At 46.2% G+C, this 72,089-nt stretch overlaps 1 protein-coding gene across 1 annotated transcript; it reads left to right on the forward strand.

Moving 5' to 3' along the window:
* Positions 8,481 to 21,852, forward strand: ISX (intestine specific homeobox). The gene is given in 5 exon segments (XM_013963981.2): positions 8,481 to 8,673; positions 17,796 to 17,947; positions 20,136 to 20,252; positions 21,561 to 21,749; positions 21,751 to 21,852. Coding segments are annotated over 5 exon segments (753 nt in total).

Raw genomic sequence — 72,089 nt, forward strand, 5'->3', positions numbered from 1 at the left:
ATTGAGTCACAAATGGTCAGACATGACTGAAGTGACTTAGCACACACATTGTTAATATGTTCATGTAACTTTTTGTGTACATCTCTAAATGTAAAACTGCCACATGCTTGCCTAGGACCAGTGTATAGAATACAAAATATTTTCTAGGTTCAAGTATTCAGTAATTCCCAGATTTGTGAATGTCATCTTGCCCCATGTCCTGTTCAGTGTTCCTTAAAGGAACATTACAGTATATTTTTTAGTGGAATACACCAGAAGTAATGGTGTATCATTCAAGATTAGGTTACAAAATATGCTGAAGCTTCTCCTTTGGTCTCTCTTTCAGTATTTCTGTCTCTCTGTCTGTCTCTCTCTTTCTCCCTCTCTCTCTCTAGTCATGTACTCTAGAGGAAGTTAGTGCTAATTTGTGAGCAGCCCTATGAACAAGCCTCCAGCCAGCACCCGTGTGGATGAACCCTCTCAGAAGCAGGTCCTCCGACCATAGTCCAACCTTCAGATAATTGCAGCCAAAGCAATGCCATGACTACAACCTCGTGAAAGAATCTGCATTGGAACCACCCAGTTAAGCCACTCCCAGATTTCTGGCCCTCAGAAACCATGTGACATCATTAATATTAAGTCGTGGGTAATTTATCACACAGCAACATATAGCTAATACACTTTCATGTTATTACTATTAAGCAGCCTTAATCTCAAGCTGGCTTCCCTGGTGGCTTCAGTGGTAAAGAATCCCCCTGCCAGTGCAGGAGACATGGGTTCAATTCCTGAGTTAGGAAGATCCCTTGGAGAAGAATATGACAACCCACTCCAGTATTCTTGCCTGGGAAATCCCAAGGACAGAGGAATTTGTCCTTATAACCTGGCAGGCTACAATCCATAGGGTCACAAAGAACAACTAAACAACAACAATGATCTCAAGTTAACAACAACAAAAAAAAGAATCCTCTAGAGCAGAGTCTCCTAAACCAGGCTGCATGTTAAAAATCACTTGAAAAACTTCTTAAATAGTTGATGCCCAGCTCCCCCACCCCAGGCAGTTGAATCAGAGTCTCTTGGGGTAAAGCCCCAGTATGGGTATTTTATAAAATTACCCAGGTGATGTAAAGGTTCAGCGAAGGTTGAGATCGCTGCTCTAAGGAATGCTTCTCCAATGTCATGGTGCTTACTTCCATGTATCATCTGGGGTCTGGCTACCCTGGATGTGTATCAGAATCCATGTGGGGGCTGTTAGAAAAGCTAAGTCTCTGGCCCCAGCCCAAGCAGACCAAATCAGAATCTGCATTTTAATAGGACTCCCCTGGGAATGTGGAGGCACACTGAGCTCTGAGAGGTGCTGATTTGGGGGCATCAATTCAAAACTAGTCCTCTGAGCTCACAGTCCAGTTTCCTGCTAAGGGTAACCCAAATCCCCAAATCTATTCTCCCATAAGCACACTGCAGTCCATGGGGTTGCAAAGAGTCAGACACGGAGCAAATGAGCAAGAACGATGCATGATCTCCCTGGCCAAGGGATTCTGACGTAACTAGTGGGGATGGGGCTGAGCCAGGGAGGGTTTTGTGAAAGTTCCCCTCAGGGGATTCTAAGCTGCAGCATGGGTGGTGAGATGGATCTCAATCTGTCTTTTCCCTGAGACTCTCATCTCACTGCAATAGTGGGACTCAAGAGTTTAAAGATGTCTGTTTCCAAACAACATAAACCCTACGAGCCAACTGCCCCATCTAGGACTTATTTGAAGAAATAACCATTTCTGCCAGTCTTATGGAGGGAAAACTCATGACATGAGATTTACCCAGTGCTAAAGTATGTGTCTCATGCTGAGGACCAGTCATCATCCCCTGAATCACATCCTTGAGAACAAAGTTCCAGCAAGATGCACCATTACTGTATTGCTGTTGTTTAGTTATTAAGTCACATCTGACTCTTTGCAACCCAGTGGACTATAAAGCCCACCAGGCTCTTGTGTCCATGGGATTCTCCAGACAAGAATACTGGAATGGGTTACCATTTCCTTCTTCAAGGGATCTTCCTGTCCCAAGAATCAAACCTGTGTCTCCTGCATTGGCAGGCAGATTCTTTACCACTGAGCCACCTAGGAAGCCCTCACCACCACCACATAGCAAGATTTAAGCTTTATTATAATTCCCTTAAGCTTCCAATCAATGCAAAGAAATAGAGGAAAACAACAGAATGGGAAAGACTGGAGATCTCCTCAAGAAAATTAGAGATACCAAGGGAACATTTCATGCAAAAATGGGCTCAATAAAGGACAGAAATGGTATGGACCTAACAAAATCAGAAGATATTAAGAAGAGGCGGCAAGAATACACAGAAGAACAGTACAAAAAAGACCTTCACGACCAAGATAATCATGATGGTGTGATCACACACCTAGAGCCAGACATCCTGGAATGTGAAGTCAAGTGGGCCTTAGAAAGCAACAGTTCGCACAAAGCTAGTGGGGGTGATGGAATTCCAGTTGAGCTATTTCAAATCCTGAAAGATGATGCTGTGAAAGTGCTGCGCTCAATATGCCAGCAAATTTGGAAAACTCAGCAGTGGCCACAGGACTGGAAAAGGTCAGTTTTCATTCCAATCCCAAAGAAAGGCAATGCCAAAGAATGCTCAAACTACTGCACAATTGCACTCATCTCACACACTAGTAAAGTAATGCTCAAAATTCTCCAAGCCAGGCTTCAGCAATATGCGAACCATGAATTTCCAGATGTTCAAGCTGGTTTTAGAAAAGGCAGAGGAACCAGGGATCAAATTGCCAACATCCGCTGGATCATGGAAAAATCAAGAGAGTTCCAGAAAAACATCTATATCTACTTTATTGACTATGCCAAAGCCTTTGACTATGTGGATCACAATAAACTGGAAAATTCTGAAAGAGATGGGAATACCAAACCACCTGACCTGCCTCTTGAGAAACGTATATGCAGGTCAGGAAGCAACAGTTAGAACTGGACATGGAACAACAGACTGGTTCCAAATAGGAAAAGGAATATGTCAAGGCTGTATACTGTCACCCTGCTTATTTCACTTCTATGCAGAGTACATCATGAGAAACGCTGGGCTGGAAGAAGCACAAGCTGGAATCAAGATTACTGGGAGAAATATCAATAACCTCAGATATGCAGTGACACCACCCTAATGGCAGAAAGTGAAGAGGAACTAAAAAGCTTCTTGATGAAAGTGAAAGAGGAGAGTGAAAAAGTTGGCTTAAAACTCAACATTCAGAAAACGACAATCATGGCATCTGGTCCCATCACTTCATGGCAGATAAATGGGGAAACAATGGAAACAGTGTCAGACTTTATTTTGGGGGGCTCCAAAATGACTACAGATGGTGATTGCAGCCATGAAATTAAAAGACACTTACTCCTTGGAAGAAAAGTTATGACCAACCTAGATAGCATATTGAAAAGCAGAGACATTACTTTGCCAACAAAGGTCCGTCTAGTCAAGGCTATGGTTTTTCCAGCGGTCATGTATGGATGCGAGAGTTGCACTATAAAGAAAGCTGAGCGCCAAAGAACTGATGCTTTTGAACTGTGGTGTTGGAGAAGACTCTTGAGAGTCCCTTGGACTGCAAGGAGATCCAAACAAGCCATCCTAAAGGAGATCAGTCCTGGGTGTTCATTGGAGGGACTGATGTTGAAGCTGAAACTCCAATTCTTTGGCCACCTGATGCGAAGAGCTGACTCCTTAGAAAAGACCCTGATGCTGGGAAAGATTGAGGGCAGGAGGAGAAAGGGACAACAGAGGATGAGATAGTTGGATGACATCACCGATTCAATGGACATGGGTTTGGGTTAACTCCAGGAGTTGGTGATGGACACGGAGGCCTGGCGAGCTGTGGCTCATGAGGTTAAATGACTGAGCAACTGAACTGAACTGAACTGAACTGATGGAAAAACCTCTACCCTGAAAACTATAATATGTAATAGAAGGTCATTAAAGGAGATCTTTTTTATTATTTTTATTCTATATTCAGGTATAGTGGATTTACATGCAGCCTGTAACTCATCTCCATATTATTCAAGTCCCTGATGAACGCTTCACTTCATCTTGTAGCTGGGTTCATCAACTGTCACTCACAGTACCACCCACAACCCTGTATCACCTGTGGCATAAAATTTTAACCTGAAAAATACTAAAGTACCCTCCCTCTCCTGGCTGCTCTCCAGCTCATCATTCTGTCTTATTTTCTTTATAATACTGTCACAAATAGAAATTACATTGGCCGTATTTTTTTTTACTGTTTATTATCTATTTCCAATGTAAGCTCTGTAAGATGGGGGCTGGGGGGGTGAGGTGCTTGCTTATTTTGATCACGACTATCTTTCCAGTCCTGAAATCACAGTCTGGCACATCTTCATGGGTACTTTAAGGATACTTTTTTTAATTGAGGTATAGTTTGGTATGGGCTTCCCTGATGGCTCAGGTGGTAAAGAATCTTCCTATGATGCAGGAGACTCAGGTTCGATTCCTGAGTTGGGAAGATCCCCTGGAGAAGGGAATGGTTACTCACTCCAGTATTCTTGCCTGGAGAATTCCCTGGACAGAGGAGCCTGTCAGGCCATAGTCGATAGGGTCACAAAGAGTCAGACACAACTGAGTGACTAACGCTCTCTCATAGATAATGGATATACAAGATTATATAGTTTTCAGGTATCCAACATAGTGATTTGCAAATTTTTAAAGTCCTATTTCATTTATCATTATTATTAAATATGACAATGTTCCCTGTGTTGTACAACATATCCTTGTAGCTTTTTAGTTTATACATAGTAGTTTGTATCTCTTAATCCCTTCGCACTATGTGTCCCCTCCATCCTTCCCACTCCCCACTGGTAACTACTAGTTTGTTCTCTATACCTGTGAGCCTGTTTCTTTTTTGTTATCGTCACTAGTTTTATTTTTTAGATTCCACATATAAGTGGTATCACACAGTGTTTGTCTTCGTCTGATTTATTTCACATCACATAATACCCTCCAAGTCCAGCCATGTTGTTGAAAAAGGCAAATGGCTGACTTGTTCTTCCTAAACGGCTTTTCATAAAATAAAATGGACTAGTAACATGCTGCCAAGTGTCCCTCCTTGCTTGTGTGATGCAGGGTAGATTATGAGGGAACCTGTGTGATGACTCCCCTTCTCTCCTTCCTCCTTGGCAAAGCCTTCTTTGATTTGAAAGCCTTGATTTGATTTGAAAGCCTTGATTTGAAAGAAGTTGGCTGTACCAACTTACTCCTCTGAATTCCTCCAACACTGACCACTGAGCGTTTTCCACCTTGTGTCCCTGGCCATCTCCTCCACTCCCAACACACTCCCCACCCTAGAGTGAGGGTCCCTCTGGTCAGGTCCGTGGCTCATTCATCTGCATCCCACCCCGCCATGGGTGGCAGGTAGTAGATGCTCAAGCAACGTCTGCGGGCTGAACACAGATGTGACTGCCTGGACTATGGCTCACCACAAAGGCCATGGTTCGGAAGCGTCACACTCCACACCATGAGCGCTGCTTTATTACCATGCCAGGGATTGGAGCGGGGCAATGCTCATCCCAGAGAGAGAGAAAATGCAAGGGGCTCAGTGCAGTGCTGAAAAGGCCAGGTGTGACTCGGGAAAACTCCCCTCTGAGACATGGTGCTTCATCTGCACAGTGAGAGGCTTGGGTCCGGTGGGCTCTGGGGATTACAGCAAAGGGAGCAGAGAGTGGACTCGCCTGGGTGTGACCCCTGCTTCTTCTGCAGGATTATATCTGCACTCACCTCTCTGGGTGCCTCTCCTCGGCTGTAAAATGGTGTGAGTGGCCCCAAATGGTAGAGCTGTCAGGTAGATTAAATCAGGTGATGCGTGCACAGCCCCTGGCTCAATGGCCTCCCCTCTACCTGCTCCTTCTTTGGAACCCAGAGTCCATGTCCTCACCCTTTGTTTTTTTTGTTTGTTTGTTTTTTGGTTTTTTTGTCCGTGTTACACAGCATGTGGAATCTTAGTTCCCCTAGCAGAGATTGAATCCACGCCCCCTGCAGTCAAAGTGTGGGGTCTTAATCGCTGGACTACCAGGGAAGTCCCCGCTGTGTTCACTCTTGACTGGCCACCACAAGTGTCCATCACACCCTCTCGGACCCAAGCAGAAGGAAATCCACACTCCCAAGGCAATAACTCTTTTGAACGGGGCAGGTGCTGACGTCTGTGGGCCTCTGGCCTCCTGACCATAAAGCAGGCATTTCCCTGTGCACCAGCCCAGCTGGATGACTTCCTTCTGGCCCAGAGAACTCCACCTCCCAGAATCTGGGCAAGGCCATGTGACTCATTCCTGCCACATAGTACAAGCAGAAGTTACTGAGCCACTTCCACTGCTGACTCATTAAAATTTCCTCCTCTGCTCTCTCCTCTTCCTTGGAAAACGTGAAGCCCTTGATTGATTGGAGGTTGGTTGCATCACAGTCTGGAAGAACCTTGAGTCGCCAGAGGGATATCCAACTACATTGACTGTGACATGAGTAAGCAACTGAAGCTCCCAAGATTTGAGGATTTGCTGGGCTCCCCAGGTGGTGCTAGAGGTAAGGAACCTGCCTGCCAATGCAGGAGACATAAGAAAGGCAGGTTCGATCCCTGTGTTGGGAAGATCCCCTGGAAAAGAGGCTGGCAACCCTCTCCAGGATTCTTGCCTGGAGAATCCCATGGACAGAGGAGGCTGGTGGGCTGCAGTGCATGGATCTCAAAGAGTCGGACGGGACTGAAGCACGCATGCTTTGACACGGCAGAGGCAGGCTCCCCTGGCTAGACCAGACCACCTGACCTTTCCCAGGGGCACGGCTCCTCACACAGGACAGGTGATCTTTCCTCTGACTCACCCTCCTCAGGGAGGAAGGTGCAAGCTTCCCTTTCCCCCTCCTTCCACAAGAAGGCCTGGGTTCTCATGCCCCATTCAGGTCCCCAGACTCCCCCAGGTATCTATCACCCTCATGAGAACGCACCTTGTGGCCAGCCTGGCAGTCTGGAGCTCCCCCAAGTCCCGCTTAGATGAGACCATGACTTCTACTACACCCTCTTGGTCTGGACCTCTGTTTCCCCACACACCCCAGAAGGACCTCAGAAGATGGCCCTCAAGTCCAGGAAAGCACATCTGAAATGGACTGCCCACAGCCAATACCCAGCAGCCTGCACCCTGGCCCAGCCTCCAGCCTACATATGACCCATAAATTCTCCCAGCTAAGCAAACACATTTTATGGGGCCTGGGGACGCTTCCTGGCCTCACTGTTCCCACCTTCCCATGTCCTGCTCTGGCCTGGCCAGCTCCCCAACACCACACCTCTCTGGGACCCCCAAGCCCCATCCTTAAGTTTCCCTCCCCCTCCTACCCCTCTTCCCCAACTCCCGCCACAAGGAGGGTGGAAAGTTTCTTCTCTTATCAGCCGTTTTACTGCCCCCTCCTCCCTGGTTACACAGTAATTGGGAACAGAACTCCTGGCAAGAACGGGTTGATCCTATCAGTTTGCAGTCGACAGTTTACTAGACAGAGGGAAAGGGTCCCCTCAGCGAGGACCCAGGAGGCAGGTAAGAGGTGTGCAAACAAGAAGGGGACAGAAAGGACCCCCAAAGAAAGGGAAAGGAGCCGGGAAGGCGCCTACCAAGAGACCTGTGCAGTGAAGTCGGGGAGAGAGCAGAAGAAAGTGCTGGCTGGACCAGAGACACCAGGGGAGGTTCAGACACCAGCTTTCAGCCCAGCCCTGGCACAGAGAGCCAGCCTGGCAGTGACCCTGCGACCCTCTTTGGAAGCCTCTACCTGCAGGTGCTCTCGGAGGAAGGCCTGTTCTGGAATCTGGGAGCAGCAGAAGCCGGAGGAATCTAGGAGGATTTCTGGAAGCACCCCTCGAGCTGCAGTGTGGCCCAGGGCTGGGTTGGCCACCTGGGGCTCACCGGTGGCACTCCAGCCTCCCAGAGGTCTGACCGGAGCCAGGAGGAAAGAGCCACACGACAGAGAAAGCGTGAAGGTAGACACTTTGCCTCCAGAGCTCCTCTGGGGGCAGCCTCCCTCTTCCAGCTCTTTTGCCCTGTTTGCCACAGGCCATGACTTCAGGGTCTCTAGCCTAGGCTGAGAACTGCGAAAGTGATCACCCCAGAGAAGACCCATCACAGTAGGACTGAATTCAGTTTAGCAATGGCGATTCCCTCGATGTTGAGTCTACGAGGGCTCTAAGCCCATGGGCACAGGTACAGTCCCTTCCAGCTTTCCTGACGGGACCAGCATCCTTGATCCCAAGGTATTTTGAGGTGACCCACAGAAGTCCCCATGGAGACATAACCGTGCTGGATAATCCAACGTGAGAATCTCTGTTCACCTCTGCTCACCCTCTTGATTCCAGGAGTTTCAGGAAAGCAAGGACCCCTCCCTCCACGGGTATTGGCCCCTCTGCTCCCTCAAAGCTGCCCACGGAGGGTGCCAAAGCAGGCTCTGATCTCCACAGGGGATGGAGAGGAAGAGCTCGGGGTGCTATGAGGCCCCAAAGAAGCGGGGCCTGTCCTTCTCCATTGAGGATATCTTAAAGAGGCCAGCTGAGAGGAGCGATGTGGTCAGGCCTGAAGGGGCAAGTGGACAGGGAACCAGGCAGGCAACAGCTGAAGATTTCGAGCCAGAGAGACCCCCACAGGACCAGCCCAAAGGTAAGTGTCTTCTTGCCAATTCTTACACACTCCTGGGTCTGCAAGCCCCAGCTGGGCTCAGGCAGAGAAAAAGCTGCTCTGTATCAATAGAAGAGAAGACTCCAAAATTCAGAGAGATGTCAGGTAGTGGGCCAATAGCCTTAAATACCTTTCTACCTAGCCCAGAAATGGAGCTGTTCTAATCCAGACACCAAGGCCCAGTTCACTGCAGGATGCGGGGATCTGGGGCTTGTTCCTGTAGCCAGGCCGCAGCTGAGAATGCCGGTGACCATTTATTTACTCTGCGGTCGGCACCATCCTGGAGGCTGTGCATGTCTCTAACTTCAGCAGGAAAGTATAATTATCATAAACGCGACTGATGAGAAACTCATCTGTGAAAGAGAAGAGGCAGGTGGTACCCCAGGTCACACAGCCGCAGGGCAGAGGACCGAGACCCAGCCGCCCGAACGCCGGGTTAGGCTGTCACGTTCTTTCCCTTCGTAAGCAGAGTTCGGCCTGCACGGCCTCTAGTGACTGAAGCTCTGCCCCAAATCTGCCCACCCTGATCACACCCTAGGCCAGTGCCCTCCCCAGGATTTACCCCCAAATAACAATGACCAGATCCCGGGCCCCTCCTTGAGGGCTAGCTTGAGGAGGGGGCGGAGGAGGGAACATACATGTTCCTAGGATTCAGGCAACCCCGGTCAGTCTTAGCTCTGCCCCGGCCTGCAGAGCCACCCGGCCAAGCCCGTTTCCATTCTGGCCTCAGCTTCATCTTCAGTGAGACAGCTGAGTGAGGGAGAAAATGAAGCTGGTGATGTCTTGGGGGTCCACTGCAGTCTGACTGGCGATGAGCCTGGAGTGTCCACAAGAGTGTCCTGGTCCTCTCTCCTGTCTAATGCTTTAATCCAAGGAAAGGCTTCCCCGGCAGCTCAGTGCTAAAGAATCCTCCTGCCGATGCAGGAGATGCTGGTTTGATCCCTGGGTCAGGAAGATCCCCTGTAGAAGGAAATGGCAACCCACTCCAATATTCTTGCCTGTGAAATCTCATGGGCAGAGGAGCCTGGCGGACTACAGTCCATGGGGTCACGAAGAGTCGGACGTGACTGAATGACTAAACAACAGCAGTCCAAGGGAAAGAAACTCAGGGAAGCCATGATGCCTTCTCCTCCCAAACACGGAGCCCCACTTCCTCCCCCAGGTAGAGTCTCCTAAGAGGGGGTTGGTGCTCACTGGTGGTGAGCCAAGGGAAAGAACCTGCGGGGGGTGGGGGGTCATGTGTCCCCAGAGAGCTAGTGGGTTTCCTAGTAGCTGACTCTATCAATAGGAAAGGGTCCCAGCTTAATTGTCAGAAGTTCATTAATATCTTCCAGTGAACTGAATGAGCAATGAGCGTTCACAGGAGCCATTCTGCTGAGGGTCTGACCTGAGTGTCTCTTGCTGCAGCTATGTAAAATCTATGTCCGTCCTCTCTGTTGCAGAGGAAGAGAGAGAGAGATCTTATTTCCCTTCCCAGAGCAGTTTCCCTTCCCCTAGCCCAACACTGGCTGTTGACGAAACGGAGGCCAGTCATGCTAAACCTCCACTGAAGCGGCTGGCATGCTCCAGGTCAGCTAGACCCAAAGGAGACACGAGTAAGTGCTTGGGAAAATGGCAGTCATAAGATTGGGCTGGGCTCTCATGCAATGTGATAGCCATTGTTTCCATCCATTTGTCACAGTTGTGAGCCCCACCTTAGAGCTGATGAAATCAAGAAGAGAAGAGAAGTCACCAGCAAAAACCGCACGAGTAGGTCACAATAGAATTGAACCCCGGTTGCCTGAGATCATCCGCTCTAGATTATTTCTGAATGTGGCTAAAATCCATCCATCTCCCTGCTAGGCTGGAATTCGGCATTTCTACTTTTTTGGCCACACCACACAGAGTTAAGTATCCTACTTCCACAACCAGGGGTCAAACCCATGCCCTGTGCAGTGGAAGCGCAGAGTTCTAACCGTTGGACAGCCAGGGAAGATCCCTGAAGAAGAAAATGGCAACCCCCTCCAGTATTCTTACCTGGAGAATCCCTTGGTCAGAGGAGCCTGGCGGGCTACAGTCCATGGGGTCACAAAAGAGCCGGACATGACCGAGCGGCTGCACAACAACTGTCATAGCTAAAAAGCAGACAAGGTGTAAATGAATGGGTATGTTTATGTTCCAATAAAATTTTATTCACAGTTACAGGCAGAATGCCAGGTCTGGCCCCAGACTGTAGTTCATCAACCCCTATCTAAAGCTAATGGCGTGACATTCAACGTCCTTTACAGTCCAGCTCTGTGGGTCCCCAGATTCATCCCCCATCATGGCCTGCCTGCCCCTCACCCTCCAGGCACATGGAGCATCTCTCTAACTTTCAGTCTTTCAAGCCTTTTTATGTCTCCAAACTTTGCCCTTTAAAACCCTCATGGGGAAGGAGGTGGGAGGGGGGTTCAGGATGGGGAACACATGTATACCCGTGGCGGATTCATGTCAATGTATGGCAAAACCAATACAATATTGTAAAGTAATTAGCCTCCAGTTAAAATAAATTTAAAAAAAAAAAACTCGCTCCTCTTTCCTCTTCTTCTTCCTCCTTTTCCTCTTCCTTCCCTCATCCTCTCCCTCTATATGAGCTTCCTTTAGAGGCTGTGCCAATTACCACAAACTGAATGGCCTAAAACCACAGAAACTCATCATCTTAGAGTTTCAGAACCAGAAGTCCAAAGCCAAGCTGTTGGTAGGGTTAATTCTTCCCAGAGCCCCAAGGGAAAGCCTGCTCAGTGCCTCTGTCCCAGCTCCCTGTGGCCGGCAACAATCCACGATCTTGATGTGCCTATAGACACAGCATCCCACACCCTGACTCCATCGTCACTAGGCCTTGACCTCGGGCTCTATGTGGAATCCCCCTCTCCTTTATCCCACAAGGACACATGTCATTGGACATAGAATCTACCCTAAATCCAGGAGAGTCACATTTCAAGATCCTTGGCCTAATCGCACTTGCAAAGAACTTATCTCCATATAAGGTCACCTTCACAGGTACCAGGAGTTAGAACTGAGACTTTTCTTCTTGAGGGGAAGACAATTGAACCCACTTCATCTTTCCTCACTTCTTTGTCCCCCTCATTTTCCTCATTCCCCCTCCTTCCCCTTTCTTCTTTCTTTCCCCCTTCCCTCCTTCCTCATCCTCTCCTCCCCACCCACGCTGCCTAGGACTAAAGACAGTGGGCCTTCTGCTCTGCTCTGGGCCCTGGGAGAGGGAGCCCTGACTCAGGGCTCAGGCCATCTTCTTCTTGCTGTTCCTCTTCTTCTCTCACACTGTTTCATGCTCAGATGATGCCTTTTTATGAGTCTTCACAGATCATTTTTGGTCTCCATATGTAGAACTCTCACAATTTCCTTTTTCAGTTTTTAAATCCCTACTGTGTTCCTACAGAGTGTTTACTTCCCCAGATATGCCTTGTAGCAGGGCTTTGCTGGTGGCTCAGATGGTAAAGAACCCACCTGCAATGCGGGAGACCTGGGTTCGATCCCAACCCCTGGAGGGGGGCATGGCAACCCACTCCAGTATTCTTGCCTGGAGAATCCCCATGGACAGAGGAGCCTGGAGGGCTACAGTCCATGGGGTCACAAAGACCATAGGATCGTAGACACGACTGAGTGATTATGCACATATGCCTTGTAAGGTAGTAGTTGGTCATCAGTTTTTTGGCTAGAAGTGGCTCTTCTCCCTGTTACAAGACCCAGGACTTTGGCTACCTCTAATCTGGGCACTCTGCAGGTTTGCATTTAGGTTGGCCTTCTGTGTGTATTTTCACAGAGATAAGAGTTAGCTGACTTCCTCCTCCTCAGTCCTTGGCAGGAAGGACAACTAAACATGAACTCTCTCATTGAACAGAAACAAGTTCTGTGGCTCTTTCCAGGTCACATCAGGGAATCTCCCCCAGTGTTACTAGCTGGTGTCAGGTCTGGTCCCCTTCTTTGTCGCAAGTATAAAATGGAAAGGAACAAGGGCAGGCTCCCTTTGCGGCCCTCCAGCAGGCTGAGAACACCTTCTAGACAGGACAGGTGGCTTGCAGAGAGGCACCTCCCAGGGCAGAACATGCCAGCCTTTTCTCCTCAGAGTGGTCCTGGACTTCTACAATTGCCTGTGCCCGCAGCATGCAAGGCACGCTCCTTGGCTCGGCACTCAAGGCTCTTCACTCTCCCCTTTAACAGTGTCATCTGCTTTCTCCCCAGTCCTCCCTTCCATAGGTGTGGGAGCCTGGATCTTCTTCCCACCGCTGCTTTAGGATGACAAGGACAAGGCTCATTTCAGGAGTCTGAGCCCAGCTGCAAAGCCCCTGGGGCCTCTAGCTGAGCGGCCAAGGCCGATTAGCAGACCGCAGAGAAGGAGCAATCAGGGGAGGGAGCCAAGCACAGAGAAACATCAGTTTATAATTAGGTGGCCTAATCACCTGTGTAAATTGTGTATTTCTTATGATCAATGTGCTAAACGGCTCAGGTTTAATTAAGTTCTGCTGACTTGGTCTCTTTGAAGACCCAGTGAAGTGTGATCACAGCTCAAGCAATTAATAACCTGCAAGGAGCAACTTGAGAGAGGTGGCAGTTCCCTGCCTCCTTCATCCCCCCTCTTCCCACCCTCCCCTGAGTGTCTTTGGATGGGGTTCCACACCCCATTGTCCTCTCTGAGCCAGGGCCAGAAACTCCCAGCCCGTTTCCACAATTAAGAATCATCCTGTGTGATGGGCATTCCATCCATGAACTGGGTGTTCCACCTTCCTGTTTAATGAGGTTCCTTCTGGTTCCAAAATACTATGTTCATTCAGTGTCCTGTGTTCCGCCTTCTTCTCTGTTCCATAATTCGTTTATGCTGTTCTTCCTGCCCTCACCAGCTTCCTCTCCCTTATCACCTACTATGGTCTATAACCCAAGCATCAGGCTTGCTGGCCCCCCTCCTTCCTCTTCTAAAGCAGCTCTAGCATTCGATGGGAAAACTGAAGTGTCAACCTTCACCATTTCTGAGCCAACCACTCAGCTTCTGCTCTTCCCTGTCCCCGCTTCCCTGTGGACCACGAGCAGGTCACTCTGCTCTGAGTCACTGCCTGGAGCTCCAGGGCAACATCCTCTCCGCTGGTCATCCTTCTCCCCAGGCACCAGCAAGGAGACGGGTGTGGGCCAGCCTTCCCTTTCTCTTACTTTTCCTGCAATTCCAGTTTTCCCAACACCATCAAATTCGGCTCTGTGACCGATGGATACCCATTTTCCTAGAGATACGTGGCAATTAGAGGAAAGTGCAACACAAGGAGACACTTAAAGTGAGGCCCAGAATACTACTTTTTCCAGAACCCAATGGGAAAACCTATAAGGGAGCCCTATCCAATAGAACTTTCTCTGATGATGGAAATGCTTTTTATCTATGCTCTCCAATATGGTGGCCACTAGCCACATGTGGTTATGACCTATAACTAGTGTGGCTAAAGAACTATATTTTTTATTTGGTTTGATTTGATTTAAATAGCCATAGGCAGATAGTGGTTACCAATGGCAACCCACTCCAGTATTCTTGCCTGGAAAATCCCATGGACGGAAGAGCCTGGTGGGCTGCCATCTATGGGGCTGCACAGAGTCAGACATGACTGAAGTGACTTAGCAGCAGCAGCAGCAATTTCAAATAACATCCCAAGAAGGGTTGTATGGAGATAATCAGTGTTGACTACTGACACCCCAAGAACCCATGCTCAGTCTTGGGAGAAGGGCTTTGGCCCTTGAGTCCTTCAGGCTGGTCCACCTGGGGCTCAGCCTCCATCTAGCCAACTATGTATATTTTAGACAACCCTCTTTCTTTACAGGAGAAGTCACTACATCTGTTGGACACACACATATACACCCTGTCACCATGATTGAGAGATCATCATCTCTCAAGAATAATATAATAATATCCTGAGAGTGTTTAGTTCAAAGTTAATGAGAATAAATATTTTTTCAACTGGCTCATAACTGACTGGCAGCCCCTCTCTGCAAAGTCAACAATCACATTATTTTGCCGAGGAGGGCTCAGATCCTTTTCTTATAACCTTATCTCCAGGTTATGTCCTTCTGCTCCTCTGGGAAATAAGGGGAAGCTGTATTTGTCTTATTAGCTCCTTCCCTAGTTACACAAATGGAAACTTGAGATAATTATTTTATTAAGGAGTCTATACTTAGTCATGGACACTTGTTTGCCTAAGTTTCCTTCTGGGGAAAAAGCAAGAAATGGCTTAATTTTGCTAATTTCTTAATAGCTTTTTAAAATATGTATTTATTTAGCATTCTGACTTCTTATTTGCAGCATGTGGGATCTAGTTCCCTGACCAGGGGCCGAGGTCGGCCCCCTGTGTTAGGAGCACAGAGTCTTAGTCACTGGAACACTAAGGAAGACCCTTTTTTGTTGTTATAATTTACAATCTGTTTCTTATCCTCTGTTCTCCATGTTGCTTACTTTCCTGTGGTCCAGCTCTATGCCTTACCTTTTTGGTTCGGTATCCTCTATTCCAAAGTTCTATATTCTTAGAAGAATCCCAGATCCATGTTATCCTGAACATCTGTTTGCCCATCCGACCTGAAATCTTCCATTCTGTGAGTTTTTTGGCAATTTTCTATAAAACTGCACTGTGTCATTACAATTATCTAAAACAGTGACCTGGTGAATGAATGAATGAGATACTATCAGCCCAGCTTGCTCATTTTTGTACTCCTGCAGACAGGCCCTCTGTGCCTAGCACAAAAGACATTCAGTAAGGCCTTGGCAATGGATTCATACCTCCCATTCCTGTCCACACCAATTCTGGTTGGGTTTGGCTCTACCCCTTAAATGCACCACCAGCTCTAAACATAGAATATCTCTCTCTCTCTCTCTCTCTTTTTTATTAAAAAGTACAGTGGACTTGAGGAGGGAAAGGGAGATAGAATAGGTAAGAGATCAGATCATATCAGCTGGTTCACAATCCAACAACTTCCTCTAAGGGGTAATTATGCTTGAAATCTCACTGTCCACAACCCCCAAGAAGCTTCCAAGAGTCAGGAAAATGAGTAAAATTACTTTGAGGGAATTTTTAAAAATGGACTAATAACAATGAGGGGTAGTTGGGAGGGGTGAGATGAGTGGCTGGACCTAGAGTCTGTCATAGAGAATGAAGTAAGTCAGAAAGAGAAAAACAAATTTCATGTATTAAAGTGTGTATGTGTGTGTATATATATATACACACACATATATCCCATATATACATATGGGATCTAGAAAAATGGTACAGATGAACCTATTTGCAGGGCAGGAATAGGGACACAGATGTAGGGAACAAACAAATGGGCACAGTGGGGTGGGGAGAGTGGGCTGAATTGGGAGAATAGCACTAACATAAGTACACTGGTGGTTTAGTCTCTAAGTTGTGTCCAACTCTTGTGATCCCATAGACTGTAGCCCCCCAGGCTCCTCTGTCCTTTGCAGGCAAGAATACTGGACTGGTTTGCTATTTCCTACCCCAGACATAAGCACACTACCGTGTACAGAACAGATAGCTTGTAGAAACCTGCAGTATAGCACCGGGAGCTCAGCTCACTGTGCTGTGATGACCTAGAGGGGTGAGATGGTAGAAGTTTAAGAGGGAGGGGGAAATATGTATACATATAGCTGTTTCCCCAATAATTTGGCCACTTGATGTGAAGAGCTGACTCACTGGAAAAGACCCTGATGCTGGGAAAGAATGAAGGCAAAAGGAGAAGGGGGTAGCAGAGAATGGGACGGTTAGATAGCATCACCAACTCAATGGGCATGGATCTGAGCAAACTCCTGGAGATAGTGGAGGACAGGGAAACCTCATGTGCTGCAGTCCACGCAGGCGCAATGAGTCATACACATCATAGCAACTAAACAACAACATAGCTGATTCACTTTGTTGTACAACAGAAACTAACATAACATTGTAAAGCAATTATACTCCAATAAAAAATAGATAAAATAAAATCAGAGATTTAAAAGAAGGGCAGACTACGGAAGGCACTTGTCAATTCTTAGAAATGCAGGAATCACTCAGCCAGAAGTGTTATCCTCAGCACAAATCTCTCCTTCATCCATCTACCTTTTGCCCAGCCAGCTGGGCCCCCAGGCAAGGCTGAGGCCAGGTCTTTCAAGCCTCCACCTGGAGAGAAAGAGAACTGCAGAGTGCCAGGGTGGATCTGGCCTTTGTGATTTGATCATTCAAACCCTCTCCTCTCCTCCATTCTACAGATCGGGAGACTGAGGCCCAGAGAGTAAATAAAATATGGCCCAAGCAAGGACCAGGGTCCTGGGGCTTCAATTCATGCTCAGTGCCCCTCTCACCACCTCCTTGCTCCCTGGGATGGGCTGCTTTCAGTCCTATTTCCCCATACCCCTCAATCCAGTGACCTCTGCCACCCACATCGTGTGCGTGTTAGTATTCTTGCGCCTGAGGGAGAAGGGCCTTAAGCAGCAAGTGAAAGACCACCATGACTTGTTGAGAGACTGTGGAAGAAAGGAAAAAGTTTTTTTTCTCCTTTTGCACTAGGTCCCACCTATAATGTAGCATCCCTGAGTGGACCTGAGACTGGACAGGTGGCTGGGAACAGCCCCCATTGTCAGGGGCTGACTGCTGAGGTTTTTCTGTAAAGGGCTAGGTGGTGATTATTTTAGATTTTGCAGTCTCTGTTTCAGCAACACAACTCTGCCATTATAGCACAAAAACAGCCATAGACAATACATAAACCTATGTGTCAGGCTGTGTGTCAATAAAACTTTATTTCTAAAAACAGACAGTGGGCCAGATGTGACCCCCAGGCTGTGGTTTGCCATTCCTTGTTACAGATAAGGGAAATTTGCTTGAAGGCATCTAAGCAACAGAAAGGACAATCAAAGAAGTTTCTAGAAGGTCATCTTGGCCACACTGTCCAGAATGGATAGAGGGAGTCAACCTAGGGGGAGGGTTTCTAGGAGAAAGAACATTGTAAAAGTCCAAGCCTAAGAAGCCAGAGGCCAAGTAGTGGCAACACTGGTTTAATGGGTACAAGGCAGCATAAAAGCTTCACTGAGACGAAGGTCACTAACCTAGCTTGGACCCTCCTCCCTCCAGAGGGGAAGAAGGGTAAGCGGAGGATCCGAACCACCTTCACCACAGAGCAGCTGCAGGAGCTGGAAAAGATCTTCCACTTCACTCACTATCCTGACGTCCACGTCCGCAACCAGCTGGCGGCCAGGATCAATCTCCCAGAAGCTCGTGTGCAGGTACAACCATCCCCACCCTCAACCCCCTTCATCAATGCCCTTGGAGGCATGGGTGAGACCCCAGGTATCCTGCACTCTCTGGGACTGCCCCATCTGAAATTTTCCATTGGCTTTATCCCATGAATACAGTTATTCTGTCCAAATATCATTTTCCAGGAAATGAGGTCACCATAGTTATAAGATAGATGCTTTCTCTCCTTGGAGAATAGACATGGAGGGGGTCTTATGATGATGGCCATTGGCATCTGCTTCCACTCCCTTCTTCTCCCCCACTTGACTGTAGTTCCAAAGCATTATTCACCACGCAGCCTCAAAACAGGTCTTGACAATCTAGACTAGGGCTCAACAGACTTCTTCTGTAAGGGACAAGGTGCTAATTATGTCAGGCTTTGTGAGGCCATGTGGTCACAGTCATAACTATTCAATTCTGCCCTTGTAGCACAAAAATAGCTATAGTTTACAACATATAAACAAATGAGCATGTTCCAACAAACTTTACTGATGAGCACTAAAATTTGAATTTTGTGTCATTTGCGTGTCACCAAATTTAGAGTCTTTTTCCCAACCACTTAAAAACGTGTAAACCATATGTAGCACAAGGGCTATACAAAAACAGGTTAACTCTGCCAACCTCTGACTTGGAACACATGGGTATCACTTTGGCAGCAGCACAGAGAAGTGGCAAAGACCCTCCATGGTCAGAGACCTGATCTGTCATTTCTTCCCCCAACCTGAGTGTCTAGGCTTCCTCTGTGGTTAGATATACAGTAGCCCCTCACCAACGGTATGTCCAACTCTCTTTGCACATCCCCAGTTCTGCAAGTATTGCTCTAGCAAATCCAAAACCAATTGTTACATATTTTCACTCTCTCTAAAACAGTTTCCTAAATCACTCTTCATTTTTTTTAACAAATATGATGGGGGAACTATACTCAACATCTTTTTTTTATAACTTAATTTTTAATGAATACAAAAATAGTCTTTGAAAAACAGAAAAATACAATTTTTATTTTATATTGGAGTATATTTGATTTACAATGTTGTGTTAGTTTCAGGTGTACAACAAAGTAATTTAGTTACACATTACATAGATCTATTCTTTTTCAGATTCTTATCCCATATAAGGTTATTACACAGTACTGAGCAGAGTTCCCTGTGATATACAGTAGGTCTTTGCTATCTATTTTATATACAGTAGTGTGTATATGTTAATCCCAATCTCCTAATTTATCCCTTCTCCTCTCCACCTTTCAACATCTTGTAATAAGCTATAATGGAAGAGAATGTTAAAAAGGAATACATATATTTGTATGTATACATACAACTGAATCACTTTGCTGTATGTCTGAAACTAACACAACATTGTAAATCAATTATATTTCAATACTTTCTTGAAATATACCATGGACTTATTAAATTCAAAATCTGCACCAGGGTCCACATCAATATTCCACCCTTCATATCACCCAAGCCTACTTTTCGTCTGGTCAAGGCCCACCCCTGTCTGGACTTTTACTTCCCATTTGAAATCAGTCACCAACTAGGTGGGTAGCATCTACATTAGCGTAAAGCCCAGAATTCAGCAGCTGTCTCAGCAGAATGACTAAGGGCAAATGGCCATGTGTCGCAGACAGTCAGGGTGCCCATGAATACAGGCAACCCTCAATAGTCAACCTATGGATACCAGAGGACCCACTGGGGTTGCAAGCTGGTGGCCCACCAGCAGGCAAGAGCCCAAGGATGGGTTTTCTCTGATCTGCATGGCTTTTAAATCTCAGAGGTTTCACAGAAAAATCAAGATTTCTGCCTTAGAAGTTAGATGAAGCTGCAGCATGGGCCTCACATTTCCACATGGTGGCTATTGGCTGAGGCTGACACGCTGCCCCCTTCAGCCTCTGTTCACCCACCCACCCCCCACCCCCGCCCCGTGAACCACTCCGTTACAGGGCACCCTGCTGGTTCACGCTCCCTCCTATGAGCCCCCCAGCCCCTGTAGGCATGGAAGGTTGTGACCTCGGATCCCCTCTCCCAAGGCAGATCAGATCCAAAGAAATCGTGGCTGCCGTTGACCTTTCCAAACTGTAAAGGGACGGTCCCTGGAAGATGCCGTCATCATGTATTTTAAGGAGAGGAACTGGATGGAGAAAAGCCCTTTGCTTATCTCCATTCTCTCTTGCCTTCATCTCAGATCTGGTTCCAGAATCAGCGAGCCAAATGGCGGAAGCAGGAGAAGACAAACAGCCTTGGGGCTTCGCAACTGCCAAGGGAGGCCGGCTTGGCCCCGCCCACAAACCCGGATGTGGCCGTGAGTGGCTGAGGCACCCGGGGGCGGGGCTGGGGGCGAGGTCACTGTCTGGGACCATCTCATCCAGATCGGAACACCTCCTGGGCTCTGTTCACTGTTCAGTTTAGTTCAGTTCAGTTCAGTCAGTACAGTCCAACAGTAGAGTCCAACTCTTTGTGACCCCATGGACTGCGGTATGCCAGGCTTCCCTGTCCATCACGAACTCTGGAGCTCACTCAAACTCCCCCGTAAACACTGGCAATTCTTTTAGAAAGAGCGTGGGCACGGATGCCTGGGAAACCTGCTGGAAGTCTCTGCCTCTGTCCCTGTGTCCTCATCCACTGAATGACCATCACAGTCCTCTCCCTCTTCCAGAGACTGACTTGTATTACTTGCGTAAAACGTCCCAGTCTGTGGAGCAGGGTCACAGAGTAAAGGGCGTTGTGTGGGAATGGAGCCCATTGGCTCCGGAGTCAGGCTGCCAAGATTCGAATTGCAGCTCTGACCTAAGCAGTATGTGACCTGGAAGAGTCACTGTGCCCCTCAGAGGACAGTCATAGATTTGATGAGGATGAAATGACCAAGTTTTGAAGAATGTCTGCCACCCAGGAAGTGGTCACTAAAAATTAAACCATTCATCGAGTCAACAGATTTGGAGTGTGTACCAGATGCTAGTACTGGATTCAGATCCAGTCCTGAATATTCATTGGAAGGATTGATGTTGAAGTTGAAACTCCAATATTTTGGCCACCTGATGCGAGGAACTGACTCATTTGAAAAGACCCTGATGTGGGGAAAGATTGAAGGTGGGAGGAGAAGAGGACAACAGAGGATGAGGTGGTTGGATGGCATCACCAACTCAATGGACATGAGTTTGAGTACACTCTGGGAGTTGGTGATGGACAGGGAGGCCTAGTGTGCTGCAGTCCATGGGGTCACAAAGAATCGGACACGACTGAGCGACTGAACTAAACTGAACCAGATGCTAAACAGAGGCGAGACAGCAGTGCACAAAATAGACAGTCCCATGGTTAACGATTTGTACAAACCCACAATGACTCTATGAGGCAGGATTTTTAATTTATCCATTTTTGCTGATGCAGAAACTGGACTCTGAGAAGCAAAGTGACTTTTCCGAGACGAACAGTTGCTGTAAATGCTGGAATGAGGACCAGATTTCCTGGCCCTCTTGGGCAAGCACTTCTTCCCAGGTTGGTCTTCCTATCCACCCCGAGCTGCCAGAGAGTCACCGGGAAATGTTGGGAAGTGGAGGGACAGTGTGGAGTAAAACTCAAGGCTGACCTCTCTCCTGGCCTTTCCTTCTGACAGGGCCCCATGCTGCCACTCCCTGCACAGCCCAGGCTGCTTCCTCTCACCAGGTGCTGTCCACCAGCTCAAGGTCAACTGACCTCTGCCTGGCTCCCCACCCAGATCGCCCTCCTCCCATGCCACCCATGGGAGACACAGCCTCTGCCAGGCCCTCTCATCATCCAGCAGACCTGCATCCCTACACTCTGCTTTGTTCCCACCTCCGCACCCCAGAGGAGGCATCATCTGTACCACCTCCATAACAGAGACTGGACATCCTCTTCTGAGTGGAGCCTCTCTCCTCTCCAGGTGAAAACAGGTGGCGGAAAAGTAACCAGGTCTCTGGGGGAATCAATCTCATGATTCAGAGATGATCCACATTTCAGGAAGCCACCCTGAGCATGTCCTTTGGCAGGTTGCTTCGGATTCAGCAGCCAGGTGACCAGTAAAGGAAGCTCTCCTCTCTCCTGACCAATGTGGCCCTCCTACTTCAGACAACAAACATTATGTGAGGTCTCAGGTATAAGCCCTGGAAGGAGGAGGTTGACCACTTGCACCTGTGCTTCCTCTATGTGGTTGTGTGACCTCCAGTCAGTCGCTCGCCCCTCTGGACTTCATCTGTAGCACAGGTAGTTGCACCAGTTGACTCCTGAGCACCCTTCTGGCCCTCTCCTTGGTGAGATGAACCATGATAAGAACAGAAGCACAGAGAAGGCCAAGGAGAGGTTGTTTGTTCATTCACTCATAAGACACTTATTAAGCACCTACTGAGTGCTTCATAAATGGAACTGGAAATTGGCATGAACAACTGAGGCTCTACCCACTGGAGCTCAGTCCAGGATGACCAAAAGGGTAATGCTGACCTTCCCCTGCAGGCAGAACATTCGCTCAATGAACTTGCAAGAAGCCCATGGCTAACACATTCTGTTTGGCATTGATATGAATGTTCTAAAGAGGAATAGAAATATAGAAACATTTCTTTAAAACTTTAAACAGAATTTAGTGTCTTTGGTTATTCTGCTGGGCTGTGGAGGGATGTTGTCATTTCTGGTTTGGATGAAGGGAAAGATAGTAAGCTCTTGTCACAGTTCATCTTCCCAGGACCTTGCAAGGGACCCATTTAGAAAGCCAGCCTCACTCTATGCTGAAAAGCCTAAGAAAGAGGGAGAGAAGGAAAAAGAGAAATTGATTTTTTTAATATATAAGGAATTGACTTTCACAGTTATGGAAGCTGAAAAGTCCCATGAGCAGCAGTTGTCCAACTGAAAATGGAGACCCAGGAGAAAAGAGGATATCAGCTTCAGTGTGAGACTGAAGGCAGAAGCTCCACGTTTCAGCTCAAAGACAATCAGGCAGAGAGAGCAAATTCTTCCTTCCCCCACAGTTTTGTTCTATGCAGCCCTCAATGGACTGGATGAGGTCCACCCACGTGGGGGAGGGCCATCTGCTTTACTCAGTCTACTGATCACAATGTTCATCTCATCCAGAAATACCCAGACATACTCAGAATGATGTGAAGCTGAATATACAGTTACCCTGTGGGCTAGTCATGTTGACACACAAAAATAACCATCCCAGGCTCCATCCCCTTTCCTAGTCACACATCCGCCCTCCAAGCATAAGGGGTTCAGGTGACCAGAATGCCTCAGCTTCAGTACAGATGTGAACGTTGGTTTTGGGGGGCCACCTCTTCCACTCTAGGTGTTCCTTTCCTCCCCCTGCCCCAAGAACTATTTTCTTCCCTTTACCTTATATCTATGGGGCAAATGAGTCACTTTAACACTCTTACCAGCTGTGAAAACTTGGGCAAGAGACACATTACCAGGACTTCCCTGGTGGTCCAGTGGCTAAGACTCCAAGCTCCCAATACAGGGGGATTGGGTTCAATCCCTAGTCAGGAACTAGATTTCACATGCCACAGCTAAAGATCCCTCATGCTGCCAATGAAAATCAAAAATCCTGCATGCCGCAACTAAGACCCGGTGCAACCAAATGGAAAAAGAGAGAGAGAGAGAAACACATTCCCTCTGTGCATCTGCTCCTTGGAGAGTGAGTTTCTTGTGTCTGACAGTTTCTCTATTACATGAGTTAATAAGCATGTGCATGTGCAGACTCTAGTTCAGTTCAGTTCAGTCGCTCAGTCGTATCCAACTCTTTGCAACCCCATGAATTGCAGCACGCCAGGCCTCCCTGTCCATCACCAACTCCTGGAGTCTACTCAAACTCATGTCCATCCAGTCAGTGATGCCATCCAGCCATCTCATCCTCTGTCGTCCCCTTCTCCTCCTGCCCCCAGTCCCTCCCAGCATCACTCCTTTCCAATGAGTCAACTCTTTGCATAAGATGGCCAAAATATTGGAGTTTCAGCTTTAGCATCAGTCCTAATGAACACCCAGGACTGATCTCCTTTAGGATGGACTAGTTGGATCTCCTTACAGTCCATGGGATTCTCAAGAGTCTTCTCCAACACCACAGTTCAAAAGCATCAATTCTTCGGCACTCAGCTTTCTTCACAGTCCAACTCTCACATCCACATATGACCACTGGAAAAACCATAGCCTTGAATGGACGGACCTTTGTTGGCAAAGTAACGTCTCTGCTTTTGAATATGCTATCTAGGTTGGTCATAACTTTTCTTCCAAGGAGTAAGCGTCTTTTAATTTCATGGCTGCAATCACCATCTGCAGTCATTTTGGAGCCCCCCAAAATAAAGTCTGACACTATTTCCATCTATTTCCCATGTCACCCTGCTTATTTAACTTATATGCAGAGTACGTCATGAGAAGCCCTGGGCTGGAAGAAGCACAAGCTGGAATCAAGATTGCCAGGAGAAATATCAATAACCTCAGATATGCAGATGACACCACCCTTATGGCAGTAAGTGAAGAAGAACTAAAGAGCCTGTTGATGAAAGTGAAAGAGGAGAGTATGCATACTCAGCTGTATCCAACTCTTTGCAACCCCACAGACTGTAGCCTGCTAGGCTCCTCTGTCCATAGGATTCTCCAGGCAAGAATCCTGGAGTCAGTTGCCATTTCCTACTCCAGGGGATCTTCCCAGCAAAGGAATCAAACCCCTGTCCCTTGCATCTCCTGCAGTGTCAGGGTATTCTTTACCACTGAGTCACCAGGGAAGTCCAAATAAGAAAATGCATTGTGGTAGACGGTAAACCCAGGTATTAAGAAAAAAGTCACTTTACCAACTCTCCCTTCTACCTCCTTCAACTTCTGATCTGGAGCAGCTATGTTCATCCCAGACTCTATCCCAGGAGTTCTTAACCCAGCTTGCAGGAAATCAGGGAACTCTGAAAAGAGTAAGCAAGATTGTGTGTGTGTGTTTATTTTTCCCAGGCAAAACATTCATTGTTTTCATCAGCTTTTCAAAGAGGTTTCAGCTAACAACAATAATAATAAAGGTTTCCTGTTAGACATATCTGAGTCACACCCAATAGGATCCTATTCTAGCTGTGTGGACTAGAGGCATGAGAGAAGCAAAAGGGTCATTTTTTTGAAAGGTACTGAAACCGCAGATTTCAGATTGAGATTTGAACTCATTCTCTTTTAATTGAAAGCGCATACCTGGTCTCAGGACTTATCGAATCTCAGGTTCTTTACGTCTCAGCACGGAAAGAATGCAGTGAGAGGCGAAGTGATAGGTAAGAAGTGGATTTACTTAGAGAGACACACACTCCACAGAGAGAATGCAATCCATCTCAAGAGGTGAGACTGGCCCTGGGAGAAGCGTGGGCCACCTAAGGAGGCAAGAGGCCCCAAACTATGGGATGGTTAGTCTTAATGGGGGGGGGGGGCTGCCCAGGTGGCGGTAGTGGTGAGCTGCCTGCCAGTGCAGGAGGCGGGAGAGATGCTGGTTCGTTTCCTGGGTCACGAAGATCCCCTGGAGGGTGGCATGGCAGCTGTTAGGTAGCTAGAATAGGAAACAGGAGTCCAAAATGGTGGTGGCTAAAAAGACAGGAAACGCCCAGAGAAACAGAGCAAAGGAAGGTCAGAGGAAGGTCTGAGGACCGGCGTGAGGACCTCAGGTAGAACAAACAGCTCCCCTAGCTAGCCCAGTTTACCGAGGGCAGGCCCACGGGGAGGGAAAAACATATACAATGAGGAGCCAGAGGGCTGGGGCTCTTTCTTCTCTTCGCATCTTTGGGTCAGCATGCCCTCACGCCTCAAGGATGTATTTTCCTGCTATTTTCTAAATAAAACTGAGCTGTAACACGCAGCTGTAACACTGATCTAAGAGCTATAATATGGTCTGTTCAAGAACCGAGAGCTATAACATGGTCTGTCCAAGAGCTGTGATGCACCGAGGGCTTTAATATCCGTCCCTTCAAATTTTTGTTTAGACGAGACAGAACCGAGGAGATTATACTCACCTGACAGCAAACCACTAGAGTATTCTTGCCTGGAGAACCCCATGAACAAAGGATCCTGGCGGGCTACAGTCCACAGGATCACAAAGAGTCTGACATGACTGAAGCGACTGAGCACGCACAGCTTAATGGGCTGGGTCATTTCATAGGCTGAGTGGGAGGATTATTCCAACTATTTTGGAAAAAAGTGAAAGTGTTAGTCGTTTAGTCGTGCCCAACTTTTTACAATCCCATGAACTGTAGTCCCACCAGGCTCCTCTGTCCATGGAATTTTCTAGGCAAGAGTACTGGGGTGGGTCACCATTCCCTTCTCCAGGGAATCCTCCCAACCCAGAGATCGAACACTGGTCTCCCTCACTGCAGGCAGATTCTTTATTGTCTGAACCACCACAATGAGCATATAATGAGTCTCAAGTTCAACTGGAAGTCGAATCTTCAACTACCTTGGACCTAGTTAGTTCTAACCAGTTCTGTCTCATATCTTCAAGGGCTACGTCCTTCTTTTAAGGTTCTGCCCTGCTCCCCTTCCCTCCTGTTTCAGTTCAGTTCAGTTCAGTTCAGTTCACTCATTCGTGTCCGACTCTTTGGGAACCCATGGACTGCAGCACACGAGGCCTCCTGTCCATCACCAACTCCCGGAGTTTACTCAAACTCATACCCATTGAATTGGTGATGCCATCCAACCATCTCATCCTCTGTCATCCCCTTCTCCTCCCTCCTTCAATCTTTCCCCACATCAGGGTATTTTCAAATGAGTCAGCTGTTCGCATCAGGTGGCCAAAGTATTGGAGTTTCAGCTTCATCAGTCTGTACAATGAATATTCAGGACTGATTTCCTTTAGGATGGACTGGTTGGATCTCCTTGCTGTCCAAGGGACTCTCAAGAGTCTTCTCCAACACCACAGTTCAAAAGCATCAATTCTTCAGTGCTCAGCTTTCTTTATAGTCCAACTCTCACATCCATACATGATTACTGGAAAAACCATAGCCTTGACTAGACAGCCTGTTTCAGTAAGATCGTATAAATATAAAATGAACAAGTACTAAAGTTTTATCTAACTCACTAATTAATGGGGAACAAGGAACACATCAGAGCAGTTCAAAGGAGAACTCAAAGAACAGACATGGAGCAGAGGCAATCAGGAATGCTGAAATGAATTACAAATAGAGACAAAAAGGTTCAATGGTCATATGGAAGTAATCAATAGCATCTCAACAGGACACAATTCATTTGCATTTCTGTGGACAAGAATTATTTGTATTAGTACTAACTTTTTATCAATTTAATGAGTGGAAAAATAGCTCACAAACGATGGAATGGGCTGAAATTCTAAGAGTGTGCTAGACAGAGCAAACTTCTAATGCCCATTTCAAAGTCTTTCAGTTTTTCCTGACCTGAAGTTGCTTAATCTGTCTGAGCATATCAGGACCTGCTTCAAAAGTTAGCTGTGAGATTATGTTAGATCATATAGCAAGTTTTTGTACTTGTAAAACACTGTGAAGTTAGGAAATGATTATTTATCGCCTTTCAAACTCCTCTAAGGACTTCCCTGGCAGTCCACGGGTTAGGGCTTTGCCTTCCAATACAAGGGGTGCAGACTTGATCCCTGACTGAGGAGCTAAGATCCCACATGCTTCCTGGCCAAAAAGCCAAAACATAAAACAGAAACAACATTGTAGCAAATTCAACAAAGGCTTTAAAATTAATCCACACCAAAAAAAAAAAAAAAAAACTTTAAAGAAAAAACAAACTCCTCTAGAACTCAAGCTTAAAAGTTCACATATAGAAACTGTTTAGAAATACAGTACATGCTTAACTTCAATCGTATCCAACTTTTGGTGACCCGCCAGCCTCCTCTGTCCATGGGATTTTCCAGGCAAGAATACTGGAGTGAGTTGCCATGCCCTCCTTCAGGGGATCTTCCCAACCCAGGGATCGAACATCTGTCTCTTAAGTCTCCTGCACTGGCAGGTGGGTTATTTACCACTAGCGCTACCTGGGAAGCCCAGAAATACAGTAACATTTCTTTAATGTTCATTGACCTTTTTTGGTTCAATTTTACAAAAGCCAGCAAGCCATAGGGAATGGGCAAAGAGCAGAAATAAAAGATTCACAGTAAAAAACATACAAATAGATACTAAACATATGAAAATAGTCTCAACCTCATTCATCATTTTAAAATTAAGTAAAACAGTAATAAAATACATTTTTTTTTTTTACCTTTCGGGCTGGCAAATATTTCAAAGTGTTGGTGAAGGCTTGATGAAAGTCACTGTCATATATAATGAAGTTCAGTTCAGTCGCTCAGTCGTGTCCAACTCTTTGTGACCCCATGAATCACAGCACACCAGGCCTCCATGTTCATCACAAACTCCCGGAGTTCACTCAGATTCATGTCCATCGAGTCAGTGATGCCATCCAGCCATCTCATCCTCTGTCGACCCCTTTTCCTCCTGCCCCCAATCCCTCCCAGCATCAGAGTCTTTTCCAATGAGTCACCTCTTCGCATGAGGTGGCCAAAGTATTGGAGTTTCAGCTTCAGCATCATTCCTTCCAAAGAAATCCCAGGGTTGATCTCCTTCAGAATGGACTGGTTGGATCTCCTTGCAGTCCAAGGGACTCTCAAGAGTCTTCTCCAAAACCACAGTTCAAAAGCATCAATTCTTCAGCGCTCAGCCTTCTTCACAGTCCAACTCTCACATCCATACATGACCACAGGAAAAACCATAGCCTTGACTAGACGGACCTTAGTCGGCAAAGTAATGTCTCTGCTTTTGAATATGCTATCTAGGTTGGTCATAACTTTTCTTCCAAGGAGTAAGCGTCTTTTAATTTCATGGCTGCAATCACCATCTGCAGTGATTTTGGAGCCCCCAAAAATAAAGTCTGACACTGTTTCCACTGTTTCCCCATCTATTTCCCATGGAGTGATGGGACCGGATGCCATGATCTTCGTTTTCTGAATGTTGAGCTTTAAGCCAACTTTTTCACTCTCCACTTTCACTTTCATCAAGAGGCTTTTTAGTTCCTCTTCACTTTCTGCCATAAGGGTGTTGTCATCTGCATATCTGAGGTTATTGATATTTCTCCCAACAATCTTGATTCCAGCTTGTGTTTCTTCCAGTCCAGTGTTTCTCATGATGTACTCTGCATATAAGTTCAATAAGCAGGGTGACAATATACAGCCTTGATGTACTCCTTTTCCTATTTGGAACCAGTCTGTTGTTCCATGTCCAGTTCTAACTGTTGCTTCCTGACCTGCATACAGATTTCTCAAGAGGCAAGTTAGGTGGTCTGGTATTCCCATCTCTTTCAGAATTTTCCACAGTTTATTGTGATCCACACAGTCAAAGGCTTTGGCATAGTCAATAAAGCAGAAATAGATGTTTTTCTGGAACTCTCTTGCTTTTTCGGTGATCCAGTGGATGTTGGCAATTTGACCTCTGTTTCCTCTGCCTTTTCTAAAACCAGCTTGAACATCAGGAAGTTCAAGGTTCATGTGTTGCTGAAGCCTGGCTTGGAGAATTTTGAGCATTACTTTACTAGCATGTGAGATATATATAATGAAGTATGAATTGGTAAATTATTTCGGATGGTAACATGACAACTACTAACATCCTAAATGTACATCTCTTTGACTCAGTAAATTTTTTGTAAGAATTCATATGATAAATTCACATAGATATAAATACTGAAGCTCTAGTACTTCGGTCACCTGATGCAAAGAGCCAACTCGGTTAAAAAGACTTTGAGGCTGGGAAAGATCAAAGGCAAAAGGAGAAGCAGGCAGCAGAGGATGAGATGGTCAGATAGCATCAGTGATTCAACGGACGTGAATTTAAGCAAACTCCAGGAGATAGCGCGGGACAGGGGAGCCTGGCGTGCTGCAGTCCATGCAGTCTTAAGAGTCTGCCATGACTTAGCAACTGAACAACAACACATAAATATGGTCTACAAGAATGTTCACCAAGGCTTTGTGACAGATAGCCCCTAGAAACCATGAAAATAAGACACTGGTTGAGCCAATTAATTATAGCATATTCACCCAACTGTTAAAAATAATGAGAGACTGAAATATACCTCATGGGAAACTGTCATTAGACACATCATTAAATGCAAAAGACACGTTTCAGTGCAATATTATGGTCTCATTTGAGTAAGAAAAATATCAAAATAGTCTGACAAATAAACATCAAAATGTGATGCTTTCTGCACACATTAGCTTTTGCTCCATAACAAATCTCACCAAAACATCAATGCTTGAAGTAATGACTTATTTGGCTCACAACTCAGGATTGACCAGGCTCTCGGTCTGTCCAGGACTAACTTGGCTGATCTCGGCTGGGCTTCATCAGGTGTCTGTGGTCAGGTGGTCAGTTGGTGGCTGCTGAGGGATCTCAAGTAGCCTCACTCACAGACTGGCCTGGGTTTGGCAGGCTGTTGGCCACTCACTCCAGTATTCTTGCCTGGAGAATCCCCATGGACAGAGGAGCCTGGTAGCCCATAGTCCATAAGTACAAAGAGTCGGACACAACTGAAGTGACTTATCATGCATGCATGCATAGCTGAGGTCACAGGGTTACTGGTTCACAGTAGGCTTCCTAGTGGAGTAGCCACAGGATTCCAAAAGCACGAAAGCAGAGTGTGCAAGGGCCCTTGAAGCTTGGCCTGAGAATTCACTTGTCACTTCTGCTACATCTGTTGGTCAAAGCAAGTCAAGGTCAGCCTGGACTTAAGGTGTGGGAAGAGCTGTGAAATGTGTGCCATGTTTATCATCCACCATAACACCCAAGATGCTTGCTCCTGAAAGGAAGCAAACCTAGACAGCATGTCAAAAAGCACAGACATCACTTTGCCGACAAAGATCCATACAGTCAAAGCTATGGTTTTTCCAGTAGTTGTGTACGGCTGTGAAAGTTGGACCATAAAGAAGGCTGAGCATCAAAGAATTGATGCTTTCAAACTGTGGTGTTAGAGAAGACTCTTGAGAGTCCCTTGGACACCAAGGCGATCAAACCATTCAATCCTAAAGGAAATCAACCCTGAATATTCACTGGAAGAACTGATGCCGAAGATGAAGCTCTAATACTTTGGCCACCTGATGTGAAGAATAGACTCATTGGAAAAGACCCTAGTGCTGGGAACGATTGAAGGCAAGAGGAGAAGGGGACGACAGACAATGAGATGGTTGGATGGCAACACCAACTCAATAAACGTGCATTTGAGCAAACTCCAGGACATGGAGAAGGACAGGGAAGTCTTATGTGTTGCACTCAATGGGATCACAAAGAGTCAGACAAAACTCAGCAACTGAACAACAACAACATAACACCCAAATGAATATCTCATCTCAACTTCTTCCTTAATTTCTCCTGACACCTCTACTTGACTGTCTAATGATCATCTCAAACTTAACATGTCTAAAAACAAATTCTATTCACTCTCTAGCCCAAACTTGTCTCTTCCTCAGCCTTCTTCCTCTCAGCACAGGACAATGCCTTTCTTCTCGTTGTTCACACTCAGATCCTTACAAATACATATAGCGCTTTTGACTATGTTTTCTTTATAAATATATATATTCACATATATACATATATATATATATGAGGGAGGGTAGCCACATGGCTTGCAGAATCTTAGTTACCTGACCAGAGCTGAAACTGGCAGTGTACGTTCAGAGTCCTAACCACTGGACAGTTAAGAAATTTCATATATATATATATAATACATATTTAAAATATGTGTATAGGGGACTTCTCTGGTAATTCAATGGCTAAGACATCACATTCTCAATGCAGGGGGCCCGAGTTTGATCCCTGGTCAGGGAACTAGGTCCCACATGCTGAAACTAAGATCTGACACCACCAAATAAATATTTTTTAAAATAAGTATATATGTGTAGTTTTTATTGGAGTGTATTGCTGACTTGCAATGCTGTGTTACTTTCAGGTGTATTTGTCTGAGGACTCTCTTTTCTCATCAAGTAGCAAACCCAGCATTCAACTCTTCCTTTTATGCCAGCCTCGGTCGTCTTGGTCATCTCCCCAGTGTCTCCCTGTGGTCCCCTCGCCCCACCTGAGCTCTATTCTTCACTCCATAGCCAGCGAGATGCTGGAGAATGTGAGTCAGATCATGACTCAGACCCTCAAGCTCTTCTCTGCCTCACATGGAATCAAGTCAAAGTCCTCGTGGCCACCGGGAGGTTTTCTGCGGCACCCATCCTTTTCCCCATTGCTCTCTGCTCCAGTCTTGCCGGTCCCGTGCCAGTTGCTGCTCCACCATGCCGAATACACTCCTGCCCCAGGGCTTTTGCACTTCTGGTCACTGCCTGAAAAATCCTTTTCTAGCTATTTTTCTGGCTGACTCCCTCAGTCCCACCGGGTCTCCACTCAAATAGTACTCAGACAGCCATCCTTAGGCCACCATATCTAAGACAGCACGCACATACACTCCTTGTCATCCCTCCCCCTTACTCTATTTCTTAATTTTTATACTTTGTATCAATACCTGACATATTATGCATTTACTTATTTACTGTCTCTCTTCCAACAGTAGAATGAAAGTTGCATGAGGTCAGGGATCTCATGTGATTTGTACACTGCTATATTCCCAAAGCAGTAAACAAAATCAGGCCTGGCACATAGTAGACACTCAATATTTGTTACATGAGTATGCACACACACATCCCTATATGTCTAGAATGTTCCTAGACAAATACAAAAAAAAAAAAAAAAAAAAAACCCTGACAGCAATTATTTCTAAAGAGTGGACTAATGTGATGGAGAGAGGAATGTTTGTTTTCCTGCTGCCTGGTAGTGTTTGAATTTTTGTGCCCTAAGTATATAATTTTATAAATTAAATATTAACAAATAACAGGACAATGGATGTTTTTTCTCACTTCTTTTATGCTTTACAGTTTGACCTCTTACTGTCAAAGAAGATGTTTTTCTGCCTCTTCTGGTGCTGGAGGGGTCCCTTGTTGGGACAGGGGGTCACCCAAGAAGCCACTGCTGAAAATCACAAGATGAGGATGGAGGGCTGGAAAGCAGCCTCTGGGGGCAGGGAGGGCAGACTCAAGCACAAGGGGAAGTGAACAGAGAGATCTGGGACAAAAAGCAATGGAGATCTATTCACAGAAAAGAAAAATAACACAGAGAAGGCAGGCAGGCCCGGAATCTGAGAAGAGAAGGTGGGGTCACCAGTGGAGCAACCTGCTCCACAGGGCATGATTGTGAGCAGCTTAATTCAAGAAAGGGAATTTCTCTGCACTTCATTTCTTCATCTATAAAGTGAGGGAGCTAAAATCAAGGCTCTCAGCTGTCCCTTCTCCCAGCAGTCTTTCTATAATGACAAAATCACAATGGAAATGAACCTTGAAGAGTTGGCTGAGACCAAAAAAAGAAAAAACTTCACTTTGAATAATATAAAATATAAAGATTACATACGTGTGAGATTTATAAGTTTTATCTGTATAAATATAGAGACCAAAAAACCAAACAGGAAAGTTTATGAAGAAAGAGAGGTGGCTTAACAATAACCCATGAGAAAAAGACTTAGCAGATTTATTCAAAGTGAGCTTAGTGCAAGTTAGCAGTGTGTTGCAGCACTGGAATGAGTTAAGGGAGCCTTTGGCTGCATGAAGTACCAAGTGCAGAATGAGGGAGGGGATACTTCTCTGTAATCCAACAACAGCAGCAGGAGTGATGCAGTCCTTTCTCCATGCTTCTTTTTAAGATTGAAGAGTAGACAAACTGGACTCTGTTCAGAAGAGATGACCTGTAGAAAAATCAGGTGATACCATCTAGACCTCCATCAGCCTCCACCTCACTAAGAGTGGAACAACCGTCCACTGTGGGACTCCTGATAGAAAGCACACAAAGCCATCTGTGAATTGTTCTTCTCCTTTAAAAAAATACTGAACTTGACTCAAATCATGTTCTAGAAGACAGAAGAATAAATTAAATACCAGGAAGAAGCAGTTAGTCATATTCAGAATATGGGATGGCAGAGGTGATGGTGGTTTAGTTGCTCAGTCGTGTGCGACTCTTGCAACCCCAGAGACTGTAGCCCGCCAGTTTTCTCTGTGCATGGGATTCTCCAGGCAAGAATACTGGAATGGGGCATCATTCCCTTCTCCAGGGGATCTTTCTGACCCAGGGATGGAGCCCAGGTCTCCTACACTGCAGGCAGATTCTTTACCATCTGAGTCATCTGGGAAGCCCCAAATATACTCTAGGAAACATTTTTTGGATCCCAATTTTTTAAAATGAGAAAATCTCAGATATAATCAAGGAACTCTGAACATGAGTAATAGAGGATATCGAAACTATTAATTGTCAAAGTAATATGGTCAGGTTGTTTAATGTCCCTTTTTGTTAGTGATGCATACTAAAATCTTTTGAACTAAAAGACGTGATGTTTGAGATTTGCTCTAAACTACTAGGAAACCTGACTGGCAAAATGTTCATAGTTTCTGAGACGTATTGATAGCCATAAGCTATCCTCTCTAGCTTTGTATATGCTGGAGATTTTTCATAATGAAGAAATTTTAATCCAGAAACCATTCATTTAACAGAGGTAGAGGGGCACAGAACAGGAAAAAAAAAAATTGATCTGGAAGGCACAAGAGCACAAGTTCTTGAAACCAGGTCTCCTGAGGGTCACGTGAAAGAACCAGGGATGTCTGTGACACAGGTAAGGGGTTCCAGGAGATCCAGTGTTTGAAGAGCTTGTCTGGAGGAAGCGGAAAGCCTCGCTCTAAGTACCCCAGAAGGCAGAATCAGGACCAATACAGAAATTATAGAAAGGGAGGTTTAAAGTCAGTGCAAAGAACATTGGAACTAGGTTTTCCAGAAGTCCCTTCTCCCGCATTTTGTCGAATTCCTCTCCTCCTGCAGCCCTCTGTGAGCCCTGTGTTCCAACCACACTAAATCGTTTGAGGTTCTAGGGCACAGCAGGGACATTCCTATCTCACGCCCTTTGCACTGCATTTTCCCGGCTAGGAGTGCACTCCCCTCACCCCAGCTATTGGAATTCTGCTCATGCCTCAAGGCCCAACTCAAATGCTGCCCTCGTTGCCCTTGATCTCTTTTGAAGTAATATCATCCTATAATTGCTCTGAATCTGCTGGTGGCTGTTCCGTGCGTATCTCTATAGATGGATATCAAAGATAAGTTATAAATTACCTTTTATAATGATTCTTCCTTTTTACTCCCACAACACTGTGTACCTTAATTATGATAAGAGTGCCTCTTACATATGGAGGGCCCTACTAGGGGCCAAATACGCTCATTCTCACCCTAGTCCAATGATGCAGGCATCATAAGTGTCAGAGCAGGGTGCAACTTGCTCAGCGTCACACAGCAAAGGGCTAATTTCAACTCAGACTTGCCTGATGCCAAGGTTTTAAGCATATATGTTATAACATATGTGTTGTTCAGTCGCTGAGTCAGGTCTGATTCTTTGTGACCCCATGAACTGTAGGCCACCAGGCTCCTCTGTCCATGGGATTTCCCAGGCAAGACTGGAGCAAGCTGCCATTTCCTTCTCCAATGGGTATATATATATGTGTGTGCATATATATGTTATTCTTTCTATATGCTGGGACTTCCCTGGTGGTCCAGTGGCTAAGACTCCGTACACCCAGTGCAGGGGGCCTGAATGTATAAATGGTGTATGTGTGTGTTTACACTCATCCCATTATTCATTGAGTCTATTTTCCTTTCTAGTAACACTGTCTGGAATATAGTAAGGCCTCAAAAAATATTTGAGAATGGATGGATAGATGAATGAATAAATCCTGTAGTGTGACTAGGTATGTATACGCTTCTTCCCACAATCCCCACACCCTGGTAAACTTATAGACAATAGAATAAATAAATGGGACTAGGCTCTAGGATTCCACATGGGATAGAAAAGTAGTCCAAGTGGAAAAGAGTGGCAGGGGGCTTGCCAAGGTTCCCAGGAAGCCGATGGGGTGATGGAGGGAAGCGAGTTGCCAACAAGGTCCCATTACAGCGGCAGGCACCAGCCCAGGCTGCTCCTAGGTGTTGCCAGATGTGGGGGAGGAGGCGATGGAAGAAGAAAGCCTCTCTCTCTTCTTCCCCAGCTGCCAGGGCCCTGACCGCTGTGTGACCCCTGGGAGTGGGGACCCACACTCCCCAGGGGAGGAAGGTTACAGCCCAGTTATCACCAGGAGGCAATAAAGTCATTTCGTGATAATTAGAATCCTAACCAATTTAAGGCATTTACAGCTCTCAGACAATTACCTGGTGACTCTTATCTCCCCAAGAATCCTGAGATGTTATTTGAAAGAGGTCATAAACTAAGAACCTGGTTGGGGGCAGGGAATGATGACAGAGGACATGGAAGAAAGATGGCTGCCCACGGGGATGATAGAAGAGGAAACATTTCAGAACTCCAGTCACATGCCTGGTCATCGGACGTGGGCAAGGCAGACCTATCTGTGTGGATTTTGTAGGAGAAAAGTGTTCTGTCTCTAGAAGATTCCTTTCCAGAATCGTGAAACATTAGCTAGAAAATCTTAAAAAACAAAACAAAATTAGAAACATATTTCCCAAATCAGAGACTCTGGACATCTTTGGTTTATAAGATGTTTGTGGCTGTTGGATGAAAATATTTCTATCAGGTATATTGGGTTTGGGAAATCCATAAACTGTGACTCCCTCATAGAGAACCACAGACCCCACTGCATCTCAAAGGTTCTGGCAAGATTTATAGGAAAGAAACCAGGAGCTACAGGAAAGTTTAATTCAATGAAACCTCCAGTGTGTTCAGACTCTGACTACTGGACCTTTTCAAACCACACAGGAAATCTATTAATAGCACAAGAAAGTTCTAGAAATGTGGATCATTTTATCCAAGTTGCTTTCTCATTCTTGGGCTGAAGTTAACTGAGTGGCTTTCTGTTCTGTAATGCGCTCCTGGTTAGGACAAGTCGTGTAGTGTTAGTCACTCAGTCGTGTTCAACTCTTTGCAACCCCATGGACTGTAGCCCACTAGGCTTCTCTGTCCATTGGCTTCTCCAGGCAACAATACTGGAGTGGGTTGTCAGTCTCTTCTCCATGGGCTTTTCCCAACCCAGGGATTGAACCTGGGTCTCCTGCATTGCAGTTTACCTTCTGAGCCACCAGGGAAGTTCAAGTATTTGCACTCAACAGTGGGAAGTCAGACATCTTATTTCCAAAGATGGTAGGAAAAGACTTAGTCTGTTGATACTAAAAGAGCATAAGTCCAGTTAAAGAAGGCGCTTTCTAACAGTCAGAGCCACAGACAGCAGAACAGGTGACCTCAGGAAGGAACGAGCTCCCTGACAATATGTGCAGATGAGCTGAGGCTGAACAACCCACTTAGGAGTGCAGGACTCACTCAGTTAGTAAATATTTGAGAATCTGTATTGTTCAAAGCCACAACTGAAGGTAGAAAAATAGTAATGAGCAAAGTCCCTGATGTATTGGGGCTTATATTCTGATGGGGAGGGGAGAGAAACAGATTAAAGGCAAGTAAACAAAAATAAATGTAATAGTTACAGAGAACTCTAAAGATATTAAAAGGGTGATGTCATAGAATGGGAGAGAGGCTAATGAAGTTATGGTGACCAGGCAAAGCCTCCATAGGATCAAGACATCTGAGCTGAAAGCTAAGTTTGAAGAGCAATGAACCAAGGGCAAAGATCAGCACATCCAGGAATTCTGCAGTATAATTTGAGCATATCTGAAGAACAAAAGGGAGGCCAGCATGGTGCAACTTAGTGAGTAGGGCTGAGAACCCTGTGGATAAGGGTGGAAAGGTACGGCACAGTCTAGCCTCAGTGGACAAGGCAGCCCCATGCGCCCTTACAGTTCTGAGAATCTTCTTCGACGCCTCTGACTGATCAGACTGAGATCACAGTCCTTCTCCCTTAACAAATGTCAACAATATCAGGTTTCAATTTCCTCAGTTTCCTTACCTGACAACAGAAAGTCATAAACCAACTTTGTGAAAATCCTACCCAGGTTTAAGGGTCTATGTACTTACTTAGCAAGTACAGATACAGCACTATGTGTCACTCTAAATAATTCATAATATTACTCATTGACCCCTCCTAAGAGACCTAGGAGGTTTTGTTGTTGCTGTTCAGTCACTAAGTCATGTCTGACTCTTTGCAACCCTGTGGCTTGCAGCACACCAGGCTCCTCTGTCCTTCACTATCACCAGAGTTTGCTCAAACTAATGCCCACTGAGTTGATGGTGCAATCCAACCATCTCACCTTCTGTCACTCCCTTCTCCTCCTGCCCTCAACCTTTCCCAGAATCAGAGTCTTTTCCAATGAGTTGGTAGACACTGGTAGTATTTCTATTTTATCAAGGGGGAACTGAGGCACAGAGAAGTAGTTGGTATGTCTATTCCATAGTAGATGCTAAGAACATCATAGTTACTGCCTGCTTAGATTTAAAACTTTCCAGGAGATGTAAATAAAATATTCACTAGAACCTTTGTGCTCTCCTATCCCTACTTTTGAACTCCCAGTCTGGAGCATGTACATGTCATTATAGATTCTCAACAAGGAATTATTCAGTTAAGTCATATGGCACCAATACACCTCATCTCCAGAGCCTGAGGATAACTAAGAGTCTTGCAGTCATCCTTATCAAAATCCCAATGGCATATTATACAGAAGTAGAGAAAGCAATCCCCAAATTCATAAAAAACTATAAAAGACCCAAATAGGCAAACAAATATTGAGAAAGGACAAAGTGGGAGGCATCACATGTCCTGACTGCAGCCTACATTACCTACTATAGTCATCAAAACAGTATAGCACCGGCATCAAAACAGACATGCAGACCAGTGGAATGGAATAGAAAGCCCAGAAGTAAACCTGCACTTATATGACCAACTAAGCTGTGACAAAGATACCAAGAATACACAATGGAGAAAGGATAAATAAATGGTGTTTGTAAAATCAGACACCCAATGCAAAAGAATAAAACCGAACTCTTAGACCACTCACAAAAATCCACTCAAAGTGGATTAAAGACAAATATAAGATGTGAAACCATAAAACCCCTAGGAGAAACATAGAGGAAAAGCTCCTTGACATTGGTCTTGGCAGTCATTTTGTGGGGATATAACACCAAAATCACAGGCAAGAGAAAGCAAAAATAAATAAATGGTATTACATCAAACTGAAAAGCTTCTGCACAGCAAAGGAAACCATTGACAAAATTAAAAGGCAACCTACAGGATGGGAGAAAATATTTGCATACTATATATCCAATTAGGAGTTTGTAACCCAAAATATAAGCTTTGGTGTCTCAGAGGGTAAAGAATCTACCTGCAATGCAGGAGACCCAGGCTTCATCCCTGGATTGGGAAGATCCCCTGGAGAAAGTAATGGTTACTCACTTGAATATTCTTGCCTGGATAATTCCATGGACAGGGGAGCCTATTGGGCTACAGTCCGTGGGGTCGCAAAGAGTCTGACACGACTGAGGGAACACTTACAACTCGATAGTAAAACAGAAACAAACAAACAAAAAAAAAAAATAACCCATTTTAAAAACAGGCAAAAGACCTCAAAAAACATTTTTCCAAAAACAATATGCAAGTTGCCAAAAAGGACATGAAAAGGTGCTTAGCATCATTAATCATCAGAGAAATGCAAATCAAAGTCACGATGAGATATCCTTCACACCTGTTGAGACGGCTATTATCAAAAGGACAACAGCTTAGTATTGGCAAGGGTGTGGTGAAAAGGGAAGTCTTGTGAACAGTTGGTGGAAATGCAAGTTGGTGCAGCCATCACGCAAATATTATGCTGCTGCTGAGTCGCTTCAGTCGTGTCCGACTCTGTGCAACCCCATAGATGGCAGCCCACCAGGCTCCCCCATCCCTGGGATTCTCCAGGCAAGAACACTGGAGTGGATTGCCATTTCCTTCTCCAATGCATGAAAGTGAAGTCGCTTAGTCGTGTCCAACTCTTTGTGACCCCATGGACTGTAGCCTAGCAGCCTCCTCCATCCATGGGATTTTCCAGGCAAGAGTACTGGAGTGGGTTGCCATCACCTTCTCCATGGAAACATTATGGGGGCTCCTTAAAAAGCGAAAAGTAGAGCTACCATGTGACCCAGCAAGCCCACTACCAGGTAGGCATCCAAATGAAACTAAATCAGTGTATCAAAGAGACATCTGCACTCCGTGTTCATTTCATTTATTCAAAATAGCCAAGATATGAAAACAGCCTATGTATCCCCCCCCATAGATGAACAGGTAAAGAAGATATGGTATGTACATATACATCATGGAATACTGTTTAGCAGTAAAAAAGAAGAATCACCTGCCATTTAGAACACCAAGGAGGAACCTGAAGGATATTATGCTAAGTGAAATTAGTCAGACAAAGACAAATACTGTATGATATCACTTATATGTGAAATATTAAAATTTTAAATCATAGAGCCAGAGAGTAGAACCATGATTACCAGGGGCTGGGGGGTGGGGGAAAATAGAGAGAGGTTGGTTAAAGTATACAAGCTTTCAGTTCTAAGATGAATAAGTTCTGGGGAGTTAATGTGCATTCCATTAATAGTTAATGATATTCTACTATAGTCTAGAAATTTGTGAAGAGAATAGATCCTAAATATTCTCACCTCACAGAAAAAAAATAACTACGTGAGTTGATAGATATGTTAATTAATTTGACCATGTTAATTAATTTGACCATGCTAATCACTTCACAATGTATATCAAACCATCACATTATACTTCTTAAATACATAGAATTTTTATTTGCCAATTATACCTTAATAAAATTGAGGGGGGTAGGGGTGGTCCTGCAGTTAAAATATTGGGTACTGAAGGCCATGTCATGTAGCTACACAGGTTGTACACAACTATAGGACCTCAGGAGAACTCATGTTCATTTAACCTCTGTTCTGCACCACAGGGCTCCCCGCGGGTAAAGACTCCACCTGCCGTGCAGGAGACACAGGAAACGCCAGCTCAATCCCTGCACTGGGAAAACCCCCTAGAGAAGGGACTGGCTACCCACGCCAGTATCCTTGCCTGGGAAATCCTGGGAGAGAGGAGCCTGGTGGGCTACAGTCCACTGGATCCCAAAGAGTTGGACACGACTGAGCTGCTGAGCACCAGCGCATTCCTGCATCCCATCCCTGGATTACAGCCCCCACGGTACAGCTCATGAAAAAGTGAGGCTCAAGTAAAGTCTATCCTGAGTAGTAGAGCTTCATACTTGAAAGAGTCTCCCTCTGACCCAGTCCATGGGGACGCTCCAGAGGGTTGGGAGGAGGGGCACCTAGCTTTCCTTATGAGAGGAGAGGTCTCTCGGACCTAGGTTATAATACATCCAAGTCGTGAGAACCCAACAGTACACTTACCCTCAACAGTGGCTTAACAGAGGGAAAAATAAATACACATTCCCTTCTATGCTGAAAGGAAAAGGCATCTCTATTACAAAATACATATTTAACACATTTTATGGTGTTAAAATGTTTTTAAAAGATTGAGGGGAAAAAAGATCTCCTAAAGCAGACACGAGTATTATTTCATACCTTTCCATTTAACCTTATGGCAATCGATTTATTCAAAACACTAACCTTTTTATGAGCCTTTGGCTCAGACTATTTTCTTACTATGCATCGACATCCCATGGGCATGTGCATCTGTATTTTCCCAAGCCTCCAACTAAGATGCAGCATTTTCTTCCATTAGGACTGCAGACAACAATTACACAGGAGTGTATTTACAGTAGTTATGGCCTGCAGGTACCTCAAAATATCTAAGGTATTACTAAAGAAACATGTGTATGCTACAGAATCACTAATGTTTTACTATTTTGATAGCTGGATTTCTGTAAAATTATTTGTCTTTAAAAATCTGTAACTTCTGTCATCAATTTCTTATTCAGAGAAAGGGTCACGAGTTTTGCCAGCCAGCCAGCAGAGGCTGTGGTTCCAAAAAGCTAAGGACCCCACCCCTTCAGGATGCCTTCCTTCCCCGCCAGGGGCTCCCGACAGCGACCCCCCCGGAAGCCTTTTGTGACTCTTTAGGCTAATCGGAGGCGCAGCATCTCTCAGCTTCTGTCCTGCGCCCTCCCCACCTGAATCATTCATTCATGCTGAAAGAAATTGCAGTCGCAAGGGGTTTGGATCCTGCCCATCTCCTTAACCTCTGGAAACGATTTTCTGCAACCCCACTTGCTCCGCCCACTTGCCTTTTTGAAGAACAGGGAAAGCGCCTGCCGCTTCAGCCTTTCAAAGAAAGGCTTTGAGTTGATACAGGACTTTTACACCCGAAGGGAAGGTCAGATTTCATCTGCAGAGTCCCTGGGTGGCAAGGAGCTCAGCTCACAAACTTTCTGTGAACGGGCTGACATTTCTTCCCGTAGAGCAGTGGGAAACGGTACCGGAGAACACTTCTGGTGAGTTTAAACGCAGAATTAAAGCTCGTTCCTTCTCAAGCAAGGAAACCTTTTCTCCTGGATCACCTGACCCACACCTCGAGCACACTGCCCTGCAGCGAACTGTGGCGCGATGCTTTCACCACCTGATCCTCTGCAGTGGCTGGTAGGTCATAAGTCTCAGGTTAGGGGCTCAGGGACAACCACTTAGTCAATTTTGTTCAGTGTCCTCACCCCACCATTCATTCTCCAGGGTGTTTCCTATGTCCTCTGGGAAGATGCGACCCCGGGCAGAGGACAGAGGGTCCTGGGCTAGCAGCAGGCAGTTCTGATTCATGTCCAAGCTTCCCTCAGCTGCTGGATGCGTATGGACAGTGGCCCCCACACCCCTGGGTCTCAGTGTCCCCATCTGGAGAATGAGAACGGGTGACTGGATATTCCTTCTCTGGATGCCTTGGGTACCACATCAACATCACCCAGTGAATGATGCCCCGGGAGGTGCTGCCCACAGCCAGTGTTGCCTGGCTTCATTTCTGGCTTCATGTGATCAGACAGGTAGCCCCATTCAGGCCCCAGAGTTCACAGCTTCCTGTCATGAAAAGAAGCCCCTCCATGAAGGCAGGATGTCCAGGGGTCCTCAGTCAAGAGGGCCAGGAAGTGCAGAGGGCCCGGGGCTATGTCCAGTGACAGACGTTGCTTCTTGCTTAGTCTTAAATTTCCTCATTTACATGCCTCCTTTGGGCCCTTCTGGGTCAAGGCCAAGCTGGCCCAGGCAAAGAAGTCTAACTGATGAGCCCTCTGAGAATAGCGTGTAGGGGATGGTAACATGCTAGCCCAGTCTCCCCCGGGGGCTCCTGTGACTCGGAATGCCCTTTCGGGCTAACAGGATGGGGAATCTTGCCCTTGGAGATTCCTCATGCAAATGCCTTGGTTTACAGCAGAGAAGCAGAGAAGGGCCTTGCACAGGGTCATACGCCAGTCTCCAGAGAACCAGAATCAAGTCCTTCTCTCCAGCCTTTTATTTTATTGATTTTATTTAAAAGGACCCTGTGACTCAGACAACATAGAGGTGATGTGTGAAGGAGACAAAGTATCTTCTCCCCTCCCTCGCCCCTCAACCCCATGCCCTAGGTATGGTGAACCCATGCTCCTCCCCAGGGGTACCCCAGGTATAAGGCCAAGGTCGCCTCCATCTCCCCAGCTGGTTTCTGAAGCGCACATGACAGGAGCTGGCAGTCCACAGCTGGTTGGCGCTGCCTCTCTGCATTCAGATGTTTTCTCCTCTCAGCCCTGCTGCCCTGCAAGAGAAAATGGCTATCAGTCTTCTTTCCCTAAGTCAGATCCCAGTGGGGATTTCTGGAAAGGGGTCTTAGATACAAGGCCCTCAAATGTCTCATGGATGAACACCAATCCTGGCCATCTGCCCCCACCCAGCTTCTGCTCTCATGACCTCTGGTCTCACGGGTGGTCTCCCAGCTTCCTTAATCATCCACTCAGTGCCTCTCTACAGCACTATTGGAGCGAGCTTTAAAACACCCCTGCTGAAAACTTTTCAGTTCCCTGTGACCCTCTAGTTGCCAGGATACTCAGATGGAGGTCCAGAACCCCCAGACCAGAAGGTCCAGAAGAACTTTTTGTGATCTGCCCCCAAGAGACCTCTCAACCCCACCTCTAGTAACATCAATGGACATTTCAATTGCTTCCGTGTCTTGGCTTTTGTAAATAGTGCTGCTATGAACACTGGGGTGCATGTATCTTTTTGAATTATAGTCTTGTCCAGATATATGTCCAGGAGTGGGATTGCTAGATCATATGGCAACTCTATTTTTAGTTTTTTGAGAAAACTCCCTACTGTTTTCCACAGTGGCTGTATCAAGTTACATTCCTACCAATGGTGTAAGAGGGTACCCTTTAAAAGTTATTGTTGTTTGGTGTCAAAGTCATGTGCCACACTGCGATCCCATGGACTGCAGCATGCCAGGCTCCTCTGCCTTTCCCTACTCCCTAGTTTGCTCAGATCATATCCATTGAATTGGTGATACTATCCAACCATTTCATCCCCTACTACCCCCTTCTCCTTTTGTTTTCTTTTTTTAATTTTATTTTTCTTTATGTTCAAGCTGGTTTTATTTTTATTTTTTTAAGGTTTTTTTTTTTTAACTTTACAATATTGTATTGATTTTGCCATACTTCAACATGAATCTGCCGCGGGTGTTCACGTGTTCCCAATCCTGAACGCCCCTCCCACCTCCCTCCCCATACCATCCCTCTAGGTTTTTTTTTCAGTCTTTCCCAGCACCAGGGTCTTTTCCAATGAGTCAGTTCTTCACATCAAGTGGCCAAAGCATTGAAGCTTCAACTTTAGCACCAGCTTTAGCTTCAGCTTTAGTCCTTCTAATGATTGTTCATGGTTCATTTCCTTTAGGATTGACTGATTTGGTCTTCTTACAATCCTAGGGACTCTCAAGAGTCATCTCCAGCACCACAATTTGAAGGCATCAATTCTTTGGTGCTCTCCCTTCTTTATGGTCCAACTCTCACATCTGCACAAAACCATAGCTTTGACTATATAGACCTTTGTAGGCAAAGTAATGTCTCTGCCTTTTAATACACAGAATCAAGTGAAGAAGAACTAAAGAGCCTCTTGATGAAAGTGAAAGTGGAGAGTGAAAAAGTTGGCTTAAAACTCAACATTCAGAAAACTAAAATTATGGCATCTGGTCCCATTACTTCATGGCAAATAGATGGGGAAACAATGGAAACAGTGACAGACTTTATTTGGGGTTGGGGGAGCTCCAAAATCACTGCAGATGGTGACTGCAGACATGAATTTAAAATTCACTTGCTCCTTGGAAGAAAAGTTATTGCCAACCTGGACAGCATATTAAAAAGCAGAGACTACTTTGCCAACAAAGGTCCATCTAGTCAAAGCTTTGGGTTTTCCATTAGTCATGTATGGATATGAGAGTTGGACTATAAAGAAAGCTAAGTGCTGAAGAATTGATGCTTTTGAACTGTGGTGTTGGAGAAGACTCTTGAGAGTCCCTTGGACAGCAAGAAGATCTTACCAGTCCATCCTAAAGGAGATCACTTCTGAATATTCATTGGAAGGGCTGATGCTGAAACTGAAACTCCAATACTTTGGCCACCTGATGTGAAAAACTGACTCATTTGAAAAGACCCTAATGCTGGGAATGATTGATGGTGGGAGAAGGGAACAACAGAGGATGAGATGGTGGGATGGCATCACCAACTCAATGGACATGAGTTTGAGTAAGCTCCCGGAGTTCATGATGGACTGGGAAGCCTGGTGTACTGCAGTCCATGGGGTCACAAAGAGTCGGACACAACTGAGCATCTAAACTGAACTGAACTGGAATCAAGATGGTCAAGAGAAATATCAATAACCTCAGATATGCAGATGACACCACTCTTAAGGCAGAAAGCAAAAAACTAAAGAGCATCCTGATGAAAGTAAAAGAGGAGAGTGAAAAAGTTGGCTTAAAATTCAGATTCTAAAAACTAAGATCATGGCATCCAGTCCCATCATTTCATGGCAAATAGATGGGAAAACAATGGAAACAGTGAGAGATTTTATTTTCTTGGGTTCCAAAATCACTGCAGATGGTGACTGCAGCCATGAAATTAAAAGATGCTTTCTCCTTGAAAGAAAAGCTATGACAAACCTAGAAGTATTAAAAAGCAGAGACATTACTTTGCCAACAAAGGTCCATCTAGTCAAAGCTATGGTTTTTCTGGTAGCCACGTATGGATATGAGGGTTGGACCATAAAGAGAGCTGAGTGCTGAAGAATTAATGCTTTTGAACTGTGGTGTTGGAGAAGACTCTTGAGAGTCCCTTGGACTGCAAAGAGATCAAACCAGTCAATCAGAGTCAATGTAAGAAAAATGTAGGGTAGGAGTCAAACCTGGATCTCTTGGCCTGCATCACCCTGAGTTCAGATGAAATTTCACAAGACGTTTCTTCTGAATATAAATTGGGTCAACCCACAAACTATTGTGGGATACTTGCCATGTGCTAGGAGTTGGAGATTTGCTCAAATCCCCAAGTTTACACGGATCACAATCAAAATCAGATAAAGATTTTGGAGGTCCCTAAAGCATTAAAAGGGAGAGGACGTGAAGGGAAATAACGGCCTCCCACAGGAGCATCTCCATGGCCCTGTGGCATTGCTTTTGCTGTCATCACTTTCAAGAAGAGGAACTTAGAGTGCTCTTAGAGAGGGGAAGCAGCAAACCTGAGATCAAAAGACAGAAAGCAACACAGCCGGGTCCAGAAGCCTGGACCATCTGTCTCCATCCCCTCTTCCCAATAGACATATGTACCATACTGTGACGGTGCCCTTAGATCAAGAAATGAGGAAACTAGAGGCCAGGCCTCATCGCATCAGTCCCTGTGCACTTAAACCTTACAAGTGTGACGAGTTAAGCATCCAGACTCTGGAAGTCCTGGGCTAGTGTCCAGCTCAACCAGCTGTGTAAGCTGGTTCAAGAAGGCAATGTGTAAGGCCACCTGACATATCCCTGGAGCACAGCAAGCAGTCCCTCGATAGTACTGACTGTCAACCTGCTCAGCCCTATTTGGCCTTGTCCTGTGCTGTAGTTCTCTGAGTCTAGAAGACACATGGCCTCCAGGAAATGTGGCTTCTGCTTGGAGAAACAGGCAAAGCATCGGCTTAATTCCAAGGTAAGAGTCAGAAGTGTGGTAAACTTAATCCCACCAAAGGAGTTCAGTAATGGATGAGAAATGAGCTTTTGCTTTGAGAGGTATGAAAAGGTTTCACAAAAAGTGGGGTGGATCCCTAAGTGCTAAGCGAAAGAGACAGAGATAGAAGTCTAGTTCTCCAGGAGAGGGAACAGTATGGACAAGATCCCAGAGGCAGGAAAGAAGGCTGAAGAGGAAGCAGCAGCTGACCTAGATAGAACAGAGACTCGAGAAGCACTTGAGGGAGAAATCCCAGGAACTCTGATTCTCCAGGCTCAGGTCCTTCCTTGGACGTGTCTTGAACATTCCTTGATGCAGTCAAGCCCAGGACAAAGTTGTCTTCTTATCCTGCATGTGATCTCTGAAATGGCATTTATGGCCCTAAAGCAAAGTTCAGTTTCAACTTTCAGATGACCATCAGGAAAGAGATGTTCATTCATTCAGCAGCATTTGCTGAGCACCTACTGTGTGCCAGGGAACCACACTGGTGCCAGGGATTCAGGAGCAAACAAGATGGACATGCTGGGACTTACCTGGTGGTCCAGTGGCTAAGATTCTGAGCTCCCAATGCAGGGGGCTTGGGTTCAATCTCTGGTCAGGGAACTAGACCCCACGTGCTCACAACTAAAATATCCCGTGCACCACAACTAAGACCCAGCACAGCCAAATAAATGAATCAAAATAAATAAACTTTATACATGTTTCAATGCCATTCTCCCAAATGATCCCACCCTCTCCTTCTCCCACAGAGTCCAAATGACTGTTCTATACATCTGTGTCTTTTTTGCTGTGTCGCACACAGGGTTATCGTTACCATCTTTCTAAATTCCATATATATGCGTTCGTAGGGGTTCAGGATTGGGAACACTTGTACACCCATGGTGGATTCATGTTGATGTACGGCAAAACCAATACAATATTGTAAAGTAAAAAAAAATGAAAAAATGAAAAAAAATAAAAACAACTAGAGGAAAAATAAGTAAATAAACTTAAAAAAAATTTAAAAAAAGATGGACAGTCTCTCAGAGTTTTCTTTCCAGGAGGAGAGTCAGATGGTAAGCGATTTCCTACACTGATGCTGCTGCTACTGCTGCTGCTGCTGCTGCGTCGCTTCAGTCATGTCTGACTCTTTGGAATCCCACAGACGGCAGCCCACCAGGCTCCCCCAGCCCTGGGAGTCTCCAGGCAAGAACACTGGAGTAGGTTGCCATTTCCTTCTCCAATGCATGAAAGTGAAAAGTGAAAGTGAAGTCACTCAGTCGTGTCCAACTTTTCACGACCCCATGGACTGCAGCCCACCAGGCTCCTCCATCCATGGGATTTTCCAGGCAAGAGTACTGGAGTGGGGTGCCATGGCCTTTTCCAAATTTCCTACACAGTTCTAGTAATTCCTTCACTGTCATTGTGCTATGAATGTGCATACAGGTGGAGGTGTGATAGGAAGTGATCTGCCTGGAGACTCAGAGCGATCAGATGGGGTATGAAGCCTCTGGCAAAACCAGGGCAGAAGTGACACTGGGGAGCTGACCTCCACCCCAAGTGGCTGAATGCCTTTTTAAGGGCAAGGAAAAGCCAGCAGGACATTCCTCCTACATCCCAGAGTCACCATCTCTCAAAGGAACCAGTTGTTGTTCAGTCATTCAGTCCTTTCCAACTCTTTGCGACCCCATGAACTGCAGCACACCAGCCTTCCCGGTCCTTCACTATCTCCGGGAATTTGCTCAAACTCATGCCCATTGAATCGATGATGCCATCCAACCATCTCATTGTCTGTCAACCCCTCTCCTCCTGCCCTCAATCTTTCCTAGCATCACGGTCTTTTCCAACGAATCAGCTCTTCACATCAGGTGACCAAAGTATTAGAGCTTCAGCTTCAACATCAGTCCTTCTAATGAATATTCAGGGTTGATTTCCTTACAGAAGCCAGATCAGGGCTGATTTGACAGGCTACAAATGTAAGCCCTCTCTGGAATGACAGGGTGTTGAAGAGGAAAGCACATTGACCCAAGAACTTCTGAGATAGTTTGAGTTTCAGCATGAAGTGGACCACCAACTTAAGTAAGCCATCTAATCACAGCTTAGAAATGTGGGGCCTGGGACTTCCCTGGTTGCCCAATGGTTAAGACTTCACCTTCCAACCCAGAAGATATGGGTTTGATCCCTGGTCAGAAAACTAAGGTCCCACCTGCCTCACAGCCAAAAAACCAAACATAAAACAGAAGCAATATTATAACAGATTCAATAAAGACTTTTAAAATGGCCCACATAAAAAAAAATTAAAATTAAAAAAAGAAATGTGGGGCTTGCGCAAGAGGTGGGATTTCTCCTAGATCCATGTTTTTAGAGTATTTTCTATTGAATAAAATTGCCATACAATCACTGAATGGGGAGGGACTCTATTTAAAAACAAAATAAAAGTTTTTGGCTATTTTTTTTATTCACAGGATTTCTCAGAACCTTGAATTTGCTGATATGCACACGACTGAAGGGACTTAGCACAGCACAGCAGAAGTGATTTTTTAAGATGGTCCATAGTATATAGCACTTTCCAACTTTATTTGACTAAGAATATTTTTAGGGACACCTACTAATATTTTCCCTCATACATTTAGGAAAACAGCCTAAGATTAATCTCTATGGCTAGACAAGACAACTAACCTTAATAATGAGGCTCTTTCTCAAGCTGGAAGGTATTGGGTTGGTCAAAAATTTCATTTGAATTTTTCTTTAAAATATTATAGAATGCACTTTGTGGCCAACCCAATAGTTTGAGTGCAGCTAATGTAGCCTCCTCTCACTCAAGGGTTTCTTCCATTCTATCCTGACAAGTGATCCCTCAGCCCCTCCACTCAAAGGCACTCATTCCCTGATGGGGCAGCCCACCCCCACCGTTGGAAGTGGAACTCCATCCAGACCCCTTCATTAAACTGAACTGAAATTCACCTCCCTGACCTACTCATCTATGGAAACAGTAATAATTATGGCTACAGTTTATTGAGCATCTACTATGTGCCGGGCTCTATGCTGAGTATTTTTGATGTGATCTCAAGGAAACTTCTCAAACATTCTAAAGTCAGCATGTGCTTCTGCTACACCTGAGGAATCTGATTTCAAAGAAGTTACATTACTTTTCCTTGCTTATCCAGCTATTGAGGAACAGATTGAGGACTCAAACCCTGACAGTCTGACCCAAAGGCCAAGAATGACGATGTACCTAACCATTGTGCTTCCTTGCCTTCTGCTCAAGGCTCTGCCCTCAGAGTCCCTAGAATAATAATGCCCACACTTGTGGGCCCTTCCCACATGCCAGGCTCCATTCTAATGGCTGAATGCATCGAATCCTGACAGCAGCCCATGAACTAGGGTCTGTGACTATTTCTGGCGCACTGAAGAGACCCCGATCAGTCACCCTCACAGAGTATACAGACCTAAGCAGCAGATGGGAGCTTAGAACCCAGGCTCTTGGGTTCCAGAGCCACCACTCTGGCCCCATCTCTGCCCTTTTCCGGACCCCCTCCTGCATACTGGCTAAAGCGACAGTGTCCACAGGAGTCCCATCTTCTCCAGCTAATCGACCTCTGGTCCTTTCCAGGACAAGGTCTCTAGTCCCCTGTCCCTCCTCGTCAGTCTTCTACAGCCTCATCACAGATTCTGTGTGAATAGATCCTTTTCATGGCCCCAGAGAAGGGAGAGGTGAAGAAGCCAGGACTGAAGACAAGAGCAAGAAGAATACAGATAGCCATGCCATGAGGGCCTGCTGGGTCCAGATCCTTTGGGGGATTATTGTGTTTAATCCACATGGCAGCTGCTAACATCTGGAAGAAAACTCTAGGACCTATCCATTGAATCAACAGGGAATCCTATTGTCTTTTATTCCCAGATAAAGAGGTACACAGAGGTCTTAGGGACAGACTCAGAACCACACAGCTCATGACCAATTTCAAATCCAAACCCAAGTCTATCAGGCTCCATGGTTTTGCCCTCTTTTCTGGACCACAGGGCAGCCCCGCTCCACAGAGGGAGTCCAGAGAAATGGATGCTCATTCCAGGTGTGTCTTGGACCCCTTTGCTGGCCGTGGAGCATCCAGGAGATTTTCAAGGGCTGCCCCCTCCAGCCCGAGGAGCCTCCCAAACTTGGTGGGAGTGGGAGGGAGAAGGGAGAGAAGCCATCCGCTGAGGCTCCAATTTCCACGGCCAGCGCTGGCACGCAACCAACATAACTTCCTTTTAAAAAAATTATCTATTTTTTAACACCAAAAACATTTTGTATTGGGCTATAGCCAAATGAACAATGCTGTGATAGTTTCAGGTGAACAGTGAAGGGACTCAGCCATGTATATACATGTATCCCTCTCCCGCAAACCCCCCTCCCATCCAGGCAGCCACATAACACTGAGCAGAGTTCCATGTGCTATACAGTAGGTTTTTCCAACACAACTGTCTTTTTATGACAGGAAAACACTCTCTCAAATATTCACTCAAAGAGATGTCTGTAAAAGAGGTGTTCTGTAAAACTCTGTGTCTTGGTGCCTGACCAGTGGATAAAGCCAATGTGGGTCTGACAGCCTACAACATAAACAGAGGAAATATCAGGCAGAGAGCTTGGGGTGACGGATGAAATTACAGCCTGCGATCCTGAGCATTTTCCCATGTGCTCAGCTGTCCTGGCCTGTGTCTCAAATGCAGAAGGATGCTAAAGGTTCTGAACTTGATGGTGAAGCCAGGAAGGAGCAGACAGGACTCTGAGTTCAAAATCTGCCAATGCTGGTCATGGGAATTTCAATGATCTCTCTAAAACATACATGAATTTCCTTGTACATTCCTTCACTCAACCTTTATTGACACAAATATTGGGTTGGCCAAGAAGTTTGTTCAGGTTCCTTGTAACATCTTAGAAAAACCCAAATGATCTTGCCTAGGAGAGAAAACAGGGGACTAGAATCTGCTTCACCAACTGCAAAGCACGTCACACTTGATGGGACAGCTGAGCGTCTGCCAAAAGTTTCCACTGTCGTCACTGTGATCCCTGGATGGGAACGGGGCTGAGCTGACCATGTTGTACTCTGACCCTCAGAGGCCAGCCCACCATCACATGGCAGTGGACAAATCACTGACTCTCAGATTCCTCTCTTGTGGAATGAAGGGTAGACATCGGATTCAAGCCCAGATCCCAGCCTCAGACTCCCAGCTACCAGGCCAGGGGTTGCAAATGTGTTTTATCAAGGGCTAGGTAGCAAACACTTTAGGCTTTATGGCCTCTGTAGCACCTAGTTAACTCTGGCCTTGTACCTCATAAGTAGCCAGAGACAATATGTAAGTGAATGGGCATGGCTGTGTTCCAATAAAACTTTATTTACAAAAACAGGTAGTGGGTCGGATTTTTCTCACAGGCCATCACTTGCTAACCCCTGCCCTAACGGCTCCCCAAAATGCTGCTGGATTCTTGTGGTGATAAAGAAGATTCAAATACACGTTGACCACTTCAGCAAATCCTTCTTGCCATTGACATGTGACTCTGTATTTTAAAACTTGAGTACCCCAGTTAGGACAAGCAAGAAGCACCTTCCTTCTTCAGACACTGGGAAGTCCTGCTACCTCCCTGAGTCCCCTTTAAATGTATGTAGCGAAGGCTCTTCTAGGAGAGATTCAGCAGCCAGTGGGGTGTCCAGGTGAACAGCCTCAGAACATCAGTACGGAAATCTGTCTCCTCTGAAGGTAGAAACTGGGACTCAGAGAGGTTAGGAAACTTGCCTGAGGTCACAGAGCTAAGAGGGATCCAGGCTGGAACCAGAATTTAGTTGGGCTAAATGGGCTCCTCCCCTCTACCTCTCACCTCTACCTATGGATGATTCCCAGGCCCCTTCAGGTCCAATTCTCCACATTCTAGGAAGTGGAGGGCCACTCAAGAGAGAAGCGAAGGATGGGAAAGGGAAGACCAAAGAGCCTGGGTGCCAGGCTGTGACCTCAGTTAAGGGAAGTGTTGTCCTCCTCATGGACGAATAAGTTACCAGGTTCAGAGAGGTGAGGGAACTTGCCCAAAGTCACACAGCCAGTAAGCGGAAGTTGGGACAGGAGCCCAGGGCGATCAGACCCCACATGGCAGGGCCTGGTTGATGTCTCTGCCATGCTCTGCCCCTCTATTTACACTCTCAGAGTAGAGCGGAAGCCAGAGAAGACATCTCCCCAGGTGGCACACAGGTGAGAGACAGGGAAGATGGCACCCCACCCCCACTGCCTGTCTTGGGGCACCACCTGAGGCAACAGCTTTCCATCAGTCTAAGCCAAGAACCATGAACAATGGCCCCCCTTATTCAGTCTTCAAGAAGCTTCTGTGTCTGGGACACCAGCTGGTTTCAGCTCCCAGGGATGATTATCAGCAGCCAGAAAATGCCTGGAGGTCCTGAACTTCTGAACCCCTCGCTCACCTCCACTTGAACCCAGTGAAATAGCCCCTTTGCTATTATTACTTTATAGCCTTGATTGTAAATTCTTCCCTGATCCCGCTTTATGGCTGCAGGATAAAAACCTGTGCCTGAGATGCAGCGCTGGTGGAAAGAACCCACTGGCTTTATAAAGTGGCGCTGCTACAGCCAGGAGGAGGGATGCGTCTCATTGGTTCCAGGTCTGAGCATCCCAGGGCTTGCTCAGGCCAAAGCCCTCCAGGCCTCGAGGAAGGCAAGCTGGCCAGACGCACTGAGCGGGTCATTGCAAAGCCCTTAACAGCAACCCCAAACCCTCCCTAAGGATAGCAGCATCAGCAGCAAGTTCCCACCATCTGTTCACTGCATCCCTGGGGCCATATATCATGATTATCTGTTTAGCCCAGGCCACCTCCTCTCTTCTCCTCCTCTGGAGGGCAAGGTTGCCTGTCTTCTTTCTCTCTGCAGTTGAAGATAACTGCTGGTGCACAGGATCCAATTCCATCAAAGGGTCTCAGACCACCTCCCGCCCTGCAAGGCAATGCCCCCACGCCCTGGGAATGGAGCCATCAGAAGACCACTGGGGCCCAAGACTGACTCATTGTTCAGCGTAGTTGGACATAAGTACCTCCTCGTGGAGTTCTTTTTATCTTTTCTCACAAATCAATAACTGCTTACCTTGGAGGAGTTTTAATTAGTTAATGCCTGCTGAGTGCTCTGCTGATAAACTAGCCGGCTAATAATGCTAAGTGTCTGCCTTACGGTTGCTATTTTTATTATTATATATTGTTGTGGTTACGAAATCCTCATTTCCTGGGCTACACAGCCGGTTTTAGGGGGAAAAAAAAAGACCTGGGGCTTGAGCCCCCTGCCCTGAATCCTGAGGAAAGGAGTCCCTCTGGACATCTGGGCCCCCCCACCCCAACTGCTTTATACCCTCAACACAAGGGTCTCAGAAGAGGGTTCCTTCAGCACCAGGAAACCACCCACCACATTGGGTCTCTGGCTTCGAAGCAATGGAATCCCCCCCGGGTCTTCTGAGCCCCACCCCCTTAAATCAGTCACCTGCAGGGAGAGCAGGAGGGAACATTTATGAAGCACCGACTGTGAACCAGCAATGGTGCCATGTGCTTACTGCTGGGACCTCATCTGGTCTTCAGAGCTGCGCCCTGCCCAGTGCCAACACAGGCCCTGTTTCCCAGTGAAGTGACTTGGGGCTCAGAGAGGTTAGGCCACTTGCTCAAGGTCACAGCATCAGCAAGTAGGAATATGTGGATCTAAGTACAGGTCAGTCTTCCTCGCTATTGGTAAGCCCCTGGGGGACCTTTCCTACCTTGGCCAACTTCTCTCATCCCTTTTATACCTCTTATTATGGGCTCTGGGACCCCAGCCTGCCTACTTGTCTTGTCCTCTTTCAAACTGCCCCCACCTTCTCCAACCTTTGGGTTTCTGGCCAGCTGATGGGGCCAGACAGGGGCATGAAGCATGGCCTCTCCACGTCTCCAGGGTCTTCCAATATCTGAGCTTCTGTGGCCAGGTGGTTCAGAAGCTGGACAGAAGAAGCATGGAGGCCTGGGTTCAAAGCCTGTATGTGCCTGCTATTAGCTGCGTGACACTAAGCAACTTGCTGAAGCTCCAGTCTTCCCATCTGGGAAATGGCCATCCTGGTAGCATCTATCTCCTAGACTGTTGTAAGGGTTCAGCGAGAGAACCCACGTGAAGGGCTTGACTGCTGCCGAGTGCTAAGCGGTTCTTTTTTTCATGTTTATTTTATTATTTATTTTATTCTGGGGTCTTTGTTGCTGCCCAAGCTCTTCTCTAGTTGCAGTGAGCAGGGAGTACTCTCTAGCTGGGGTGCACAAGCTTTTCACTGCAGTGGCGTCTCTTGTCGCAGAGCTCCAGGCTGCTTGGGTTTCAGTAGCTGTGGTGCATGGGCTTAGTTGCCACGAGGCACGTGGGCTTTTCCCCAATCAAGGATAGAAACTCTGTCTTCTGCATCGGCAGATGGATTCTTTACTACTGAGTCACCAGGGAAGCCCAGTTCTTTTTATTGATAGTAGTAATTATCAGTAACATGGTAACAAGACATGACTATATATCAGATGCTCTTCTGGGGAATTGTCTTGTTTTATTTAACTCACCACAACCAAACTCTGACCATCCTGTTTTACAAATGGGGATCCTCCTGTGATCTCCATTTCACAGGTGGGAAAACCTGAGGCTGAGAGAAGTAATTTGCTGAAGGTCATTCACTTTTAATTTGACTTTTTTATTTTGAGACAATTGGAGTTTCACAAGGAGTCCTAAGAAATATTACAGAAAGACCCTAAATGCTCTTTATCTTGTTTCCCCAATGGGAACATCTTGCAAAACCATAGTACAATATATACAATGTACACGACCAGGATAATGACACTAATACAGTCTGAACACAGAATATTTCATACCTGTACCCCAGTGATCAGAGCAGCATTACTTACAACTGCCAAGATATGGAAGCAACCTAAGTATCCATCAACAGACGAATGGATAAAGAAAATGTGAGATAGATAGATAGATAGACAATGGAATATTTTTCAACCATAGAAATAATGAAATTCTGCCACTTGCAACAACCTGGATGGACCTGTACAGGGAATTCCCCATTGAGGCCATTTCTGGTAGCCAATGTCTGTGCCTGGGTTCCCGCTCTCCCAAAGCTTTGTGTGTGAATGGTTTAATTTGGAAGTGTGATCCAGGAAGGAAGAGTGAAGACCAAAGAAAATTAAACACAGGATGGGAGGGAAACCAATACAAAGACCCGTTATCCTTCTGATAAGGGTGGGAGATGCTGCCACAGAACCGCAATGGTCAGTATTGACGGAGAGGATAGATTCTGGCCACATGGTTGTGTATTGTCTGCAATAGACAAGTGGATGGGTTTATCCAAACAGTAAAGTACCCAGTGGGCTTCCCTGATGGCTCAGAGGTAAAGAATCCCCCTACCAGTGCAGGAGACATGATTTCCATCCCTGGGTGAGGAAGATCCCCTAGAGGAGGAAATGGCAACCCACTCCAGTATTCTTGCCTGGGAAATCCCATGGACAGAGGAGCCTGGCAGGCTACAGTCCATGGGGTCGCAAAAGAGTTGGACAAGACTGAGTATGCAAAGTACCAAATACCCAGTGCCAAGTGAGTGATGCCCTCACCAAGCTCTGCCTCAGGCTCTGCTCTGGGGGAATCCCAGATGCAAGCATGACCATGACCTAATGTCAGCATCACTGATGCTCCTGCCCCTTTAAACAGGTGAGGAATCCCTAGCTCTGAGAAGACGCCCAAGGGAGGGGTGAAGACAAGTCCCTCCCACGACCCCTTTCTGAACTTTCTCACTGCCCGGGTTTTGCAGGATGAAGCCAGGGGAATTGCAGCATCCTCTCTCGTCCCCTGCCTATGTGGCTCTTTTGTGCTTTCAGATTTCACTGCTGGTTGACAGACTTGTCACCTGTCATAAGAGCAGAATCCATTATTATTATCAATAGCGGTAACGGATCATTAAACAACAAATGCCCTAATCTCATTAAGTCACTTATTTAATTAATTTATTTTAATTCATGTAATTAGTTAATATGATAATGCTTTCTTTCATCCAAAGACTGCCTGCAGGCTCTCCAAGCTGAGTGTATTATTATTAATGGCTTGTCACATGTTGAGAAGGAAGAAGTTTAGGGAGTTACTCAAAGTCACAGAGTGGCCTGGTGGGGGTCATTTAGCCTGTGGGGAAGCCCACAGCTCCTTATCTCCTTCTCTCCCTGAATGTCAATGCCCCCCATCCTTCAGGACTCAGGTTAGGAGTCACGTCCAGCAGGAAATGCCCCCCGCTCCAAACCAATGCCTCCTGGCTGGGTTAGATGGCTCTCTGTGTAGCACGCATCACAACTGCAGAGTGCCTCCCCTCATCAGAATGCACATCCTTTGGGAGAAAGGTCTGGCTTATGACAGCAACAGCAGCAACCACAAACACAGCAACTACCATGCTTCACTGAGCACCTACTCTGTGCCAAGCATCTTCCAAAGCATAGGGCAAGGATAGTCACCTTTCCCTGGTGGCTCAAAGAGTAAAGTAGCTGCCTGCAATGCGGGAGGCCTGGGTTCAGGCAACCCACTCCAGTACTCTTGCCTGGAAAATCCCATGGACGGAGAAGCCTGGTAGGCTACAGTCCATGGGGTCACAAAGAGTCAGACACAACTGAGCGACTTTACTTTCTTTCACTTTCATAATTGATTTACAGTGTGCTCATTTCTGCTGTACAACAAAGCAACTAAGTTATACATATATATTCTTTTTCATATTCTTTTCCATTATGGTTTATCACAGGATGTTGAATATATTTCCCTATGCTATACAGTAGGACCTTGCAGCTTATCCATTTTCCATATAACAGTGTGCATCTGCTAGTCTCAAACTCCCAGTCCAATCCTCCTCTCCCTCCCTCCCCTTCGGCAACCACAAGTCCGTACTCTATGTCTGTGAGTCTGTTTCTATCTCATAGATAAGTGAAAGTGAAAGTGTTAGTCATTCAGCCATCTCTGACTCTTTTGCGACCCCATGGACCATAGTCTGCCAGGCTCCACTGTCCATGGGATTCTCCAGGCAAGAACACTAGGGTGAGTTGCTATTCCTTTCTCCAGGGGATCTTCCCAGGGATTGAACCTGGGTCTCCCACATTGCAGGCAGATTCTTTACCGTCTGAGCCACCATAATTTCATATCGTATTTTAGATTCCACCAATAAGTGATACCATAAGGCATTTGTCTTTCTCTGTCTGACTTACTTCGCTTAGTATGATCATCTCTAGGCCCACCCATGTTGCTGTAAACAGCATTATTTTACTCTTTTTTATGGCTGAACTGTGGTGTTGGAGAAGACTCTTGAGAGTCCCCTGGACTGCAAGGAGATCCAACCAGTCCATCCTAAAGGAGATCCGTCCTAGGTGTTCATTGGAAGGACTGATGTTGAAGCTGAAACTCCAATACTTTGGCCACCTGATGCGAAGAGCTGACTCATTTGAAAAGACCCTGAGGACAGAGGATGAGATGGTTGGATGGCATCACCGACTTAATGGACATGGGTTTGGGTAAATTCCGGGAGCTGGTAACAGACAGGGAGGCCTGGTGTGCTGCAGTTCATGGGGTCGCCAAGAGTCAGACATGACTGAGCAACTGAACTGAACTGAACTGAACTGGAGTCCATTGTGTATATATACCGTATCATCTATGAACATTGGGGTGCATGTGCAAAATAGTCATCTTTGATTCTCACTCCAACACTGAAAGGTAGAAATGGTTTTCTTTTCGGTTTTGTTTGTTTTGAGGTTTTGCGGGGAGGTAGGGGCAGTTCTTGGGGTTGGATTAAAGAAATGGAAACTTCAGGCAGTCAGAAAACTTGCCAAGGGCCACACATTGGAACTGGGATTCAAACTCATGTCCAGGTGACCCCCAAAACAGACCCTTTAACTTCTAGGCTCAGCTGTCTTATTCATTCTGGAAGTCTCCACATCTAGCATGAGGTCTATTTACTAAATGCTTATATAATGGGTGGGCTGGCTCAGCTGGTAAAGAATCTACCTGCAATGCGGGAGACCTGGGTTCGATCCCTGGGTTGGGAAGAGTCCCTGGGGAAGGGAAAGGCTACCCACTCCAGTATTTTGGCCTGGAGAATTCCATGGACTCTATAGTCCATGGGGTCGCAAACAGTGGGACGCAACTGAGTGACTTCCACTCACTCTATATAATGAGTGAATGCTTTAATTCTTCCTTGACAAATTTGAATCTCATAACAAGACAAAGACCCCGTGGCTGAAGGAGAAGTGACAGCTACCTGTTTAGAAGAGTTCTGTTATTATCATGTAAGTGATCATTCGCAGTAATGTTGAAGGACATTAAAAATTTCAGTACGGTTGATGGGATTACATTTTATCTGAAGGCTTAAAACCAGATACAAAACAATAATTCCATTAGTTGCTGAAAATGGTAATAATCCCAGTGAATATGAATTTTATCGCTATGGTAACCATAAAGCCCAGAGATAATAAACAAAAAGTTCCCGCATGTTGTGGGGAGTACATTTTGTGGCCTCTACTCCGTCAGGCGTCATAATTCCATTAGTAGTTAAAAATTGTAATAATGCCCTTGACGCTAATTTTTATTGCTATACCTGTAAAACACAAAGATAAGAAATAATTTTGTCAACTGGAAAGTGGCGATAATAACTCAGTTGCAGTAGTGAGAGGCCTGTGGTTTGGTTTCAGTGTGACTAGCATCTTGATTGCAGGGAGGAGGGTAACAGCTGAAATAGTCACTCAAAAGCTGTTTTGCATTTAAGTGCTTCCTTCCATTGCTACTGCCTTCTTGGCAAAGAAGGAATGAACTCTGAAACAGGTGGATGATGGCTCTGCCATGAGCTTGTGATCACCCTGAGGCTCAGTCTTCCAATCTGTTAAATGGGACGATGTGGATTCCATTTCAGTTTAGACTGATGTCAGGGGATACAGCCACCCAAGTCAAGGTGGCCCTGACCACGTGAACCTTACATTTTGGGAGGAAGACAGATATTAATACTATTCACATGCACAGTCTGTATCGGTAAGGAATCTGTCAAGAAAACAAGCCACTCTGTGTATTCCAAGTATAAAGGGATTCAGAGTGGGAAATCCGAGGTCGGCCTGATGTTGCAAGGCAGGGAGCCACCCCTGATGAGCTGGTTTTCAGGAGCTCACCCAGAAGCCACTGGGAAGCTCCCAGAAGCCACCTCAGCCTGCAGTCCTGATGCAGGTACCCCTCCAGAAGCCCTCCTGGGCATTGCTTCCAGCCTCATGTCTGCACACCTGTCTGGCTGCGGCACCTCTGGAGCACAATGTCTCTCTTTCTCCTCCACGGATCGTATGTCCCACCAGTGCCTCAATGGCCAACTCTAACCCAGAGCCATCCTGGGGAGGGATTCTGGGAAATGGCAGTCCCTAGCCATCTCTCCACAGTGAAAGAAGTGACAGAGATGCTGACCTGGCCACAGACAACCCTGTATAATTCATAAGTTATCACTTCATCAAAGCCTGGAAGGGCAAGCTTGAGGACCAGGAGGGATGTGTAAGGGAGGACCTGGGGGACTTTAGGGATTCCGGGAAGACTTCCTGGAGGAAACGAATTTTGAGAACCAGAGGATAAGCAAGGCTAGGTCAAGTGAAGGGAATGGTGAGAGACCAAAGAGGAGAAAATTAGGAAAAAGGATTCCAGGCAGTGGGAACAACATGTACCAAGCAGGACTTTGCTTTCATTGGCTCCCTCTGGGAGGTTTCTCCTGCAAGAAAGCGGCAGAGCCCCACAGGTGGGCTGGGAGCAGGGCAGGGGGTTGGCATAGAGGCTGCTCGAATGCAGTGATGGAGTTTGCTCGTGTCACCAAGTCTTAGCTTCCAGACTTCACCAAAGCATGTAATTGTTTTGATGAAAAGTTTTTCATGAATGTAGCATCTCAGAGTGACTAGAACGTTGACTCATGTTTCACAACTTAAGTACCTTGTTGAATTTATTTTTGACAATGTTGTCATGGTTTTGACAAATCATTTCTTTCCCCTTCTAGGACTAAAGGTTACACAGCCCTCCACAACAGTCCCACCCAGGCACATTTGCATTCTTCCAGCTCTCAGTTAAGACAACATTGAAAAGACAGAACAAACTGATGACAGAATAAACAGAGTTTCCTGATGCTGGGAAAGATCGAGGGCAGGAGGAGAAGGGGACTTCAGAGGATGAGACGGTTGGATGGCATCACTGACTCGATGCACATGAGTGTGAGCAAACTCCAGGAGATGAAAGGACAGGGAAGCATGGCACGCTGTAGTCCATGGGGTCACAAAATGTTGGACACAAGTGAGTGGTCGAACAGCACCAACAACGAGATATTTGGGGTAATGGGGAGAGTGGGGGACAGGGAGATCTTGAGTTCAGTTTTGAACATGTGGATTTTGCGGTATACTGGAGACCTCCAAAAAGGGGTGGCAAGTGACAATTTCTAGGTTGGTGTGGAATCTAGCAGCGAGGGCTGCGCTACAGATAGGGACTTTGAAGTCATGGATAGAGGTGATAACTGAAGGCAAGATGGTGGATGAGGAAGAACGGAGCAGGAAGGACCTTTGGGGAACATTGACACTTAATGCCAGATAAGGGACAAAGGGCAAGTGTCCAGAGAAGGAGAGGACAGACAGGAAACTACTGCATTGAATAAGCCAATGGAAATGGGCGTTTCAGGGAGGACAGAGATCTGAAATATATCCACATCTTCAGCAGCAGAGAGAACGCTGGCCACCACAGTGAGAGCAGCTTGTTGGAGAGAGCTGGGGGAACCCAGACCAGCGTGGGCTGAGGAAGGAGGAGAAATGGGACATATTGGCCACTCTTTGGGGCTGTATGGCCCCCAAGCTGGGGAGAGAGGCAGGGTGGCAGCTGGAGGGAAGCGTGGGGTCAAGGCTGAAGTGGAGGTGTTTGTTTCTCAAAACATGGGTGGGATTTGAGCACATTTAAAAGATCCAAGAGAACAAAATGCAGGAAAGGAAAAAAAAAAAGAGGCAACCAAAGCAGGTTGTAGGAATGAAGCTAAGGCAAGCACTATGTGGGGTGCCTTTGTGACAACATAGGTGGGCCTAGAGATGAGCGTACTAAGTGAAGTAAGTCGGACAGAGAAAGACAAACACCATATGATACCCTTACACATGGAATCTAAAATACGACACAAAAATGGACTTCCCTGGGAAATGGAAACCGACCCACATACTCAGAGAACAGACTTGTGGTTGCCAAGGGGGAGGGGCGGCGGGAGAGGGGTGAACTGGGAGCTTGGGATTAGCAGATACAAACTAGTGTACAGAGCATGGATAAATAAAGTCCTACTGAATAGCACTGGGAAGTGTATTCAATATCCTTGATAAACTATAATGAAAAATAGTGTGTGTGTGTATATATATATATATATATATATATACATATATGCTACTGCTGCTAAGTCACTTCAGTCATGTCCGACTCTGTGCGACCCCATAGACAGTAGCCTACCAGGCTCCCCTGTCCCTGGGATTCTCCAGGCAAGAACACTGGAGTGGGTTGCCATTTCCTTCTCCAGTGCATGAAAGTGAAAGAGAAGTCACTCAGTCGGGTCCGACTCTTCGTGACCCCATGGACTGCAGCCTACCAGGCTCCTCTGTCCGTGGGATTTTCCAGGCAAGAGTACTGGAGTAGGGTGCCATTGCCTTCTCCATATATATATATATATATATATTGGAATCACTTTGCTGTACAGCAGAAATTAACACAACATTGTAAATCAACTATATTTCAATAAAATAAATGTTTCAAAACTTATGCAGGGTACAAACTTAAGGAGACACTCATTCCTTAAAGAGCAGGGGCATTGTCCAGCCCTTAGAGTGTGCACCTCCTTAATTTTGCAAAGATCTTGGGGTCCTGACAGGTTGTGGAGCACAGGGCGACTCTGAATGCTGCTTTCTCCCAAAGAAAAGCCCCCAAGAGGAAGTTATCAAATTTTTAGAACTTGAAAGATCTCTAGAGTCTATCTATTTCTATGGCTTTTCAGACTGTCCTTAGGTGGGAAATCTTCCTCCAGGCTCACCCAGAATCACAATAAACAAATTAGGAAAAGCAGAAGACTCCAGTGGAAATTGGGAGCCAGGAATACCAAACTATGGATGCTGCAAACCCAGGGGGCACAGAAGCCCAGAGGCTCTACAGGTCAGCTTGCAAACCACTGGTCCGGTTCAAGGTCCCCCTATTCATTTGTGTATTCACTGCAAATTTCAGTCCAGCCTTTTGGGGGCAAGAAGCCAGGTGATGGGAAGCAGCAGGAAAGCCACGCAGCTGTGGAATCCTCTCTCGGTTGCAAAGGTGAACTTTGCTTTCAACTAACCCGGCACTTTTAAATTAAATGGATTTATCTCTGCCCTGCCTGTTCTGTTCCCCAGAGGATTCAAGGCAGCATACAGAGATATACGTGATCCAACAAGATAAAAGTTAATGATGTATACAAGTTGATAATAAAATAGCAAAGGGGAGCCAATGGGAGAAAGGTTTGGACCTGAGGTGTACTCTCTGTCCCAGCCACTGGCTTGAAAGGGGTCACAAACAGACAGACAGAGAGAGACAGAGAGAGACAGAGAAAGAAGAGGAGAGACACATGAAGAGAGAAGTGGACTGGGGAGAAGGAAGGGAGAGGAGGGGGAGAGGAGAGGAGGTCAGAGTGAGGCTGAGATGCAGACCAGACAGGACACACTGGACCTCAGAGGAGACTTTCAGAGCTGAGTCTTCAGACCTCAGCTCCACTGCTTGGCTGCACCGTCAAAGGCAGCTTCCTTACCATCCCTGGCCTCAGTTTCCTCATCTGGGAAGAATGAAGAAGAAACTTTGCTCTCCCTGCTACCCCTAATCCCACTCCCTCCTGGGCTGCAGCCAGCACCAGGAGATGACTGCTGACTCAAGGGCTGCACTGAGGTCTGTTAGAGCAGTGATTTTTCTCTGCTCCACATGGCAGGCTTGTGTAGCTCCCCAATTTGACTGGGCTCCGGCAAGTCCCAATGCCCATCATTGAACCTGGCAGAGGGACCAGTAAGGTGGAGGGGGTGAGCTTTGTCTGCCTCTAGGGGAGCCCTCTGCTTCTTTCTACCAAATGGGAAGACAAGTTCTGGGATGTTTTCTCTCCACCACTCTAAAATTTACTGGGAACTCGGGAGGGGTTGACACGGAGGCAAATGTGAAGTAGATCTGTGCCGCTGGCATCTCTCCCCCTCTTCTCTGAGTGTGAAAAGCCCATAAAACAATTAGAGCCCATGCTGCCCTCCTGCCAGAGCAAGCAAGATGAGTGTTTGTGCTTTGTCAAGTGTAATCAGCACGGCGATAAGGGCTCCCCTTGCAGCTGTGGGCGAAGATAGGCAGCCCCATAAACCTGGGTCACCAACGGGGCACCGGGGTGAAAAGGTAAAGGAAGGAGAGGGCAGCACCCGCCCTGTCCCAGAGAAAGTTTCCATCTGGAATTCTGACCTGGTCTGCGGGCAGCTTCTCCAATTCCATTGGACTTGGCCCAGACTTGGGGAAAGTTGCTGGTGGGGGTTGAATCAGAGCTTATCCATGTCTCACCAGCAACCAGGAGCGACAGTAAGATTCGAGGCATGGGTACAGGCAGGCCATTTGTCAAAGACCCGATCATTTCTGTTCTGAACCTGCAACCCTGCCCCCTGCCCCTGCCCCCTGCCCCAGAGCCACTCCTCATGCAGCCGTGGGGTCCCCAGGACCCTGTCTAGCTGCAGCCTGCATCAGTTCTGACTGGACTGTGCCTAGGTCCTGCCAGGGGTTAAACACTGAATATCTCCCCTGACAACACCCCTAGCCTCCTGACCATGAGTATCTTAGAAGAATATGTGTGTGCTTTGTCGTTCATTCTTTGCAACCGTAGCCCTCCAGGCTCCTCTGTCCATGGGATTTCCCAGGAAAGAATACTCGAGTGGGTTGCCATTTCCTCTTTCAGAGGGTCTTCCTGACAGGGATCGAACCCTCCTGTATTTGAAAGCAGGAGGGCCAGGGAGAACACAAAGGGAGCGAACAGCCTTCCAGTGCCCTTGGGGACCAATGTGACTCTTACCAAATGCTTTCTCTCATTTAACTCTAACACAGGGAGGTGGCTCTGCCCTTTGAGAGTAACATACAGGAAAAAAGTCTTTCATTAAGTTTCCACCAGTGTGTCCTCAGGAGAGACACTGCAGTAAACTCCTGCGGACGGTGGATAAGGGCCAAAACCACCTGTCATTCTGAGAAGGAAAGGAAATTGATCAGTGCCAGGAGTCAGAGCCTGGCAGTGACCCATATGTTCTTGTGGTTTGGGATAAAATTCCCAGGAACAGAGGACAGGCAGTCTGAAGCCAAGCCCTTTCCTAGACGAGAAGTGAACTGGGCGGGGAGGTCAGTGAGCTAGCAGTTTCTCGTCATGATTCAAGATGTGTCCTCTGCAATCATGCTACTCTTTGGTTGCCAGTTTCCTCATTGGAAAAATGAGGGACTAGGAATTGATCTCAACCCTACTCCTTCTGTGATTCAGTGATTTTCATCCAACCACTAAATGAAAGGAGTATCTACAGAGGAGGCAATTCCACCCAACCAGGAGGTGGCATGACAGGACTTGAAAAGCACAAAATTAGGAAAAAACGCAGGCAGGGCTGCCGTGTATGTTTGTTCAGGTTGCACACTGTGCAAAGGTATTCAGCTGATAGGCTGAGGGGGTTTGCTAGAATACCACTGAATTCAGCTCATGAAACAGCGCGTCCTGGTACTAGGCTTCGTCTTCCTGGAGGATGGACCTTCTTCTAATGCGCACTTTGCCATATGAGCTAGTTGCAGAATTGAACTTGAGTTCGAAACTCAGTTTTTATATTTTTTAGCTATATGACCTCATGCCATTCAGAGAACTTGAACTTGAGTGTAGTCATCACAGAAATAGAGATTCCTTAAAATACTAAAAATACAGTTGTCATGTGATCCAGCAATCCCACTCCTGGGAATGTATCTGAAGAAAACTCTAAATCAAAAACAAATATATGCACACAATGTTTATTTAAAAAAACAAAAAACCTTTATGAAAAACTAAGATCATGGCATCCAGCCCCATCACTTCATGGCAAACAGAAGGTAGAAAAGTGGAAACAGTGACAGATTTTATTTTCTAGGGCTCCAAAATCACCTTGAATGGAGACTGCAGTCATGAAATTAAGAGATGCTTGTTCCTTGGAAGGAAAGCTATGACAAACCTAGACAAGAGAGACATCACTTTGTTGATAAAGGTCCGTATAGTCAAAGCTATGGTTTTTCTAGTAGTCATGTATGGATGTGAGAGCTGGACTGTAAAGAAGGCCGAATGCTAAAGAATTGATGCTTTCAAATTGTGGCGCTAGAGAAGACTCTTAAGAGTCCCTTGGACAGCATGGAGATCAAACCAGTCAATCCTAAAGGAAATCAACCCTGAATACTCACTGGAAGGATTGATGCTGAAGCTGAAGCTCCAATACTTTGGTCACTCCAATACTTTATGAAGAGAGAACTCATTGGAAAATACCCTGATGCCAGGAAAGATTGCGGGCAAAAGGAAAAGGGATCCGCAGAGGGTGAGATGATTGGATAGTACCACCAACTCAATGGATATGAATTTGAGCAAACTCTTGGAGATAGTGAAGGACAGGGGAGCCTGGCATGCTGCAGTCCATGGTGTCACAAAGAGTTGGATGCAACTTAGTGACTGAACGACAGCAACAACTTTATGCGGAATCTAAAAAGATGATACAAATGAACTTATTTACAAAACGGAAACAGAATCACAGACTTTGAAAACCAATTTATGATTGCCAAAGGAGACATGTAGGGGGAGGGATAAATTAGGAGTTTTGGATTAACATATACACACTATATGTGTATGTATAAGACAGATTATCAACAAGAACTTACTGAAGAACACAGGGAACTCTACTCAATATTTTGTAATAATCTATATGGGAAAAGAATTTGAAAAAGAATAGATATATGTATATGTAAAGCTGAATCACTTTGCTGTACACCCGAAACTAACAAACATTAAACATTGTACATTAAACATTGATTTAAACATTGTAAATCAATTATGCCCCAATATAAAATAAAAAATAAAGGAACTGGCAAAACCTAAGAAAAATATAACATTATCTTCTTAGTATTAAAAAAATCTACTACGATACTGTCACGTATATACATTGGACTATTTCTGCAGAAAATCCAAAAGATCCTCTTTTATAAATAACTACACATATGTATCATTGTTATACATACTAGAGAAATTTCAACATGTCTGTAAATCTAGTGAGTCTGTAAATCAGTATTGTTGCTGAACCATAAAATTACATGGGTCTGTGGTGTGCCTTAGGATTTTAGCTCTAATTTGCATTGAACCTGGGTTTGTTACAGTCAGTGTCTACTTGGACTGTGTTTGAGGATCAACTCTACCAAATTTGTACCTGATGTTTGTTTGGTATCCACATGTGTTACTTCTCTTAAAATTGTACATCCTAAAATTTAGAAAATAGTTTTGATGTTATAAAAACAAACTTAGGGTTCCCAGAGGGGAAGCAGGGTGTGGGCAGAATAAATTGGGAGTTTGGGATTAGCGGATACAAACTACTGCATATAGACTGGATAAACAGCAACGTCCTACAGTATAGCAGAGGGAACTATATTCAGTATCCTGTAGTAAAGCATACAGAAAAAATATGCAAATGAATATATATGTGTGTGTGTGTGTGTGTGTGTGTGTGTATTACTGAACCACTTTTCTGTGTACCAGAAACTAACACAATGTTATAAATCAACTATAGTAGTGCTCAATCTCTAAATCATGTCTGACTCTTTGCAACCCTATGGACTGTAGCCGGCCAGGCTTCTTTGTCCAGGGAATTTTCCAGGTTGAGATATTTCAATTTTTAAAAAGAGAGAGAGGACTTCCCTGGTGGTCCAGTGATTAAGACTGTGCTCCCAGTGCTGGGGGCACAGGTTTGATCCCTGTTCAGGGAACTAAGATCCCATGTGCTGCATGGAGCCGCCTAAAAAATAAATTTCAAAAACAGGAAGAAAGACATGACTGCCCTTTACCTGGTAATTCCGCCCTTTGAAACCAGCTGTGTGCATGGCAGCCTCCCCTTGCCGTCACCCCCTGCCCACCACTGGATCATATTGTCCTAGTTTTCCATTTCCATCTGAGGATGTTCATCCGGAGTAACACCTGCGGCCTCCGTATGAATGGGCAGTGGAAAGCAGACGGAAGTCAGGGAAGGCATCACACTGTAATTGCACAAATAGGTTTTCATTTTTGCACATGAACCCAAGCACTTACAACAGAAGCATCCTCTCCCCAGTGGTTTCTGCATTGCCTCTCTCTTCTTGGTTCTTCCATCTCTCACTAGAGAAAAAAGAGACTGAAGGGTGGACAGGGGTCCCATACATTCAAGCTGGGAGGCCCCAGAGGGGTCATCTGGTTCCATTTCCTCACCAAAGCTCCACCGTCAGGCATTATCCAATTATCATACTCTCTTGAAGTCACTTGCTGTCTGTTTCCCACAGTGCTGAAAACAAGCTGCTAACAGCTTTCTCAATGGGCATAATCTCCCAATTTTAGAGCTGGACAGGCTCGGAAAGATGCCAATTGGGATGTACTTAGGGACACTCTACCTGCCTTCAGTCTAGCCATGTGTTCTGAGTTATTCGCTCATGATCAGGTCCTTCAAATCTTCCTGCCTTCAAATCTTCCCCATCACAGGACTCTTGACTTTTAGAATTTGGAGAATGCTAATACTTATACTTCTAGAGGGTTCCCAGGAGCACTAGTGGTAAAGAATCCACCTGCCAATGCAGACCATGCGGAGGTGCAGGTTCAATCCCTGGGTCGGGAAGACCTCCTGGAGCAGGAAATGGCACCACACTCCAGTACACTTGCCTGGAAAATTCTATGGGTAGAGGATCCTGGTGGGCTACAGTTCATGGGACCACAAAGAGTCAGATACGACTGAGCAGCTGAGTATGATACTTCTGGAAACATGATTCTTATATACATAGGCCTTCCTCCCCAACCTTCAGTGACTTTCTAGTACAGACAGGATTGATCCAATTCATGGAACCGGCCCTTTGCTGTATATTCTGGGGGAAAAACACAGGCTCCCAGCAGCTGAGAAGGAAAATCAGAGATGGATTCCCATGAGTCCCTGCTTTTGCTATCACCTGCATGACCGTGGGCAAGTCCCCTCACCTCAGTAAGCCTCTGTTTCCTCATCTGTAAAATGGGATGGTACTGATTCAGACTTTACAGGAAGTGTTCTGAGAGGTGATGCACAGTATGAAATAGTACATTCAGTTTCAGTTCAGTCACTCAGTTGCGTCCAACTCTCTGCAACCCCATGGACTGCAGCATGCCAGGCTTTCCTGTCCATCACCAACTCCCAGAGCTTGCTCAAACTCATGTCCATTGAGTTGGTGATGCCATCCCACCATCTCATCCTCTCTCGTCCCCTTTTCTCCTGTCTTCAATCTTTCCCAGCATCAGGGTCTTTTCTAATGAGTCGACTCTTCACATCAGGTGGCCAAAGTACTGCAGCTTCAGCTTCAGCATCAGTCCTTCCAATGAATATTCAGGACTGATTTCCTTGAGGATTGACTGGTTTCATTTCCTTGCTGACCAAGGGACTCTCAAGAGTCTTCTCCAGCACCACAGTTCAAAAGCATCAGTTCTTCAGCACTCAGCTTTTTTATGGTCTAACTGTCACATCCATACATGACTACTGGAAAAACCATAGCTTTGACTAGACAGACCTGTGTCAGCAGAGTTATGTCTCTGCTTTTTAATATGCTGTCTAGGTTGGTCATAGCTTTTCTTCCAAGAAGCAAGTGTCTTTTAATTTAATGGCTGCAGTCACCATCTGCACTTATTTTGGAACCCAAGAAAATAAGAAAGTGAAAATGTTAGTCACTCAGTGGTGTCCGACTCTTTGCAACCCCGTGGACTGTAGCCTCCCAGGCTCCTCTGACCATGGAATTCTCCAGGCCAGAATACTGAAGTGGGTTGTCATTTCCTTCTCCAGGGGACCTTCCTGTCCCAGGGATTGAACCTGGGTCTCCCGCATTGTGGGCAGACTCTTTACTGACTGAGCTACCAGGGAAGAAAATAAAGTCTGTCACTGTTTCCATTGTTTCCCCATCTATTTGCTGTGAAGTGATGGGACCAGATGCCATGATCTTCTTTTTTTTGAATGTTGAGTTTTAAGCCAGCTTTCTCACTCTCCTCTCTCACTTTCATCAAGAAACAGTACACGGTGGATGGTATCTCATCGGGCACATTTTTACCACCAAACATGTCTGTTCAGGAACCCCAATTCACAGCCAAGGAGCTGAGATCAGCAAGACTGGATTGCCTGTAATGAATTACTGCGGCTGCAGTAATTGGGCCTTTTAAAGCCATTTGCCTCATTTTCTCCCCATCTCCCGCAGGTAGTGAAGCTGGATGCAGCACATTCAGAATGTGCAGAAAACCCCAAACAGGACTGTTTAGGAGACTGGCCGGGCTGGCTAATTGAAGTGTGCACATCTGTACTCGGGAACACGCCTCCCCCACCAGCACAGGAATTCTGGGAATCAACACAACCGTCAGCACACAGTCACTCTACTAGGCACAGGGACTCCAGGAAAAACAAATCACAGCCCTGCCCCCAGAGGCCCCGCACTCGTGGCCCCTGGTCTAGTGGGGAAGAAGGAGGGCAGATAAACAAACAACCACAGCCCACAGCGATGTGTCGTGAGAGTGGGGATGCCGGAGCCCATGACCCAGAGCTCACAGAGACACGAGGGGCCACCTGGGCCAAGTATTGAAGGGTGGGTAAGAGTGATGCCCTGGACCCCGTGGGGCTCCTGGGCACAAAACCTTTGGTCTAGTTGCACCGCCACCAGAGAAAGCTATCACACAGCAACAAAGACTCAGTGCAGCCAAAAGAAAAAAATCTACAGAACCATAGGACATATAGTGGAGGAGGAGAGTTTACGGAAAGGTCTTTTTAAAAAGAGAGATTTATTGGAGCTTGATGGAGCTTTCCAGGTGGCGCTAGTGGTAAAGAACCCACCTGCCAATGCAGGAGACACAATCAATCCGTGAGTTGGGAAAATCCCCTGAAAGAGGGCATGGTAACCCACTCCAGTACTCTTGCCTGGAGAATCCCATGGACAGAGGAGCCTGGAGGGCTACAGTCCAGGGGGTCACAGAGAGTCAACAGGACTGGATTCGACCAAAGCAACTTATCACGTCTAGGAGCCTGAGGTCAGAAACCACTGCTTGGGAGTTTTAATCTGCAGCCTGGGCCTCAGCAACAGGCAGCTGCTCATTCAATTTAAACTGAGTTGGAATTAGAATATCGCCCAGGTAGCTGGAGTGGCAAATGTTTGAAAGCAGCAGGAGGAAGGCCTGGAAAGCCTCACTGGGCTGGCTCAGGAAGGGCCTGGAATCCCAGGCGAGGACCTTGAATTTAACCTGAGGGCAGGAAGAAAACTATCAGACGCTTTTGAGAAAAGACACTCTTTGGGAAAGGAGGACACTTTCAAGGCCCAAGCTGGCTTGCAGGGAATGGGAATTCGGCTGCTAAGGAGAGGGAATCTGGGCAGAGAGCGGCCCCACGTGAGGGACCATGCTCCTCACCTGGGAGGTCCTAGACTGAGAGCAGCCTGGGCCACACTGTACTCAGCAGGGTCAGGTGCACTCCCAATTGCGGGGAGATGGGACAGAAGCCTGTGTGACATGCCCGATACTGCCCTGAGCAGCCACAGTCATCAGTGCCAGCCTGGAGGGATGCTCCTGGCCCAGAATGGACCCCATGTGGGCCTCAGTCCCCTCTTCTCCCCTTTGGGGTGCCCTCAGGCCCTCCCCCTCATAGCACCAGCCTCCTGCTCAGTCCAGTCCATGACCCGACTCCAGTTCCAGGAAGGAGGCCAGATAAGCAGATGGTCCCTACTGGCTGGTGTGGC

The sequence above is a fragment of the Capra hircus genome, chromosome 5 (genome assembly GCF_001704415.2).
Source record: "Capra hircus breed San Clemente chromosome 5, ASM170441v1, whole genome shotgun sequence".
In the NCBI taxonomy this organism is placed as follows: Eukaryota; Metazoa; Chordata; class Mammalia; order Artiodactyla; family Bovidae; genus Capra; species Capra hircus.